The following is a 72,089-nucleotide window of genomic DNA, read 5'->3' on the forward strand; positions in this document are numbered from 1 at the left end:
CTTAACTTATTTCATGAATGGTGTCTTCTTCATTGCAGTTCATTGATGTTTTTTATTAGTATTTTATTCATCAATTTATGGTTTTACCTTCATTAGTTTTGAACAAGTCGAGCGCTCATAAAAGACAAAAATATTTCCTTTCCACAACATTTTATTCAATTGTTTTCACTTTAATTTCATGGGTAATGAACAGAGAAATTCTAATCATAATTATGCACATTAGTAATCCTTTATAGTTACATCTTAGCTTGCTATTTTGTTGAAGTAATTAGATTTAGATTTCCTCTTCTATTGAGTAGAATAGAGATTTTGATTTGCAAGATCATTTAGAATATTTCAATTTCCTGCAAGTAGAATTAGAATTTTGATTCTGTCATTAGAATAGATTTTTCAATTCAGTTTAAATAGAATAATTTTTAATTCTTGCTGCAGTAGATTAAATTTCAATTCAGTTCAAATAGAGTAACTTTTAATTCTTGTTGCAATATATTAAATTTTGATTTAATTTAATAGTTAGAATTTTCAATTGATTTTGCCTTGAGGCTTGATTTGCTTTTCAAAGAGTAATTTTGATGGAAATAACATGTGTGTAGGAATGTTTTGAGTTAATCTAGTTCCATTTACATTTATTTCAATTTCATATTTTAAAATAAAAAAATAGAACTCTTAGCATATATTGTGCACATGCACTTCACAAGTACATGAATCTTGGTTGACAACTAATGAAGTAATTTAACCATCAAATAAATTACCCAACAACAAGTTTCTTTTGTTTCCTTCTTATGCTCATTAAACCATAAAAGACATTGAGTAACCCTTTGTCTCCTTTTAGGGATCATTAAAATTGAATGAAGAAGGAACTATTAAGCTTACTTTTCTTCTCTTTCATGTTCATTAAACTATGAAGGAAATTAAAAAGAGAAAAAGGGGAGGCAATTTACTTGAGTTATCACTCAAAATGGCAACATCAATCACATCGCCCTTGAACATATTACTTGTTTGTGTCATTTCCTCACAACCGAGTTTTATCCTGCCTAGGAGTCATACCATACATATCATTTTGTCTACTCCTACGCTAGTCACTCTTCTAGTGTAACAACCCTAGTGAAAATTCCATGTAATTTAAGTTAATATAGGAAAAAGTAATAATCACAGTTGATGGGACACGTATTCCAAGCTAAATGTTGGGAAAAACATCGTAGTGGGTGTTCATTGGTTTACTATGACTAAGGAAATTGGCAAAGGCAATGGCTAAGGCTTTGGAAAGGAAAAATGGCATTTTCGGCACATTTATTTATGAAAATAATGGAATTTAGGAGAAAAGGAAGGTGAAAGGTCACAAGTTGCATGTGAGGAGGAAAATGAAGGAAAATAATGGAAAATGAAGAAAATAGAGGCCTAATTGATAAAAAGGATTCTGAGAAGCAGTTTGTAACCTTTTGTTAGTTCAGTTTTGGAGCTCCCTCATTATTCTCTCTCTCCCTTACTCTTGGACACTTAGAGTTTTTTTGGAGCACTTTGGCATTAGATCAAGAAAGGAAAAGAAGGCAAGAGGAAGGAAGGAGCAAGCAAGGAAGAGCAAGATCAAGTAGCTACAACAATATTCTTTGCACATACCGATTTGCATGTGTGTGTTACTTGCTAGATTGGACATGCATGGTATTGCATGTGGTTCTTTTGTTGTTATGGCATGGGTTTTTCCAAGCATGATAGTGTTTTCAGCCTAACCTTGCCATTTTCGGATAGCCATGGCGTGATGGGGTTCTCATGGTTTGGTTGAGATGGATTGTCGGATGGATTCGAAGCTATGTGAGGTGGATCTCCAAATGATAGAGAACATAACCTAGTGGTCCCTAAACCAGATTATGGATCATAATAAATCCACTAGCCTAGTAACCCGTAAGCCACACTGTGGGTTGCGGTAAATCCAAGATTATGTTGCCTTGGTGGGCCTAAGAATCCTTGCCGGTGAATTGTAGGATATACGGTAAAGAAAAGAGGTGGATTTCTCTCCATTGGGCCTAGTAATCCCAGGTTGAGATATGTGGTAAAGCCTGGAGAGTGGGTCTCGGTTTAGGGCCTAGTGATCCGGTGTGGATTGTGGTAAAGCCTGAGAGACAAGGAGACAAGAAAATCCCTCATGGTGTAGGTGGATAAATCCAGTGGCATCCATGCTTGTCTGGCCTAGTGATCTGGTGGAGATCATGGCAAAACCTTTTATTACATGTTCATTGTATTGGCCTATTGATCCAAAAATGGATTACGATAAACCCTAGTTTCTATTGATGAGGGTGTGGTGGTTTAGCCTTGGGATGCCCTCATTAGTTATTTTGGTTTGAGTCACACAATACTTGGAATATGGCATGGGGGCGAATGGCTAAAGAGACATTTGGCTCAACCATTATATGGTGAGGTGGAACATGGAGATCCCATCCCGGGTTTGGATTTTGCATCATCAATATGAGGTTATTTCTCGTTGTATTTCTATGAGTATTATACTGGTTTATATGTGGATCATATGGATGTGTTTTCATTGGTATTTTTATTGCAATTACGCTGGTTATGCATATGTTTATGACAATGGTTATGTATGGATCTCATCATGTTTTTATTTGTAAATGAATGAACAATGTATCTATGACCTAATAGATGATAATGCAACAAATGATATAAGGGAACAATGCTTCATAACGATTCTTAGATAATTATGAGATCCCTATGCTTAAATTTGTTGTTTACACCTATAGATTACATATTTGTGATATGTTTGACAAAATGCATGTCATGGATATTAGGGGTCTAATTAAGGGCTTGTTCAAGTATCTAAATTTGCATCATTGCTTCACTACTATCTTTCTTTTCTGAAGGTGTCATTAAATTTTGGGTAGTGACTTGGGCTATGGGCCTGAAAAAGTGGCTAAAATCCCAAGGTTGTCAGCAAAACACTGGAAAAAATAGTCCCTGGACATTTGCATGCCTTGGCATGAGAGTGTCGAGAGCCTCCTAGATGTTGTCAAGTCCATATCATGGGAGCGTTCGACGGTTAAGTGGTCTAAAACCTTGGTGGCACCTAGCGGTTGGTTACCAGAAGTGTTGGGATGGTTCTTAGGGGTCCTGTAGCTAATGTGGAAGGTCTATATGATGTGTTTCCTTTGATTCCATTTCCTTAAGGTCACATAGGAGGTTGAATCTAATCATAGTAGCCTCTCGTCACATGTTTACCCAGGTTGGTCGGTTACTTGGGTAGATGTGGTAGGAGGGTGTTACAGAGTGGAATCAGAGCCTATGGTTCACCCCTCAGACCGAATGGGTGGTGTGTTGGTCATGCATTCATGTCATTTACACATGCGTTAATCATCCTTTTGGTCTATGTGCTTGCTTCATATGCATGATGTCAGGCATCGTTGTAGTGATGTCAACATGTGAATGAGGATGTTGTTCTTATGAAGTATGTCGTCATGAGTGTATGATTGGTTACGTGTTGTTTATGATTGCGTATTGTCAATGTACTTTCGTATGGTTTTTGTTGTCATGCATGAGGTCATGCTATGTGTAGTTGACATGGTCATGCATTTATGACTGGACTCTAGCTAGACTGATGGTTACATGGTTATGTGCTTATGTATTATATGTATATATGTTGTCATGAATATGTTATACATGTAGTATGTTGTTTGGTTGTTTTTGCATATGATACGTCCTCCCCGAATTATGCTAAGGTACGTTGGTTTATTGTGATTTGGTTTAGCTGACATAGTATGCCTTACAGGAAAGAGATCAAATGACTAGAAAGATGGTAGACTATAAAGACTCCCCCTATGAATCATATGAGAAATGTGGTGTTGGGGACTCTTTTGATTTGGAAGACACATTGAGAATCTTGAAGGAAGAAATAAGGAGTTGTAAGGAAAAAAATGACGAAATCATATAGGCACAAGAGAAACAAACAGAGGTTAATGCAATACTTCTTCAGAGTTTGTCAGAATTGCAGTGACGGGGGCCACTTCGGATCAGCCATGGACAAGAGGGCATAAGTAATGGGGCACATGGTAGTAGGTCTCATGGTGGTCACAAGTCGGACATATATGACACGGTTAGAGATGGCAGATTGTTGGATACTCTGGATAAGAGAGGTGATGGATACAGGTGTTATTCTAGTTCTAGTTTTGATAGACATCATGATCGTCATCATTATCATCCTTACAGGAGGATTTATAAGGGATACTTTCCAGATGAGTTTAAACAAGCAAAGCCACCTAATTTTGATGGAGATGTAAAGAAGCCAAAAGATGGAGAGGCTTGGATACTTGAGATGAGGAAGCTCTTTGAGTTGCATAACTACACAAATAATATGAAGGCCGAAGTAGTTATCTTCAACCTGAGAGGTAAATCATACATCTGGTGGGAAGATTTTAAGTAGGTTAGGGACATCAGGACATATGACTTGACTTGGAATGAGTTCAAGAGGCTTTTCAGGAAGAAATACTTGTTAGAAAGGTACTACAATAGTAAGGCCAAAGAATTATATGAGCTAAAGATGGGATCAATGACAAATGAAGAGTGCATGACTAAATTCCTGGAACTATTGAGGTATGTACCGTATCTTAAATATGAGAATGCTAAAGTTCAACGATTTGTCAGTGGATTTCCATTAGCATATAGAGATCAGATTGAGTATGATGAGCCTTGCTCACTTGAGGAAGATATTTGGAAATTGAAGCATTTTTATGAACATTCAAAGCATAAGAATGAATCTCAGCTAGGATGGAAAGGGAAATACAAAGGTAAAGGTAAATGGCAACTGAAAAGAGAAAGGCCTCAAAATGTAGACTAGAAAGAAAATGTGGTACCACAAAAGAAGTTCAATGTAGCTAGACAGGGACATCGATCACAACAACAACATAGAAGTGAGGGTACTGCTCGGTTGAGGTACTTGTCTGACCAACCAAATCTGAATGGTTGACAGGCTAGATGGTTGGCCATGATCAATGAATTTGACTTCGAGATCAAGTACATCAAAGGAAAGGAGAACAGGGCAGCATATGCTCTTAGCAGGTGGGTACAGATAAATCATATAGAAGCTATGAGTTCCTATGGGATAAACTTACAAGATAGGATCTTGTAGAAAAGTTAGTAGAATGTTAGGTATACGGATATTGTGCACAGGTTGCATCAAAGTACAGGTACATGTACAGGTGGTAGTACAGGTATAGGTACAGGTATAGGTATAGGTATAGGTGCAGGTGCACATGATGAGGACTATTATCTTACAATAGATGGATTGGTTAGATTTAGAGACAGGATATATGTGTCAGATAGTAGTGAGCTCAAGAAGGTGATCTTGGGGGAGTTTCATGCGAAACCATATTCAAGTCACCCAAGCTACCACAAAGGATTGACCACAATGAAGAAATTTTATTATTGGTCGAATATGAAGAAGGATGTAGCAGATTTTTGGCTAAGTGTTTTGATTTCCAGCATGTGAAGGAAGAATGTAAGCATTCAAGTGGACTGCTACAGTCGATTGCAATTCCAGAGTGGAAATGGGAGGTCATTTCCATGGACTTTATCATAGGTTTGCTGAAGACAATGAGACAACATGATTCCATCATGGTTGTTGTGGACAGGTTGATGAAGGTTGCACACTTCATTCCAATGAAGTATACATTCTCAGCCAACGATGTAGCACAGGTATTCATCAGAGATGTGGTCAAATTGCATGGTGTTCCAAAGAAGATTGTGTCATACAGGGATGCGAAGTTCACTTCCAATTTTTGGAAGGAGTTGTTTGCAGGTTTGGGCACAGAGTTGGCCTTTAATACAACTTATCATCCGCAGATATATGGATAGACTGAGAGGGTCAACAGGATATTGGAGGACATGTTGAGGATGTATGTGATGCATCAAAAGTGAAAGTGGGAAGAGCATCTTCCACTGGTAGAGTTTGCTTACAACAATGGGTATCGGGAATAATTGAAGATGAGTCTGTTTGAGGCATTGCATGGGCAGAGTTGTAATACTCCCATCAGTTGGTGTGATCAAGTTAACAAGGCATTTATCAAATTGGACGTGTTGGCGAACATGGAACAAGAGATGCAGGTTATAAAAAAAAATTTAAAGGCAGCACATGGTATGGATAAGATCTATGCAGATCGGAACAGGTTGTTCAAGGAGTTCTAGGTTGGGGAACATGTGTACTTTCACATCAAACTGAAGAGAGCTCCTTACGGATTGGATCATGTGCCAAGATGGAACCACAGTTTTGTGGACCCTTCAGTATTATTGAGAGGATTGGGCCAATAGCCTATCGACTTGAACTGCCTCCAACAGTGAAATTCCATGATGTTTTCCATGTGTCATTGCTTAATAAGTGTGTTAAATATGTTGATTATGCGATATATTGGTCTATATTGCAGGTGGAACCAAATGTAGAATTCCAACAGGAGCCTCATTCATATTGCAGAAAAATGTGCTCATGCTCCGGAACCGAGAAATCGAGTAGGTTAAAGTGCAGTGGAAGCACTTTGGCTCGATGAAACTACATGGGAGATGGCAGATCAGATGCGGGCTATGTATCCTTCATTGTTTGCCAGTTGAGGCAAAGCAATTTTGGTATGGTATTTTTTTATATGTATTTGGTATATGTTTTAGTACATGTTTGATGATGCTTTGGTATATGTACATCTGTATATGGATGTAAATACTTCCATGAGATAAGTTACAAAGCTCCAATAAGTGATATGGGTGTCATCTCATTATGATGTTATGTTGTTATATTGTCATGTTGGTTTGCTTTTTAGCAGGGTTGTTACACAGTAATTTGTCACCATTGGTCACCGTCCCTGTTACCCCTGTTTCCGTACTTTGGAGGACGCATTCTGGGACTTGTGAGCAGTGACATAACCTAAAAACACTTGCATTATGTTCCCCTGAGTATGTACTTCATGTTCCCTGAAGACACCTTCTGCAAAATATCCCTGAAAAGTGCCCTTTTTCCGTTAGCACGGGTCCACAATGTCCTACCCGTGCCAATCAATGAGATCCTCAAAAGAGGGTGCGACCATTGGCGCTCTGTCTTAGAACAACACCCGCGCCAACCAAGTTTGGTAATGATTTTTGACAAACGCGCGCCCATATGTTTTTTCCCTTCAAATCACGAAGTCTTTTGAGGATAAATTTCATCTGATAGAGGTCGAGAGTCATCATCTATCCTTGACATCTATCCACAGCGGCTTTTTGGAGATAATGCCAATCCACTATGGGTGTCCTGATGCATTGTATCTTCCTCCCTTCTCCATCTATAAAATCCACTCCTCATGCATTTGATTTGCTAGTTTTTGAATAATGCTAGTTGTGATAACGCTTGTCTTGAATGATAGTAAGAGTCTTGAAGCATAGGGAGGTTATGCTGCAGGAAGTCTGAGAGAGAGAAGGTCTATTGCGAGACATATATAGCTGCTCACCCAGCCAGAGGAGAGGTTCAACGTCAGAACCTTGGTTGTATCTTTCTCTGTTCATTATTCATTAATAAACGACTACTATTATGGTTCCGATCTTGCTGTTCATTATGATAATGTTTGATCTATTTCCTTTCTGACTGAAGTATAGTTGTATTTAGTGGATTTTATGCTTGTTCTCGTTTCGTTCTTTGCATGTGCAGGTATCCATACGCGGGGATAGCAAGGATTGTGACCTGCCGGAGCAAGGGAATGGGAGTATCAACTCTTCTTCGACATTAGCGTTGGACTCCAGGTTGGTTTTCGTAATCCACTTTCAGTATGCAACTAGGAACTTGCATGGTAGCGTGAATTGATTGTTGCTAGACCCATTTTGGGCTAGTGGGATCGCCTCTGTCCGCAGAGGGGATTTACCTCTCCAACAAGGGTGATCATTGTAAATACTGCATCAATTTATGTTGTAAATATCCATGAGTAGTATGATTGTTTTTCAGAGGTTTTGCTGAGGTATAGGTGTGGTTGAACACCAAGGATGGTGTCCCCCAAGGGGGAGTATTCTGTAACAACCCTGGTGAAAATTCCATGTAATAAAAGTTAATAAATGAAAAAATATTAACCATGGTCGATGGGACAAGTATTCCAAGCTAAATGTTGGGCAAAACACCCTAGGTGTCATTGGTTTATTATGGCTAAGGAAATTGGCAAAGGCAATGGCTAAGGTTTTGGAAAGGTAAAGTGGCATTTTTGGCACATTTATTTATGAAAATAATGGAAATTAAAAGAAAAGGAAGGTGAAAGGTCGTAGATTGCATGTGAGGAGGAAAATGAAGGAAAATAATGGAAAATGAAGAAAATAGAGGCCTAATTGATAAAAAGGCTTCTAAGGATCAGTTTGTAACCTTTTGTCAATTTAGTTTTAGAGCTCTCTCATTATTATCTCTCTCTCTCTCACTCTTGGAAACTCAGAGTTTTCTTGGAGCACTTTGGCATTATATCAAGAAAGGAAAAGAAGGAAAGAGGAAGGAAGGAGCAAGAAAGGAAGAGAAAGACCAAGCAATTACAATAATATTCTTTGCAGGTATCGATTTTCATGTGTGTTTTCCTTGCTATATTTTGCATTCATGGTATTACATGTGGTTATTTTATTGTTATGGCATGGGTTTTTCCAAGTGTGATAGTGTTTTCAGCCTAGCCTTGTCATTTCCAGATAGCCATGGTGTGATGGGGTTATCATGTTTTGGTTGAGTTGGATTTCCAAACACTACAACAAAACAGGCAATTTACACCAGGTTTAGCACTAGATTTTAGTGTATTTTTCTCTCCATTGGGATGATCAGCCTGGCACTAAATCTGGCTCTATTGTACAATTTTTAAAGCGTCATTTTTAGTGCCAAATTTTGCATCTTTTTTTACACCAAATTTTGCATCATATTTTGCACCAAGATTTGCATTTGGTTTTACAACAAGTTTTGCTTCTAGTTTTGTGGCATTTTTTGCATCTATTTTTGCATCATTTTTTGCTTCCTGTTTTGTGCAATTCTTTGCTACTATTTTTGTGTTGTAATTTGCATCAAGTTTTACACCATCTTTTGCATCTGATTTAGTGCTTTTTTTTTCATCGAGTTTGTATCAATTTTTGCATCTAGTCTTATGCCATTTTTTTCTTCTAATTTTGTACTTATTTTTACATCTATTTTTGCAACAATTTTTCTGCCCTTTTTTACACCATTTTTTGCATCTAATTTTGCACTACATGTTGAATCTGATTTAGTGCTAGATTTTTCATCTATTTTTGCACTATTTTTTTCATCCACTTTTTCATTTCATTTGTCTCCCCTTTTTGCATCCTATTTTGCATCATTTGTTGCATCCAATTTAACATCATTTTTAACAACATTTCTTGCATCCAATTTTGCATCCTTTTGAGCATCTAAATTTTCACCCTATGTTGGACCATGTGTTGCATCCACCTTTGAATCCCATTTTGTGTCTAATGTTACATTCAATTTTGAGCCATTTTTTTCGTCTACGTTTGCATTTGTTTTTGCACCAAGTTTTGAATCATTTGTTGCACCTCATTTTGCATCCAATGTTGCATCCAAATTTGAGCCATTTTTATGCCCATTTTCACACCATTTTTTCTACTTTTATGTACAATTTTTCACCATTTTTTATGTCCAATTTTGCATCCTTTTTGGTGTCTAATTTTGCATCTTTTTTAGCATCCAAATTTGCATCCTTTTTTCTGCCGCATTTTGTGTCCACATTTTCATCTCATTTTGCACCTAGATTTTAGTCTGAATTTTCATCTAGTTATGCATCATTTTTGGCATCCTTAGTTTCACCATTTTTTAGTCCCATTTTGCTTCTTGTTTTGTGTCTTTTCTTACATCCTTTTTGCACCCAAATTTTCATCCTAATTTTACACCATTATTTGCATCCTCATTTTGGTGTCCATTTTTACATCCTTGTTTGCACCCAATTTGGTATCTTTTTGTATGCCCTATTTTGTTCCCTTCTTTGTGTCTAGTTTTACACCTTTTTTTAATTCTAATTTAAAACCCTTTTTGTCTCATTGTTTGCATCTTGTTTTGATGGCTAGTTTAACATCCAATTCTACTCCCAATTTTGCATCGATGGTTACATCCACTTTTGGCTTCTTGTTTAGAGTTTTACTTTTACTTCCATTTTACTAATTTTATTACATAGTGAAATATATTACAGTCTTTAAATATCATTTTGCTGTAGGATTTAATGCACAGTTAGATGAACATAAAACCCTCTCAGTTTATCCTAGAAACCTAAGATAGACTAATTAAGAGAAAGGTTGTTCTAGGGCTCAGGATTCTTAGTAGATCAAGATGTAGAGTATAGATTAAGAAAAGAAGAATGAATTCATGTGAGTCCTTGCATGCAGGTATTGTTGGAGTTTTTAGTGTAGCAGGGAAGCGCTCTTAGATAGCTCCAAATCTTGGTCCTACATACAAGAGAGAGAACAAAGAAAACTTCACAACATAATACTTGATAATTGAAACTATCATAAACATATAAATGTTACTGAATAAATAAATATAAACCAAAATCCCATACATTCATTTGTTAAATAGGATAAGTAAAGAATGAATAGTAGCATATGGAAGGAAGAACGACTAATCTATATTAATAAAGGAGTTGGAGGAAAGCTACAACCATCAGATACAGTTGCAAGAACACCTCCCCCAACTCCTAGCTCCAAAACTCTCCCTCTCAAGATAGATCTCAGCAACATGACAATACATGAATTCCCATCATTTCCTCAATGGCCAAGCCTCCAATATATAAGAAAGTGAAGGCTATGAAGATTTCCCAAATCCCTCATTATTTCAATTTTGGCAAAAGCTTTGGGTGAATAATGTTTCCTCATATAAAAATGGAATTTTCCACTTTTTAGATGCTTTTGTGCTTAGGAAAAAGCTTCCCCATGTTTTATGGCTCTTTCCCACTTCTGTATGCTATTATTTTTTAGGAAAAATCTAAATATGAGGATAAAGAGATCACATTCCACCATATGAGTTTCCGAAAGTGAACAAGAGTGTCAAACTCTAGTTAACTCAAGCTTTATTCCTTGCATTAAAGGAATTTTCATTGTAAAATGTTAACATTGAATTTCCATGTCATAATGTGTAAGCCAATCAAAATCCTTAAAAATTTAAAAGACATATAGGTGTGACTAGGCAGTGAATTTTTTTTTTTTAATAAAATAACTTACCTAATTTTACTGTGAATGCTGCCCAAGTGACCCAAAACTATATTAAATATTAAAAATAAATTTAATATCTTAATCTATAAAAGTTAGAATATCTAGAATATTTTTAATGGAGGGTAAATCATGGGGTGTTAAATAAATAAATTTAAATATAAAATCCTAAATCCTAAATTTAATTTAAATTTTAAATTTACTTTCTTAATTCAAATTTTATTAAATCTTGTATTGATAAATTAATTTAAATATAAATATAAATATATGGTTATTTTGATAAAAGTGCATTTATTTGAGTAACTTAAATTTATATTTTAAATTTAAATTTAAATTTTCTTAAATTTTGTGTTAATAAATTAATTTCAATATAAAATACATGTAGACGGTTATTTATGATAAAAGTGACGTTTATTTGGGTAATTTAAATTTCCTTAAATTTTGAATTTGCTTTTTTAATTTAAATTTTATTAAATCCTGTGCTAATATATTAATTTAAATATAAAATACATATACAATTATTTTGATAAATGTGACATTTATTTGGGTAATTTTGGTAAAAGAATAATAAAAATGATATATTAAAAAATTGTCTACATGGCATTATTTTATTAGTTTCTTAATTTTTTTCTTAGGTGGTTATTATTTTGGTAACAAAAGTTAGATGAAGGGGACAACTTGTTATAGACTATGATACCATGGTCCTCATGGTACATAACTTGTATTATAGGCTATATAATTTAGGAGAAATGGGCATTTCAACCAACAACATAGTATTCTCCTCCAAGATGATGAGGAGGTATTTTCATGTATAACACATTTAAGAATATATCACAATTCAAATTCATAACTTAGTATTTGTAAACAAATTTAAGGGTAATTGACAACATTCATAAAAAATATAGTAGTATCCTCATATATAACAATTCTCCATCAAAAAATCATTGACAATTTTCAATATACATATATTACTACTAAATAAAAATTTATCATAGATATCATTATTCCAAGGTAAATTCACAACATTACATCAAAAAATAGTAATGTCATCATACATAATCATTCTCCATAAAAAAGCATTGACATGTTTCAACACATATATAAAGTAACAAGATAATATTAATAATATCCTCATCATCCTTAATCAAATCAACTAAGATTCAAATGTGTGATTTTCATATCAAAATATTTCATGAACACCATTATTCTAAGGTGAATTCACAACATCCATCAAAAGATAGTAATATCATCATACATAATAATTCTCCATCAAAATAATGTTGATAATTTTCAATATATACATAAAAGAACAAGATAAAAATGATAATATCATCATCATATTTAATCAAATCAACTAAAATTCAATGTAAGATTACCAAATAGAAATGTTTCATAGATATCATTATGCTAAGGTAAATTCACAACATCCATAAAAAAATAGGAATCTCATCATACACAATAATTCTTCATAAAAAAATTGTAAACAATTTTCAACATATTCACAAGGTAACAAGATAGTACTGATAGTATCATCATCATTATTCAAATAAACTAAAATTCAAATGTATGATTACCATATTAAGACATCCAACTAAATATAAAAAATAATGCATGGCTAGCTAGCACCACGAAAATCATAGCCAAGCTCATCCTCATGATCATTTCCATGATCATCATCCTGACCATCCTGATAATATCATCCACATAATCATCACCAATGCCATCGCCATCATCATCATCATCATCTCTCATATATGATGTAATCTAAACATAGTCTATATCATCATCTTCGTGGTCATTACCTATAGCGTTCTGGAAAAAAAAACAATATTACATGTTAGTACTAATTCTATAGCAAAATGCATATTTTTATTACAATGCTAACAATAAAATGAGGTAGGACATAATAACATTTAATAGTACTAAAAATAAAATGAAAATATGGCTTAAGATATATTGGAGATCCAACTAAGATTACACTTGTAATTCACATTAAGTACTAGAATCATTTTTTAATCCATACAAAGTAGGTACTCATTTGTTCTTCATATTATATTGTGAATGTTTCTTATGATTTCCATGCAGAATTGGTAAATTAATATTTATTGGAAGCTTTATTTCAAATTATAATTGTAATTCAGATTAGGAATAGAAGAAATTTTAAGAAAAAAAGAATGTCACATGAAAAAGTAAATTGTTTTTAATGAAAAATAAGTCGCATACAATATGAATGTCACATGAAATATTGAGTTGTTTTTAATTCATGTGCTTTCTCTATAATAAGATGGATCCTAATGTTCTTTCAAGAACAAATGCTCACAAATAATTACTTCATGTTATCCATTATCACACTTAATCCATTATACCTAGTGATGACAATGATTCCATTCAAATTGCTTTGAACTCTCTAAATATAATGTAAAATAGAAAACTCCACGACCATGACCATGACCGCAACCCCCTCCCTTGCCTTGTCCACCATCAGAGACAATGAACTTGGAGTTATGTCCACGATAGCAACCCCTCCCTTGCCTTGTGTCGACCATTAGAGGCATTGAACTAGGAATTAAGAGTACTCATGTTTTCTTTGCTCTAACTAATCTCCAAGGAATCAAAACTTGATCAATATATCAAGGATTACATCAAGGAATAGATATATCATAAGAGAATCTCAATAGGCTTTGCCAAAAGAGTGTGAAATAACATTTATCTCTATTTTATGAAATAACTCGAGTGAGTGGAATGAATGGTGGGAAACACCTACCAAGGAAAGGAATCTTTTTGGTCCGTCCTTATTTCTATTATTATTTTTGCTTCTTAGAATGGAGGGAAGTGTTTAAAAAAATTCAAAAAAATAATTTAAATTATAATATATATATATATATATATATATATATATATATATATATATATTTGTTTTTTTTTTTTTAAATATATATTCAGTTTAGTATTTTTTTTATTTTCTAAAAAATATATATTTAGTTTCTGGTTTTTTTATAACAAAAATTATATTTTATTTTTATAAAAATGGATTTTAAACATCCATTCATGCTAAATTTTGTTTTTATGATATAAGTTTAAATTATATATAAAAAAAGTAACTTAATGCCATGCGTTGTGTCGCTGAGATGGGTATTATACATCTCTTCCTTGCTAGGTTATAGAATGTGCTTGGGTTTTCTTAATGCAATAAAATTAATTCTTCTCTTCATTATATCTTGAGATGTTCAACTTGCACCTAATAAAAAAATAAAGTTAAAATAGGTTTTCCTTTGTCCTTTGTAGATTTCTTTCCCCATTAATCCTTGTCTTAATAGATTAATTGTCTTATGGTGGCCTTGAGTGGCCACTCCCATTAGTTGCATGATTTTTAGTTTTATGTTAGTGACATTTCTTAGGATTGATAACATGTTATTTAATTTATGAAAATGTGTTATTTTCCATATTATTGTTAAATATTAATATTGAATATGTTGGTTTTGAACATGGTTTAGCAAAAAGTTCCCAAAAGGTTTATAGATTGTAATTTATAATGTAATGCTTCATTGCTTGATGAAATTGTTTTGGATATTTTTTTAAAGATTCATTGATTGATGAAACTTTTATGGATGTTTTTTTTAGTATATTAACTTGTATTTGATAAAGTCAAAAGTCGGCCGAGAGCTAGGGTTTATGCGATCCAGTGTTTGAGGCAGTACTGGAACACCACAGTTTCAGATTGGCAGCACTGTTTCGAAAGGGGCAGGTGCTGTCGGACTGGATGGGAGCAGAGGGGTCCAGTGGGACCCCAACTTTTAGGCAGATTGTTATGCAGAAACAGCAACAGACAATGAAAGAGGGAGTCAGAATAGAGGGAATGAACAACAAGATGCAGAGTGGCAGAAAAAACAAGGAAAAGACACCAATGATGCCTGACAAGACAGAAATTACCTCAGAAGTCAGGAATAAAGAAAAGCAGAACCGAGCAGACACAAAATACAAAACGGCCGCAAAGTCTCAACCCTCAGGAAACGAGGAGGAGCGACCAGAAGAAGACAAAGAGCCAAAAAACAACAACAAGGTTCAACCGGAGAAGGAGGGGGAAACCAGCGCGAACCCCAACAGGACATCTACGACTAGTCATGCCTGTAAGCCCAAGAAAAAAGACAACCTACGGGTAACAATCACTGACCCTGAAATCCAGGCCTACAGGGAGCACATGGCTGAACATGCCATTATTTGTAAATTCATGGGAGTCTGGCCATCTGAAAGGACTCTGTGCCAATGGATAAGACAGCAGTGGAAGCCGAAAGGGGATGTGCAGCTGCACCTGGGGGCTAAAGGATTTTTCACAGTTGTCTTTACAAATCTAGAAGATAAAGACAGAGTTTTCGAAGGTGGCCCTTATTTTCTAGCAGCAGCAGGGTTATATATGAGACCTTGGAAGCCAAACTTTGTCCCGGAAAAGGAATCCTTTACTCAAGTACCGGTTTGGATCAGACTATTCTCTCTCCCAATAGACTACTGGGGATTGAATGCCTTAAAGCAAATAGGCGATAAGCTGGGTACCTTTGTTAAAGCCTCGGAGGCTACTATGCAGAAACGATACACCTCCTATGCTAGAATCTGTGTGGAACTGGATGTGTCCGGCGCACTACATGAAGGCTTGTGGCTCGAGTACAGGGATGAGGAATACTTTCAAGCCTTAGACTATGAGAAAATACCCTTCAGGTGTCGGAAATGCCACGAGCATGGGCATCTGATAAGGGACTGTCCACTGAATAGAAAGGAGGTAGAAGACGAAAAAATACAAAACAACAAAGACAAGAACAATTTCACCAAACCAAAGAACAGGCAGCGCGCCAACAGAAGAAGATCTAATAAAGGTAACACAGAAAGAAATCACTTCAGTAACCCATTTGAGATCCTAGATCTTGAAACTGACTCGGAGGAAAAGCAAAATACACCCAATGTGGAGGCAGGGCAAGAAGGACAGGAAGAACCAGCAGGGAAAGGAACCACGGAAGGAGAATTTAATGATGAAATCCACATGCAGGACAGAACAGCAGAAACGGAAGAAGAAACAGAAATGCTAACAAGTGAAGCGGGGAGTGAGGATCTGGAACTGGAAGAAACCCTAGCTATGGAAGGAATGGACCTAACGGCGATTGTAGAAAGCTGGAGAGCCACAGGGATTGAAGCAGTACCGGAGGAAGAAATCAGGAAGGTCAATGACCTCTTCATAGCACGGCAGAATGCAGAAATAGAGAAACAGAAGAGAAAGTTAGGCATAATCAAAGGAAGCAGCCCACATTATAAAGCAATCCTGGGAAAAACCTCTGGTTCGAGGCATAAACGCCGTAGAGGCCGCAAATCAAGCGGAGAACATCTGCAGGAGCTTGGTGAGATGCTGTTTAACGCAGGTAAGATTAGGCAGCTAAGTGATTATCCGTCCTTCCAACTCAATGTTTAAATATGAAGATTGTATCATGGAACGCAAGGGGGATCAACAGCCAGGCTAAACAGAGGATTCTGAAGCGGCAGATGCAGAAATACAACCCTGATATGTTGTTTCTACAAGAGACCAAATGTAACAGAATCATCATAGATCGCCTACGAATGAAGTTGGGAAGAAATTTTGAAGTCCTAGAGATCGAAAGCCAAGGGCGAGAAGGAGGCTTAGCTACATTTTGGGACACAAGGAAATACCAGATTCTAACAGCTGAAGCAAGCAAAAACTACTTAGCACTGGAAGTTCAACCTACAGGTAATTCTAAATCTTTCCTATGCATCAATGTCTATAGTCCTCAGAAGTTAGAAGACAAGATAAGTTTCCTAGCTTCGTTATCCAAATTTATAGAAAGGCACCCTGATGCTAAATACATATTGGGGGGAGATTTCAACATGATCACCTCCCTCCTGGAGAAAAAAGGAGGCCTCAGAAAACTAAACAGGGATGCGGAGGTTTTCATAAGTTTCATTGATAATGCCAGAATGGTAGATGTATACCCTAAGAGTGGTAAATTTACCTGGAACAACAGAAGGGGGGGAGAAAGGTTAATAGCATCCAGATTGGATCGTTTCTTAGTCTCAGAAAGCATAATTTTAGAGGGAACAGTAGATGAATCGAACATCCTCCCAAGTGGGGGGTCGGACCACTGGCCGATCTCACTAACTGTCGAGCTTCAGGGCACCCCCAGGAATAAACCCTTCAGGTTCGAAAAGTTCTGGATAGAACACCCCAACTTCCTCACGATTGTGGAAAAGTGGTGGTCAGAACCTTTAGATGAAGCAGGATCCAAAATGTTCAAACTTCAAAAGAAACTAAAAAACATCAAAACAAGGTTAAAAGATTGGAATAAAACAGTATTTGGAAATATATTTCAGGAGAAAACTACCATCGAAAACAAGCTGGAACAAATTCAAAAGGATGGTGCGGCAGGTTGCAGAAGTGAAGAGACCATTGAGCAAGAAAAAGAGCTCACTCAACAATGGCACAACAGATGCAAGCAGGAAGAATCATTATGGAAGCAGAAATCAAGAATTCTGTGGCTGAAGGAAGGGGAGCAAAATACTAAGTTCTTCCATAGATCAGCCATGGACTACAGAAATGCCAACAAAATCCTAGAATTAAAAAACAGTGAGGGAGAACTCCTTAGAAATCACAACGAAATATCTGCTTCCCTATCGGATCACTTCAGCTTCATAGCGCAAGAACCAGGGATCAACAGAGAGGAAGCCATCAAAGAAATTACCAATGTCATACCTAAATCCATCACAGAGGATCAGAACTGGGCCCTTAGAAGAGCAATCACTATGGAAGAAGTAGAGGAGGCAGTTAGAAGCATGCCCAACAACAAAGCTCCAGGACCGGATGGATTTACCATCAACTTCTATAAAGCCTGCTGGAACATTGTAAAGCAAGACATTTGGGAAATCGTGGAAGACTCTAGACGCTCCAAAACTATCCTAAAATCTCTAAACTCAACCTTCATTGCTCTTATACCCAAAGTGGAGGAAGCTAACAAACCTGAGAAATTCAGGCCCATAGCCCTTTGCAATGTCATCTACAAGATCATATCTAAAGTCATAGCCAATAGGCTGAAGGCGGTCCTCCCTGGCATCATTTCACAGGAACAATCTGGCTACGTGGAAGGAAGGCAAATTCTCGACAATATTCTGCTCGCACAGGAGATGATCCATTCACTTCAATCGCAGAAAGAAGCCGGCATGCTTATGCAATTAGATCTTTCTAAAGCTTATGACAAGGTAAGCTGGTCCTACCTGGAAGCAATTTTAGAAGCTTTTGGCTTCAGTAGACAATGGATAAAATGGGTCTTAGCCCTCATAAAATCCCCTAGATACTCTATCCTTGTGAATGGCGCCCCATCTGCCCCCTTCAGCCCCTCCAGAGGCATCAGACAGGGTGATCCCCTGTCCCCTTTCTTGTTTGTCATTCTAATGGAAGGCCTAAGTAGATTAATAGCCAAGAAAAAAGCAGAGGGTCAAATTAGAGGGCTGCAACCTATCAGATCCAGTCCAGCCACAACTCATCAACAATTTGTGGATGATACCATGTTACATGGCATTCCAACAGTAAAAGAAGCATTAGCTTACAGGGATATTCTCAATTTGTTTAGCAGAGCATCCGGAATGGAGATCAATTTTTCCAAGTCTACAATTTTCTTCTTCAACACTCATCAGGCTATTCAATCTCATCTGTCTCGGCTTCTGGGGTTCAAAATTGGCACCTTACCTTCGAGATACCTTGGTGCCCCTCTAACTCTCAAACCTTGGCAAAAGGTTCATTGGGAGAAAGTTTTAGCCAGTATGGAAAGGAAGTGCAAACATTGGACAAACAGAGCTCTGAATTTCGCAGGTAGACTAATACTAACCAAAGCTGTCTTGCAGGCCATCCCTCAGTATTTGTTATCAATTCTTCCTGCTCCAAAAGGAATCTTAAATCAGATGAGAATCATCCAACGATCCTTTTTATGGAGTGGCAACAGTGAAAAGAAAAAATGGTCTTTGGTGGCTTGGCAAAAACTGTGTAAACCTAAGGATAGGGGGGGACTAAATTTGGTTGATCCCTCAGTGGTAAATAGAATCTGCGGAGCCAAAATATGGTGGAAATGGGTCTCTGACACAAATCTACCTTGGGCCACTCATTGGAAGGAAAAGTATATGCCGAATAGCACCACTCTAGACCTCATAAGAATGCAGGACGCTCCCAACGGTTCGCCAATATGGAACCATGCCAAAGACAACAGAAGCATTGTTCAGGAACATAGTTTCTGGGAGATACGAAATGGAACTCAAGCACTTTTCTGGGAGGATGCCTGGCAGCAGTCCCTGAAACTGGACACCCCTCAACTTTTTCCCCTGAAGCAAAACAATCAAAGTGAGGGCAAATTCAGAGTCAATCAATACTGGAACCCAACCAGTGAAGACCCGGATTGGAGGGAATGGACAGTTTTCAACTCTACCAACAACGAAAACATTCAGGAATCCATTCAAGCTTTAAATCAACAAATCCTCAAAAGAAAAATCCGAATTGCTGCAGAAAATGATAAACTTAGATGGGGTCCGAAAGGCAACGGAGATTTCTCCCTGAAAGAAGCCAGGAGTATAATAGAGAGGGAAGAGCAGCCTGAACTAGTGCCCTGGTCCGATAAAGTATGGGACAACCTTCAATGGCCGAAGATTAGAACTTTTTTATGGCTTCTTATGCAAAAGAAAACTCTGACATGGGAAAACCTACTAAAAAAAGGGTTCAGGGGACCTTCAAGGTGCCCCATGTGCATGGATGTTGCGGAAACAATGAATCACCTTTTTAATTCCTGTGAGTGGGCTACCCAACTTTGGAACTGGATGGAAGAAGTACTTGGCACTTCTGATCGGGACAGAGACTCCATTCAGGGAACCATCATCAATTGGAGGAAAAACTTCTCTAGAATTCGAAGAGTTGAAAGTATATGGAAATGCGTCCCAGGCTTTATCTTATGGACAATATGGAAAGAGCGTAATCGGAGGATATTTCAGGAGGAAGTCAGAAACATAGAGTTTGCTAAAGACTCAATCACAATTAACATCAAACAGCTCATACAAACAAAGTGCAAAGAAGAACCGAATGAAAAACCGTCGGATCAGGACTTACGCATCTTGAAGAGCTTTCACTTGGAAGCATCCAGCAACCAACCGACTGGGGGAAACAGGTCACAACTTTCATCGCAACTTCTCAGATGGCAATGCCCGCCAGAGGGCGGCCTGAAATTGAATTTTGACGGGGCATCGAGGGGCAACCCAGGTACAGCAGGCATCGGAGGCGTAATTCGCAATCAGGCTGGTGAAATTGTTCATATCTACTGCAGGGCGCTCGGCGAAAGCACAAACAATGAAGCAGAGTTTGCTGCGCTCGAACAAGGTTTGAAAATTCTAAGGACAATTCGACAAGGGAATGTAATAATTGAAGGGGATTCCTCCTTGGCTATCACGGCGGCCAAACGATTACAAGCAGGAACCAGAGCCAGTAAAGCCACCAAACATTGGAGGCTGGCTAAGGCTACTGAGAATATAGCGGAGCTGGTCGCAGAAATGAGAGGCTTGGTATTCCAAACAATCAGAAGGAAAGCGAACGGGTTGGCAGACTATTTGGCAAACCATGGTGTTGACAACCCGAACAAAATTGTGGACAGATGCTGGCAGGAGGTGGACTGCCCAATCCTCAAAGTGACATGTGCACAGCTGGCAGAGAAGGATTTAATCCAAGCCGATCAAACCTAGCCGGTGACGGTTTTGGGTTACGTAACCGGAAGTTTGAAGTTACCGGTAAAATTAGCAATTATAACCATGGCAAGGGGATGATAGGACGTCTATGGCGGTGGAATTCCTGGTGGCGGCAGGCCAGCCAGACGAACGATCATAACAGATCGAGCCGCAGAGCACATAGAATCAGCAGTATCACAAGTGAAATACCTGGACGGGTTCCGTATGGGGGATCATCAATAACATTTATGGTGATCTCAAGAGGAGCGGGTTGGCTCGAGGCTCTGCACAGGGAGGCCAAACGTGCAGGCTTTCGGGGTAATTCAAACACCACTATTCACCACAGCAATAAATCAAACGTACAGGACACTTGGCATAATTCCACTTGGATTATGAGCAGCCACTTTCAAGACAATTCGACCTGGAGCGGCTTGGCCTGTGCGCACCTCAACCAAATTTATTACAACAGTACTCCCACTACCAGCTGGATTAATACATACCTCAGGAGGATTTACAAGCGAACACACTATAAATCTGAGGGCAGACACCATGTTTTCTCCACAGGTTCTCCTTTTATTGTTGAGCAAGCTTCCCTTATCGACAAGTGCATTAGCTGGGAGGAGCATAGAGAGTTAGATATGGACGCGGGAAGTTGTCGTTGCGCTGCTGCAAATCGGGACCTTCAAGAGGCGAAGAGAGAGTATGAAACCCGAACGGCAACTAAGAACAAACGAAAAGTTGCCGAACTGGAAGCCAAGGCTAAACAGGAGGAAGAAGGGCGCACAGAGGAGGAGATTGCAGAGGAGGTGGACTGGATGAAGGATCCGGGCACCCCCTCGAAGAGAGCTACACAGTTTGTCAGAACAAAAGCAGAGAGCTGGCGTACCAAGACTCTCATCGCCAAAGCTCTGGAATCGGTCGAGAAGGAAAAGCAGCAAATCGTGATTGAGGTGAACCTAACGGAAGCACAAATGGCCAAGATAATCGACTACAACAGCTCGCTGGACAGCCGAATTACTACTGTGTATGAGGCCGTTCAAACAGTCAACAGGAAGCTCACTCTGATCATCAGGCTCCTGAGGGACTCTGTGAACTCAGCTCCCGTGACTCCGCAGCAGGCCACTACCGAGGTGCAGGAGAACGAACCTATCGAAGCCCTGCAAGCAAAGGTGGACAAACATGTTCGGGAGGTTGGTCTGGACACTATCAGTCAAATGAGAAAATTCATCTAGGGTCGTCCCTTTTACTGCTCCCTTCGTCTTTTTCCATATTTCGGCCTCTGTCTCTTTTCGTTAATGTCATGCACTGTAATGTTTCGATAGTTTCGGGTTTTAAGGCACTAGTTTTGTTCATGCCACCCTGCGCGGTGTGCACTGTGCAGTCTCTTTTTGAACTTTCTTGAGCAGTTGATGATTTATGTCTCTTTTCTCTCACTGCTTCTAGATCTGCTTCTGCGGATTTTTTGTACTATATTTTGTGATATAATATAAACATCTGACTTACACAAAAAAAAAAAAAAACAAAAAAAAAGATAAAGTCAAAAGTCACCCCTTTTTGAGATTTTCATTGGTTAATTTCCCTTAAGGCTATCAAGTTCACCATTTAGTCCCAGGTTAACAAAATATAGGAGTCATGAAGTGGCATTGTCCAATAACTTAAATCTTGGAACATGTTTTTTTTAGTCACATTATACTTCATTTCTGTGTAAATTCTCCATGAAAATAGTCTCATGGAACATGAGGGACCTCAATAGCAAAGGAAAACAAATACTCCTAAAACAAAAATGGTACGCAAAGCACCCATCAATAATGTTGATATAAGAAATAAAAATATTAAGTGAGGTTCTACCTCATATAATTAGAAAATGGGGGAGGAATTTCCAAGTAGTAGTGATTGATGATTAGATATACTTAGGTGGAATAGCTATTATTTGGAATGTTCAAGACATCAAGGTTACCAATATGTTTACCTCTTTTCGCATTATGACAATATAATTTTAGTTAATTGACATCGAGGACTACTACCATGTATCCAATGTCTATGACTCCAATATCGCAAATGGAAAACCTCTATTTCTCAATTCTATTTCCAACACAAGGAATTTATACTCCCCATCTCCGTGGATTATTGGGAGTGACTTCAATATTATCAAGTGTCTCGAGGAACAAAAAGGATGAATCACAATGTTTACCAAGAGATTTTGTAAGATATACCATCAAGGCCCTAAAGTAGTACCCATTAAAGTTATCAAGCAATGAGTCCCCAACCCACACATGTGGATCAATGACATGTAATACATGTGTGCGTGGTGACTAACTTAATACATTGTTCTAATAGCTCCACAAACTTAAGTATTTCACTTCGTCACATGATTGACTGTAGTGTGACATAAGTAAACCAAGAGTAGACATGAAACCCTTAGGCAAGAAAAATTCCCTAGATCCTCAATTAGGTGCTCAAATGATGAAGTGAAAATGAAAGGGGAAAAGAGGACTTCATGATTTAACCATCACAAACATGTGATCAAGTGTGACTAGGAGTGTATATATTCATATGTTTTCCAAAGAGGGTGTGAATACATGAGTTACCATTCATTGGGCCTTATTTTTCTTTATTTTGATTTTTCTTATATATAGGACTTAGGGAATAAGGTTTTCATAAGTTTTGAACAACTCATAGATATAATATTTACATAAATTCTCACTTTAACCTTAGAGCTTAGACTTAGATAAATCATTATAGTGTATATTTAATGATTTTGGCTTTCACTTTTTGATTTTCTTTCATCACAAATGACATAAAGGGGAAATATTTTGCCACAAATCTATGAATTCCTAATCATAAAGGCATCATGCAATGAAAAAAAATTAATGATGTTATTCCCTATGAAAATGATGGGTATTCTTGAGAAACGCTTATGCTTATGGATGTCTCCTCCCTGGTTGAGGGAGTGAGCATTGACACCATATTATCCATTTGTCATGTACTATGGCCGAGACTAACAGTCATAAGCCTACTAAAGACACCAATAGGGAGGATGGTGGATTAGATAAACATATGTGACCAATATTCTTTGAGAATTTGTGCTTTGACTAGGACTAACTGCCATAAGTCAAGTACATTAATCCAAGATAAGAATAGTCATGAGGATCGACTTTTCCTGGTGTCAAATATTATGACAGTGGATTAGGAAATTATCATGTGAGGACATGGTTGATGAACATCCTAGTGCAGTAAGCACCTAAAGAGGTAGTGGTGTCCAAATTTATGCCTCTCAACATTGTGCTATGATCTAATGGAGATATATAACTTGTTAGTCAAGGCCTTTTGCATTTTGATAATGTTGGCTATGATGATTTAAATCATTGTTGATGCTTATCAATCCAAATCCCTTCTTATATGAATATTTCAACTTGATAGTACTTTTTTGTCTCATTATGAGTATCTCCCTAGTTTAGAGGGAGTGTCATCATCTTCATTATCATCATCATCACCACCATTAATCTCATCATTGCATTATCGTCATAATCACCATTCATGTCGTCGTCGTCATCATCATCATGATTATGGACATTGTTGTCAATTGTTCATAATTATAGGTGTCGTAAGAAATATCATCAACCCAAAAAAATATTACGAGTGCTCAAAAAGGGTTGTTAGGACACATGATATATGCAAGAGAAATGACAAATTTATTTTTTAGAGATGATCGATGATCATCATCACCACTACCATTATCATCATCATTATAATTTTCATCAACCCCATCATCATAATTAATGTAATTTCTATCATCATTGTTGTCAACTTCATCATGAACATCATAATCATCATTCATGCCATTATTGTTGTTGATGATGACCAAGATGAAAATAATGATAATGACGATCAAATGATGATGACTTGGAAGATCACTCTAAAGATAATGATTATGATTATGACCATGAAAACATTTAAAAATTGGGAAGATTGTCCAAGGTCATTAGCATCGCCATCATCATTGTCATCATCATCATTTTCATTATAACCCCCATCATCTTTATCATCATGTTGATTATCATAATAATCATAATTCATGTCATTGTCATCATCTTCATTATCATCATCGTTATAATTATTGACTTTGTCAACAGTTGTTCATAATTGTTAATTTCATAAGAAATATCATCAATGCAAAAATTATATGAGTGTTGGAAAATGGATGCAAAAATAAAAAAAAAATGGGGGCAACAATAGATGTAAAATTGGATGAAGAGTGGACACAACATAAGTAGATTCAAAACAAGACAGAGAAATTGACACAAAAGTGAATGAAAAAGTAGATGCAATAGTTGATGCAAACTTGGACGCAAAATAGGGTGCAAACATGCATAAAAAAGTGGAAGAAAACATGGGTGTAATAGTAGGCATAAAACTTAGCATGAATTGTTGTGAAATAAATGTGGAGACAACAATGAACAAAAAAAAGGGACACAAACTTGGATGCAAAAAGGAGACAAAATTGGATTAAAAAATGAATGTAAACATGGACCAAACATGGGTGCAATAGTGGACACAAAATTATATTCAAAATTGGACACATCAGAAGTGGATGTAAAAGTAGATGCAAAATGGGATGCAAAAAATAGAAAAATTATTTGATGCAAATTTGGACACAAAAGAGGATGCAAATGTGGATGCAAAATTGGAAGAAAATATGGGTTTCAATGATAGGCACAAGATATGGCACAACAAAAGTGGATGAGAAAGTGGATGTAATGAAAAACACAAAAAAATATGCAAACTTGGATGCAAGACAAGATGCAATAAGGGATGAAAAAGTGGATGCAAACATGGGTGCAACAACAAAAACAAATTTGGATGAAAAATATGGATGCAATGGAAGTAGATGCAAAAGATGATACAAAATGAGATGCAAAACCCAACACAAAAGTGGATGCAAAAATATATGCAATATTTTGATGCAAAAGTGGATGCGAAGATGGATGCAAAATTGGAAGAAAATGTGGGTACAACAGTAAGTACAAAACATGGTACAAATAGTGTCACAACAAAAGTGGATGTAATGATAGATGCAAAAAAAGAAGCAAATGAAGATGAAAAATAAGATGCAAAAAGGAATGCAAAAGTGGACGTAAACATGGGTGCAACAATGGATGAAAAATATGATGCAAAAGTTGATGCAACAAAATTAGATGCAATAGTAGATGCAATATGAGACACAAAACTTGATGCAAATCTTGATGCAAAGGGGATGCAAAAAATGATGTAAAAATGGACACAAAAAATAATTTAAAAAATGATGCAAAAGAGGATGCAAGAGATGATGAAAAAGTTGATGCAAGTGTAGGCACAAAAAGTGGATGCAATAAATGATACAAAAGTTGGTGAAACAAAATTAGGTGCCAAACTTGATGCAAAACATGGTACAAAGGATGGCACAAAACTTGGCATAAAACTTGGCGTAAAACCTAGTGTAAAACCTGATGCAAAACCTATTGCAATACTTGGTGCTAAACTTGGTGTAAGACTTGGTGAAAAACTCGGTGCAAACTTTGCATCAATTTTTGCACCATATTTTATAAATGGACACAAATAGCACCAAAAATGGGATCTAGATGCAAAAAGGGAAGAAAAAAGGGACGCTAATCACAGGGTTTTGTTGTAGTGAAATGGATTCGAAGTTGAGTGAGGCGGATCTCTGAATTATAGAGCACATGGCCTAGTGGTACCTAAACCAGAATGTGGATCATGGTAAAGCCAATGGACTAGTAAACCCTGAGCCAAATTATGGGTTATGGTAAAGTCAGGATTATGTTTCCTTGGGGCTAGGAATCCTTGTTGGTGAATGGTAGGATATACGGTAAAGCCAAGAGGCGAATTTCTCTCTGTTGGGCCTAGTAATCCCGGGTTGGGATCTATGGTAAATCCTGGAGAGTGGATCTCAGTTTAAGGCCTAGTGATCCTGTGTGAATTGGAGTAAAGCTTGAGAGACTAGGAGACAATAAAATTCCTCATGGTGTAGGTGGAGAAATCCAGTGGCATCCATGCTTGTTTGGCCTAGTGATTTGGTGGAGATCATGGTAAAGCCTGTTATTACATGTTCATTGTATTGGCCTAGTGATCCAGGATGGATTACGGTAAAGCCTGGTTTTTATTGATGAGGGTGAGGTGGTTTAGCCTCAGGATTCCCTGGTTGGTTCTTTTGGTTTGAGTCCCACATTCATGCTTGGAATATGGCATGAGGGTGAATGGCTGAAGAGATATTTGGCTCAACCATTCTATGGTCGGGTGGAACGTGGTAGTCCCATCTCGGGTTTGGATTTTGCATCATCAATATGAGGTTATTTATCCTTGTATTTCTATGAGTATTATACTAGTTTATATGTGGATCATATTGTTGTGTTCTCCTTGGTATTTCTGTTGTTGTTATGCTCGTTATGCATATGTTTTATGACAGTGGCTATGTATGGATCTCATCATGTTTTTATTTGTAAATGGATGAACAATGTATTTATGACCTAATAGATGATAATGCAGCAAATGATATAAGGGAACAATGCTTCATATTGATTATCAGATAAGTATGGGACACCTATTCATATGTTGTTTACACTTGTAGATTACATATTTGTGATATGTTTGACAAAATGATTTTCATGGCTATTAGGGGTCCGATTAAGGGTTTGTTCAAGTATCTACATTTGCATCATTGTTTCCTTATTATATTTATGTTATGAAGGTATCATTCAATTATGGGCAGTGACCTGGGCTATGGGCCTGAAAAAGTGGCTCAAATCCCAAGGACGTTGGAATAGCACTAGGAAAAATAGTCTCTCTACATTGGCATGAGAGCATCCAGAGCCTCCTGGACACTATCAAGTCCATATCATGGGAGCGTCTAGGCATCAAGTGGTATAAAACCTGAGTAGACCTAGGGGTTGGTTACCAAAAGTGTTGGGATGGTTCATAGGGGTCCTATAGCTGCTGTGGAAGGTCACATAGGAGGTTGAATCCAATCATAGTAGCCTCTTGTCACATGTTTAACCTGGTTGGCTGGTTACTTGGGTAGATGTGGGAGGAGGGTGTTACATCCAGTCACTATGTAATGTGCTTTAATGCCTCCTGTTTTTTTGCATGATACCCATGGTGCTCATTAGTCAATGCTACCAAGTCACTTTTGTTTCGTGCCATTATATGTTCAAGGGAAGTCTGAACCTTTGTCATCCATTTATAGTACTTGTCGACCTTTTTGTGTCGGTCATCCCTATGTCAATTATACTTCATGACTTCATTCGATTCACATCATCTCTTGGTTTTTTCTATGTTGATTGATGGGGGAGAAATAAACAACCTCCTTCAATGGATCCTCTCTTGTTGACTTTAGCTCATTATCCATGAGCTTGAACTAGTGGTGCCTTATAGCTTGCAAACCAGGGAAAATTTTAAGAACCACCCTAAATTTATATGTACAATAAATGGGCTAATCCCCATGATCCATAGGAAAAATGGGAGATGATTTTATCAATAATATAATATGTATATATAATTTTTTTGGCGAATCTCTCACCAGATTATATTATCTTGTGCAGTGATGGAGAATCTTTCACTGAATTATAAAATCTTGTAAGATCTTGGCAAATCTTTTACTAAATAATAAAACATTGTGAAGTCTTGGCAAACGTTTTGTTAAAGTATGAAACCATATATGATAATAAGTAAACATATTCATTAAACTGTAATATACTAACATACATGTTTGGAAAAATAAACATAATTTTCTCTTCCTACAAACAATGTTCCAAGTTTCAGTGGCCATGCTTGTCAAGGTTCTCACAATACACTCTTTCATATCCTTCTATTAGTTTTGATAATATTCCACAACGAAGTTCTTGTAGGTGTTGATACTGACAATGAGTTCTATCAAGGTAGGAGAGATTAATCTTTTCTCTACAACTTTTGTCAAGCTACCACTTTTTTCAAGTTATCAAATTTCTTTCTTATTCCATAGACTCCAACAGCGAGATAAAAAAAACACATCAAGTTTGTTTACCCCAACACGCCAACAAGTAGCAAGCCCCAACTATATTATATAAGAAAGTATCAGGTATCCCAAGGGCTTGAAGGGGATATAATTGAAAGAAGTGACCATTGTGAGAATCCTTCCAATCAATATATGAATATGTAAATGTAGATTTATTATTATTTTAATTTGAAATCTTCAATTAAATAATAAAATTTAATTACGTCTCTCCCAATCTAAATTGCTTATTAGCATAATTCACTACCCTCATAGGTCTCACATTTTTTAACAGCGTTGTAACATGTAGATTAATTTCCTTTTTGGTGAACAATCTCCACCTTTTAGGAAAATATGGTACAGTGGTCCAACCCCTACAGATCATTAGGAAAAACTAAGAATAGCACAGAAGATGAAAGGTTGTACAAACCAACTTATTTTTCAAACAACTAATCCAACAACAATACCTCAACTTTTTCATGAAGAAATGCGAGGGTGATGCAGAAAGAGTGATAAGGTTTCATTGTTTTGAATTTTTTTTGTTAAATTAGAAAAAGTTAAAAACCAATATTAATGGAGATATTGGTATTTTTTACCAAATTTTATGAAGTTCTTTAACCATTCACCTTAAGATGTTTTTACAATATAATTTCCTAAGTCTATTTAATATCTTCATTATCATAAAAACCAACCTATATCCATCTTAACTCCACATCTACCACTCTTAGGGGGGATGAAATCTATTTATCCCTTTGAGCACTTGGTAGACCCAGAATTAAGATGGATCTAAGATGATAGAATTTCCCCTTTAGATAGTCTATGCTCACATGAATACCATGGTGTTACCATGGGTCAATACCATGGGTTATCATAAACCTGGAGCTTAAAAATTACTATTAGTAATTTATAGAAATTAATACTTGATCCAGCAAGGCCCGAGAGGGATCAAATATTTTTTCACTCTATGCTAGTTTGCATATCACGATATTTGATACCTCTCGGGGCTTAGTAGATCCAGAGTAAATATGGATCTATGCTGGTTTAATTCCCCCATTTAAGTAGGCTACATTCCATGTGAATACCATGGGTCAATACCATGTGCCATTTTTATTTTTATTAATACTAATATTAGGGTTAATAACATTTTTTTGCATGGTATTAATAATAATCTAGCCCATGGTATTTGGCCCATAGTATTTTACCCATAGGTTTCACCTAAATATAATGCATTTTTTGAGTGTTCGTAAATATAAGGTGACTTATGGAGTAAATATAAAAAAAATGTTTTATTTGTTTACCATACCTCTCGTTTATTTATATTTTTATTAATTTACCATACCTCTTTTACAAATATGGTATTTGGCCCATAGGATTCACTTAAATAAAACCTCTTTTTTGAGGCTTCATAAATAGAAAGAGGGTTATGGACTAAATATAAAAAGAGGTTTTATTTATTTACCATACGTCTAGTTTATTTATATTTTTATTTATTTACCATACCTTTTGAGTAAGTATAAAAAGAGGTTTTATTTATTTACCATACCTCCACTTTATTTATATTTTTATTTGTTTACACCCTTGCATGTATATAAGGTGACTTATGGAGTAAATATAAAAAATGTTTTATTTATTTACCATACCTCTCATTTATTTATATTTTTATTAATTTACCATACCTCTTTTATAAATATGGTATTTGGCCCATAGGATTCACCTAAATAAAACCTATTCTTGAAGATTAGGGTGAATACAAAGTTGTAACTCCTAATTTCAAGGGCTAAATTTACCTTTTTTACCCTCTCCCTTAAAATAAGGTGGGTTATTTGAGACGATTTGTAAAAATGTACTATGATACAAAATATTCGCCCACTAAAAATTTAAAACCCCTTAATTTCGCCAAAGGGCGAACATTCGCCCCTAAAATTTTCCATGTTGCAGACCTTAGTGGTAAGCTTCTTGGAGATTAACAATGGGTTTATCTCATTGACTTTTGATTGGTCAAGTCCGCCAGTTTTCAATCTCAACTCATTTTTCACACTTCCTAGACTATGTTAGGTACCTTGGGGTCCATTTTCATCATTGGTGGTTCCCCTTGCATCTATTAATGGTATACCTTAATGGCTGGTAATTAGATGATTTCTACCATGCTTGACATCGACGCATATATTTGCATGTTGTAGATTCATACCATCAAAGTATATGTATAAGACCTTGGGTTAGGGACATTTCATTCTTATATGACACCCTTCCTAAGGAGTGTTGAAGTTATGTATAATTTATGTACTTTGAGGACTACTCTGGGGCACCTCTCTTCTATGTGTCCATAGTCCTAATAATGTAAACTATGACATAGATCCAAATTGTATTTGTTGGTGGCTATGATCTTCTAATTTGTCACGTGGATCCAGTGTGTATTATTAGTGGCCATGTACTAGCATTTCATGTCATGGATCCACAGTGTATACTTGGTGGCCATGTTCAATTCCTCTTTATGACTAAAAATGGGTATTTTCCCACTCAAGGACGATATCAATATGGTTGAGACTTCATGATTTGAGTTACTCTGATCCAACTTTCTGGTCTTGACTCCTTCCTCCCATTTTGAGCTCTATGTTTTTGTAATGCATTTCAGTCATCAATTCCTCTTATGACCTCATGTGTTAGGGGGCATATGTTGTAGCCTATTTTACCCACTTTGATTCAATTGCAAGAACCATTATCTTGTTGATCTTGATGCATAAATTTCCTTGATTTTTCTTCTTTTAAACTAGTGTTGTTGGTTTTCCACTTGCATCCTATGACATAAACCTAGTTCATAGTGTATAACCAGAGTTGTTGAATGCAATTTTACCTTTTACAACAAGCGGCATTGTTGAGCCTTCTAGATTTTGTCATTCCCGAGGAGATCAATCTGTTGATTTTTTCATGAGTTGGCTAGGGATGAATTATTGTATAAGTTTCCTAACATCTTGATCCCTCAGGTGTCCAAATACATTCTCCCAGAGAGGGAAAAAAGCCTATATAAGTTGATCATCTCAAGAGGAAAAGAAGAATCAGAAATAACACGATAACTCTATTATTTTGTTGAGACTACCTTTACGAGAGGAGGAGAACAAGATTGCAGCCTGGAAAAGAGTGATATCATTGGATGGTATATCATTATACTTTTTTTATTGTAATGAAAGTCAAATTCCTTCCAATTATATTGATTTCCTTTTATTATTATATATTATTCATTGGTTTTTTATTGTTATCATGCTAATGGATGTTGCAGGAAATATGTTTGAAAGTATTGTTGGTTGATTGTGTACGGGACTTAAGCAATTGGGAACTACGAGAGAAGATATTTTTGGTGTATTCCCTCAAGATGGTTGCACCAACGAACAACCTCTTCAGTTAAGAGGTATAATCCATCTTCCTTCACAATTTTTTTTTGTTGTTTGCACATGTTAGGGATGGTCTAATTGCACTTTTATTCACATATCTATTTGGTGAGTCATGGGAAAGACTGATGAAGCAACAACTATTCATGTAGATTATTTATGTAAATAATAAGCACTATGGTAAAAAGGCAACAACCTTGTGATGACACTATTAAATCTCTTTGAAAGACCCTCTACACCTCTAGCTTTATCTTTCATTTAATCATATAATATATATATTTCTTACATCTAAACATTTGGAATCCCCGTGATGACACTATTAAATCTCTTTGAAAGACCCTCTACACCTCTAGCTTTATCTTTCATTTAATCATATAACATATATATTTCTTACATCTAAACATTTGGAACCCCCATATTCAGAAATCTCTCTCATAATTTCTTCCTAAAGATGGCATTGAAGGCTTTTTTGAAATTGACAAAATAACACCATAGTTCTTCATCTTTATTGACCCAAGTCTTTTCTATTACCTACCTACATGTGAGGTAATGATTGACTATGAAGTGCTTTGGTTAGAAACATGCTTTTCCTTTGGATGATTTGTCCTTTCCATCTACCCATTTCCTCACTTTTTTCTCCACAATCCCTCCTATGAGTTTGACAAGGATTGTCTTGATCATGATGGTTCTATGGTCCCAATGGTTGTTTTCTTTTCCCTCTTTGGATATGGGAAAAATGAGGCTTATTCCCCCACTACTTGGGATTTCCTTTTGACCATTTTATTGAGTAAGATTGGGATGAGTTGGTAGAGGGAATCCTTTCCCTTTTGGGGTTTTTTTTTATTCCACCCCTTTAATGTCTTTTTGCTATTCTCAATACCATCTCACACATCTTCTTTCATGAGGAATTCTTCTTCTATGGTAATTGACAATGTTTTCTTTCTCTCTACTAGATTCTGATACATATTTCTGACATGAGATTACCATTAAGCCATTATGATGTCATTAGCTACCACCTAATTTTAGGTTTATAATTCATACCAAAAATCTTATAATAAAAAGTTATTCTTCTTAATAATTTGTAATCCTCTAAAATGAAAATAAAATTTTATTTTTATCCAAGTAATTTTTCTATAATGATTAAAATTAATGATACAATATATTTTCATAGCCAAATATTTAGTATGACTAGTTTGCCTCTCTTTGAACTCTTTTTTGAGTTTTTAGAACCAATCACATAAATTTTCCAAATTTGAACTTGTTTCATATTAGAATATTAGCCCATTCTAATCTTGGGCATTGGGCAATGCTTACAGTGTCCTTTTAATATAGTATATTATGATGTGAAAGCATACTGTCCTTTTGTTCAGAGTTTTGGGGCTTGTTCTTCTTGGAGTAATCTCTTTTTTTTCCTATCCACCTTGATTTATTTTGTCTTTATTCGACCACAATGTAGAAAATAAAAGCCCGTATGGTTTATTATATAGGGACCATCGACATATTCACTAAAATAATTTTCTCGAGTATCTCTTTGCTCATAATACATTGTATGCGACTATTTCATAATGCTTTAGAAGCTTTCAAGACATAAGATAAGGAGGGACCATCATCATTACGATGGGATCATTTTCTCTTCTTTCATCATTTTCCCGTCTTTAATGCGTGTGTCTTTGCTTATAATACTCAAGGTATATTTTATTTATAATTTTATTTTTTTTTTTATTTTTTTCCAAAATATAGATTTTTTTTTCTTTTCTTATATATTAGGTTTTTATCATTTTTTTTATTAAGTTAAATATTTTAATTTTATATAACTTTGTAGTTTAGTAAGACTATATTTTCATCATGTCTACTTTCTTACTTCTTCTCACAAGTTATGTTAGATTTTTTAAAATTTATATAACCTTGTAGCTTGGTAGGACTATATCTTCATCATGTTCACATTCACTTTCTCACTTCTATGAGGTAACACAAGATTTGAACCTAAGACTTCTGGTATGGTGAGACTTCATTTCCATGACCATTACCAATTAGGTTGCCCCAAATAAAATATGTTATTTTATTTATTATTTTAATTCTATAAATTACAAATTACTTTTTTTATAATATTTAAATCGTTTTAAATATAATTATAGTTATAAAAGTTATCTAAATATATATGGATTTCATTATTTTAGAATATTAATTTTTTCCTTATACTCATATTCATATATTTATCTAAATTTTTATGCTCATATTCATATATTTATCATATATCTGAATTTTTAAATTCTAACCTAAGTAAGTTTTTGTTTTTGGTTGATTTTTCATTTTTCTACTGTCAATTTTGAAAACAAAATATTTGAAATTTAATAAAATTTTAATGTCTAGTCACAAATATATTTTTTTTGTTTTTGGGAATTCGAAACCTAGGTAATCAAAATGATCAGTTGAGTATTTATTTGACATGAATATATCCCGTTGTAACCTATAACCACCGCAGATTAAATAAGAGTTTAAATAAAAAATCTTATAATATTTTATATAACAAATTTACATTCTTTTCGAAATAAACTACTTTGAAAATTAAATATTTATAATTCCAAAATAAACTACTTTGAAAATTAAATATTTATAATTATGAAAAAAAACTAATATAAAAATAGTTTTTCTTTTCTTTATCAATCAACTTGCACAATATTTAAGTTTTAAAAAGATTCTAATAACTTTAATGGTTAAATAAAGCATCGTTTAAATATTATTTTTTCTCTGCGTCGTAATCAACTAGCGTATTGTTTTATGTTCAATGAAATTTTAATGGTTTTGTATCATCTTATATATATTGAAAACATGACTATATTTTTGGGTGACTAATCATATAAGATTTAATAAGGTGATTATAATGAGTTGTACTCTTGTTTATTATTTTAGAATTAAATATTTTAATTATAATTATAATAAGGTGATTATAATGAGTTGTATATTTTAGAATTTTTTAGTTGAATTTGTTTAAATTTAATAAGAATTTATTGAAATTAAAAATTTGAGTTGTAAAGTTTTCATAATTTAAGTGTTTTTTATTTTTTTAGGGTGCAAGACAACAAAAAAATCATGATTTAATAAAAAATTATTTTGCCTAATTTTCATTAAAAATCATAAAATTTATAATAATTAAATAATATTATAAAGAAAAACTAACCTATGAATAACTTTTCTTCTTCTCTTTATTAATCCAAATAAACTTACACAATATTTAAGGTTTAAAAATCTCTATTAACTTTGATTTTGAATGAAATATTGTTTAAAATTTTATTATTTTTTTCTCTTTAAGATAACCAATTAGCCAAATAATAATGGTAATAATGATTTGATATTCAATAAAATCTTAATTGTTTTGTATCATCTTGGAATTTTGTTTTTTTGTTATTTTTTAATGGTTAATTAGGTGTATTTTTATTTTTTTATTAAAAAAAATTATTCACATTAATTCAATTTTTAGCTTTTATTATTAAATTTATTTCTAATAAAAAATTAAATATATAAAAATTAATTTGCTATTTATATTATGGATTTAAACAATTTATTAAATTTTATATTTTCACTTTTAATTTATTATTATGATTTTTTTAAATTATTTTTTTCTTTAAAAAAGTTATTATTTATAATAAAAATAATAATGATAGCTATTAATATCTATTAAAACTAATTTTCTTTTCAAATTCTATTTTTTTTAAACATAAATGAGTAGTGATTATATTAAACATGTACCCATTCACAATAAATACATAGAGAATTCATTACATCATATCATTTTTCACGGGTCCTTCAGTAAGGATCCAAATTTTAGATTAAAAAAAAACATTATAAGAAAAGACTATTATGACAGGTGGACATACGATATATCCTACAAAATTGTGATAACAAAAGGACAAATTTGTAGAAAAGGCCCATTAGAACAGAAAGAATGCAACTTCCTTCAGAGGCTTATTTAGGTCAAATTTCAAATTACCCGAGTGGGAGCTTGAAGGAGAGTTGGCAATGTCCTGGTTCCCTGAAGCTTGGACAATATGCTTTAGGTCTTTTAGTTGTCTTTGTTGAGCATCCAATTCATCATCCTAGTGGGAGAGCTTGTCTTTAAGAGTCTATGTGTCTTCAATGATGAAAGTTAGTAGATTATCTTATTGATGAAATTGCCATTTTATGTCCAAATTCTCCATTTGTAAGGCCTCAATATGCTTTTTGCATGCATTGCAAGCTTTGGTACTTCTAGTGGTGGTTGAATTGTTGAGACTTGTAGACATGATTAATGATACAGTGGGGTATCTGAGAGGTTGGGAAGGTTGGTCTCAGGTTATATAGGCAAAGGATGTCACAGGGGTTTCATGAGATGCCATCGAGCGCAAGGATATCTGAGGTAGAAGTGACATATGGAGCAACGTCATGGGATGGGTGATTATTCAATACGAACACTTCATTCATGCACAGGGGGGCAAACACAAGGTGGAGAGATTAATGAAGGGGAAGTAGAAGGGATTGATGGTTACAAATCTAATAAATCCTTCTACTACTTAATCAGGAATAATGGAGCCAATTAAGCTAACCTAGGATGACGAAGATGGCCAAAGAAGGTTCCTGAGAGACCAAAGTTGACTGAGGGAAAAAAGAGCTGAGTAATTCACTTCTATAGGGAGAAGGAACTTGAGACAAAATTGAAAGAGACACTAATGCAATTGAATTCCAAGGTGCGAAGACTACCCCGAGCTTTTCCACTACTTATTTTCTACACAAGATGGGTTCTCGAAAGCAAATTTCACTAATTAACTATACTACAGGGATGGGGAAGCCAATTCTTCGACCCATTGATGCTAAAAGAGTTGATATGCACATGGGGCTCATTATAGAGCCTCTTGATGCCCAAACTTGCAGATGCCACGATGACTTCTAAAGGGATGAACATAGAATTCGAATAGAAACAAGTGGGAGAGAACCCTGATGGGGGATTTTCCCAATGAAATTTGGAAATGGCCTGAACCAAGCTTGGGATTTAACACTACGATGACGACCCTTTCACATAATGATAGTCGAATGACCATTAAAACACATCAAGCTCAATTTCTTTGGATTCATCACTCTACAAGGAGGTAAAGTTGTACGAGGTAGGAACTTCTATATGAGGCAAGGAGGAGAATGTGAAATTAATAGAGTTTCCCATGCATGGGTCAAGCACTCGATCACAACCACAATACCAGCTAGCTTTGCCCAAAATAACTTAATACTAAAGTTTAAATTGCCCCTTAATGTGAATCCAAGGGTGCGGCATAGGGTTGATTGCTTAGGGTGGAGATAACACATTGAGGAAATTATGGTATAGTATACCAATATTTGATTCCATTAACTTCCTTTGACCCACTTCTAAGAGGCAGGCTAGATTGGCTTGGCGATCTGCCTTTGAGTTTTGGTTTCTGAGGACATGGAAGAGAGACTTTGAGAGCAAGAGATCCAAAGCACAATTTATTCTTTTGAGGAGGAGCTTGAGGAGATTCTCCTTTGGATAGGAGCCATTATTTAGATGTTGTATTGTAATCATAGAATCTCGCAAGATTATTAGTTTAAAAATTCCCATGTCATGAACCAAAGTTAGACCCAATAAAAGACCATATATTTCTGATAACTTAATTGTTGGTTTTCCTGCTCAACCCCAAGAGTAATCGACAATAATTTTGTTTTTGATATTAGATATAATCCCCTCTCTTACCACTAGAAATTTCCATGTCATAAACCAAAGTTAGACGCAATAAAAGACCATATATTTCTGATAACTTAATTATTGGTTTTCCTGCTCAACCCCAAGAGTAATCGACAATAATTTTGTTTTTGATATTACATATAATCCCCTCTCTTACCACTGCTCTTCTGTTACCACCCCTCTTCACATTCCAATTGATATCATGTTTTTCTTTTTTCAAATGTTTTTACTTTAATGAAAATAATAATTAAATTCACTCTTTAAATCATACAAATAAGAAGTGATTAGTTAGATTGTAAATGACTTTAAGTTATAAAAATCCATATAACGATAAGGTTTGACTTATTAGGCATCTTTGGAGGACCACATGTAGGTTTCACATTCTTTTTACCTAAGATTCTTATGCTTAAATCTTTAGTGAGATATAGTTTGTTATAGCAATATTAAAAGGATACCTTTAGGCATGAGACACATGAGATTTGTGTGTTTCCACAAGTTTAAGGTTTTGTTAAATTATGTTTTTTTATTAAAATATTAAGAATATGTTTTAAAATTCCAACACTGAGCAAAAAAAATACAAAATGATTATTTATGAACAACTTTGACTATGCCCTATTTTTGGAAAAGGAAATATACAATGATAACTTTGACTATGCTCAATTTTTGGAAAAGCAATTAGCGTCGGAGTATATCTGGACGTGGGTTGGACTCACAAAATACGAAATGGTTAGTTATTAAGAATCTTGACTATGCTCAATTTTTGTAAAAGGAATTAGCGTTGGAGCATGGTTGGACTCACCACTACATTATAGTTTACGTTTAAATGTTTTCTGTCGTATTTTTATTTTAATATTTTCATAAGTGTATTTTTAACAAGTTTTATTTGAAGTCTGGTAAAAAGTCATCATATTAATTAGATTTAAGTCGTATATTATTTAATAAATTTCAGTTAAAAATGGTTAAAACGATAAAACTGAGTTGTTAAATTTATATTATATAAATAATTTAAATTATTAAATCTATATAAATTAAATACACTTACATTTTAGACCATGAAAAATAACGATATGACAAAAACAGTTAGATTTTCTCCCATTTTTAAGTATTATGATTTGTTTTAAGTATTGACCGTTTATTTAATGTGGTAGTTTCGAGCACACAGGTCACGAGGGTCTTATCAGTTAGGACGAGTACCGAGCTAGCGAGAGCGAACTCGGGCCTTTGTCCAATAAAAGTATTAAGTTCCGCAGACCATCCTCGTGATTTTGGTATTGTCTTTTTGCTGGCCACGCTCAGCAGCAGCGATTGGCGCGGTACAGTACTACTCCCTGATAACTGCTATATTCACGGCCGGTGAAAACTGTCTTCGTGCTTTGAACGTTGACAAAACATGGCGGGATTTTCGTTTTAGAGGCGGGATCCTCCTCCGACACCATTAAATTATCGGATCTGCAGGCATACGCTAGCAGAGCTCGGAAGGGATGGACCCAGTTGCCCGTCCGCTTTCCAGTGTCAACCGAGTCCGTGGCAATGGAACATGTGAGCCGACCACCCCCGCTGTGGCTTTCCCCACTACGACTGGTTGTTTCTTGATTGAGTTAAATATGAGCCGTTTGATGTGAGTTATTTTGTGGAGTTTTTGCAGGGACAGGCAGAGGCATTAGACGTTTGGAAAGGGGCGAGGCCGAGGATCGATCCCTGGACATGGGCGCTGTTGGCAATCACTGGATGGGCGCCTGCTTATGTGCCGGTGGTGTGACTCTGGGCGATGAACAGAAGTCTGGTCAGGACAGCCACTTCACCTATGCGAGCGGCATGTTGCCTTCGCTCGGCGCAAGAAGCAATCGCCACATCAACCTTGGGAAATTTATTATTTCTCCTTACAATCCTCGTTACAGGTATGTAACATATTACTTGCCTAGAGAAAATAAAAGCCGAGTTCCAAAGAATTTATTATGGGTCATGCATGGCAATTGCTACTGCTTCCAGCTGTAATGCATGCAAAAGATGTACAAACTAAGACTTATTTGCTTTGTGTCGTTGAACTGCCTTGCATTTAATTTTATTTCCTGTATCAATAACGAAACTTTGTAGGAGGATTAGAGATTGTCAGTCGGAAGAATCCTTCCGTTCATGGAAGAATCATGAATGCAAAATTCTGGCCACACCAAAGATGGCTTTGGATTCTAAAAGTAAAAATGTATGGCTCGAGAGTCGAGAGTGGTAAATCAGGGTTCGGTTTCAAGCTTACTGTTACCCATACATGTTTCGGATTGGTATCGAATCCACATACGCCAGTGCGACTCAAACATCTAAGATTGTGCCACAACATTATCTTTATATTCGAACGTAATAGAATCCATTAAGCCACAGCATTATCTTTGTATTCGAACGTAACGGAATCCATTAAGGTTAAAAAATCCTGGAACAAGTTGCTCATTTCGAGAGATTTTCAAGAACTGACAGATTTAGAAGATTTGATTCAGTTGTTTCGATCCGGCCCGGTTAAAAGATTAGGTGCTTTTAACAGAAGAAAAACGAGTAGCATAAACATATAAGATTTGGATTTTTTCTGGTTTTCTTTTCTTATCATTTTCTTTAAAATCTGTTGAAATTTTAGGAAAATTATTCAAGTTGCAGAGATCTCAACTAATTTTCAAGGTTACACAATTCAATTCAAGTGAAGTGTAATAGGAATATCTAAAGCTGCTGAATCTATTTTTATTAAAAATGTTTAATTCAACAAATTCAAAATTACACTTCCACTGTAATCAGATTCAGATTCAGATTCAGAAATATGCAGTCAAAAATCCAAATCATAAAACGATTAAATGTCTCTGAGAACAAATAATTTGCATAATATTATAGCCAAGAATATGTACGCCCTCTGGCGTATTGCTATTATTAGCCGGCAATTTTCGGATTGGTCGGTGCAACCTATCACCGAGAATATGTACGCCTCAATCGCATTGCTATTGTTTGCCAGCATTTTCAGTATAGGTCAGTGCAACCTAAAGATCAAAGATCGGAGCTGCACCAGATCTTACTGAACAATTTGCAAAGAGTATTATTTTAATAAAACGTTATTTTGAGAGTTTTTTCAGAAGATTACGACGAAAGCTACACCATATGTCAATGAACAGCTTGCAAATATTATTATTGTAATAAAACGTAATTTTAGGAGATTTTTCCAGAAAGATTCCGACGAGCTTTTGATGTTATCCATGACAGTTCAGTGTAGCGCACGGCTGTAAGCGAAACAATATCCACATATGTGTTTTCTGTAGATTCCTATCGATATATCTCGTAAACTCGCAAAGTCTTTTATGGCACGTTAGCATCAAATGCCAGCCAATCCTAAATCTCGCTTTAGGTTCAAGGATGTGACAGGGAAGATGCCAGTAAACTTCTAAGGATGTGATAGGAAAAATGCGAGATGCGGTAACGTCCTCCCTGTAATATTTCGGTGTCATGTCTGGAGGCATTTACTGTAGCCGGCATTATTGGATTAAAAACCTTGCTATTCCAGAAATTCATTCTTACCTGCGACCTGCAAGGGCGCTGTGGTGATTAGCATTTTTCAGAAATCTTGTTTACAACATTATAGTGGCACGTTTTTCGTCACTTCAACTGCTTAACTTTTTTCTAATTTGATGCCTCGTTTCTTTAATACTTTTAGCAGAAATCAATTGGTACTCGAGAAGCTGCAATTCTAACACACATTAACCACATTCTCAGCAATTGAAAACTATAATATTAAAGGGTTTCGTTTTGAGGTCTCCGAATCAATTTTGCTCAAAGAATTTGGCTATTTCAGCAATTGATCATTTACTATTTTGCTCTGAAACTGGGCAGATTTAATCTTAACAACCCATATCTGTAAACCCTTTAATAATAGTTTTTATGTTAACAAACAAATCTATTAATTTCAGAAGTCTTACAGTTTTCAACCTTAACAATCCAAATCTGCAAACCCGTTAACCGTAAACTGCTGTGTTAATTTCGAGATTTTAGTTGACAAGATTCCAAAGAGAATCACTGAAAATGCTGGAGGGAATTGAGTGCGCCTGATCAAGGGGTCATTAATACGTAAGAGTACAACTGAGCCTCCAATCATGTGGATAAGGCTCGGGCTTTGGGTATCCAGAGCAAAATAGCTAAAGAGTTTTTCCCTTTAACTTCGCAGACCGTGCAAATGATATAGGCATTATTCCTATCATCTGGAATGCGAAAGATTAAATAAGGGATTCACTAATCTTAGGCTCTCTTTCTGGAAAGGGCGATTTCCTGTTTTCCTTCAGCCTGGGCTGAAAACACTAGGAGCACCTAGGCTGTGAAAGCCATTATTGTGGAGCCTGAACCCATGGAAAATGAGAAGGGAGACTAAAACATTGGTTATAAATCCTAATCCTTTAAGCATTCACAGATATTTCAAGAAAGGCCAAAGACGATAATTAGTATAATTTCTGAAAAGCCATTCAATCCATCTGATTGGTTTATTAATTTTTTAATAGCTTTTTTCTTTATTTCAATATAAACCATCAAGGATTGTATCAATTAAAGTGCCCAAGGATATTTGACGACTGAGAGTACCTATAAATTGTGCAAGGACATATATTCGGATCCGGCTCCGAGATTACCTTTTTGCTGATCGCAGAAGAAGTCCAACAACGCTTACCTTTGAAAAAAATGAAAGAGTTTAAAAGGGATTTATATTCAAAACATTTAAATCGTTAGAAATCGATTAAAACCTTTCTTTTTAAAAGTTAAACTGTCTTGACACTGATTTGGGTGCAATTTGTGAGATTGGATGCCCCTGAGAGTGTCAATTTAAATGCTCCTTATCCTAAAAACGTCAATGATCCCAATTTATCAAAAGAGATTAATAAGATTTATTAAATTAAAAAAATAAAACAAAAAACTACTACACATGATCAGTACACGGCAGATTTGAAGAATTAAAAAAAAGAAGATAAAAACAAAAACAAAAACAAGCTAATAGCAGCTGGACAAGGCCTAGACCATTATTATTTACCATCCACTCCGGTTTATCAAAAAAAGCGACAAATCATCCTGTTTTGTGGTTTAGTAATAGTCTCTGATTTTATAGATCACATTTTATTGGGTTTACTTAAAATATTTGTAAGATTCATCAAGTTACAACAAATTTAAATTAAAGTGGCATTTAGGATTCTATCAAAGCATAGCGCTGCGATTTCTTAGAGAATGGACTGTTGAGCACACTGATTTATATTGAACTGTCTTTACTTGCAGGGTATGGCAAAATTTCTTAATCCTGCTAGTGATTTACTCGGCGTGGGTTTCGCCTTTTGAATTTGGGTTTATCGAGGAGCCGAAAGGAGGTTTACTTGTTGCAGACCTCATTGTAGACAGCTTTTTTGCAGTTGACATTATTATGACATTCTTCGTAGCTTACCTCAACAAAAGAACATACCTGCTGGAGGACAGATGCCAGAACATTGCTAAACGGCTAGTTGATTTTTCAATTTTCAAAACCATGGAGTAGATGATTAGTGTCATTCTTTCATGGAATATACTTGAAACCTACAATAAATAGAAATTTCACTCTCCATAAAGCACTATCTCATCATCTTCCTTGGTGACACAGGTATATTTGCACATGGTTCATATTTGATGTCTGTTCAACAGTACCCTTTCAGGCAGCTAGTCTAATATTCAGAGGGAAACTTGGGTTAGGGTTCAGTGCTCTTAATATGCTGCGCCTCTGGCGTTTAAGGCGGGTCAGTGCTCTGTTCTCAAGACTAGAGAAGAATATCCGACTCAACTATTTCTGGACACGCTGTTTTAAGCTTGTTTGTGTAAGTTAACACCAACAATTTCATTTTGCTTGAATTTAGTGGAAGGCAATCTTTAATTGCAAATAGTATTCACCGGCATAATGAATTTGAAACCATATTTGCTCAACTGTGCAGGTAACACTTTTTGCAGTTCACTGTGCTGGATGCCTTTCATATCTGCTTGCTGCTAGATATCATGATCCGAGTAGGACATGGATTGGTGCTGCATTTCCACATTTTATGAAACAAAGCCTTTGGATTCGCTATATTACTGCAATCTATTTTTCCATTACCACTCTGACCACTGTTGGATATGGAGACCTGCATGCTGAAAATACGAGAGAAATGATATTTGATATCGTCTACATGTTATTTAATCTGGGTTTGACTGCATACTTGATAGGAAACATGACAAATTTAATTGTACATGGCACAAGCCGGACCATGAAATTTGTAAGGAATATATTTTTAATAGATTTGTGTATAGAAAAGTTATACCTACATATTCTCTCTTTTCAATGCAAAAATGCTACGTCATATGAGGATTTGACTTTCATTTTGATTGCAGAGGGACACAATTCAGGCAGCTTCAAGATTTTCTTTTAGGAATCAGCTGCCACTGCAATTGCAAGATCAAATGTTGGCACATATATGCTTGAAATTCAGGACAGAGGGATTGCAGCAAGAAGAAACATTAAATGATCTGCCAAAGGCCATCCGCACAAGCATTGCAAACGTCTTGTTTTTTCCTATTGTTGATAAAGCGTATCTTTTCCAAGGAGTGTCACATGATTTTCTTTTCCAGCTGGTAAGTATTGCCTAATTATGGTAAGGATACCCTATTTTTTGTCTTTGCTAGTGGGCTTCAGTACAACAACTTTTGAGGAAAAAATAACCTAATAGTCACCCTGTGCTTGGAAGGTTTCAGAGATGAAGGCAGAGTACTTTCCCCCAAAGGAAGATGTCATTTTAATGAATGAAGCACCCACATATTTTTATGTGTTAGTGTCTGGTGCTGTGGTAGGTATATTTCTGAATGTTACAGAGTCCAAGATTTCAGAACTTTTAAGTGGTTCACTTTATTTCTTTTGCTGAATGTGTCTTCAAACAGAGAACTGCACAAAGCATTGTAAATGTTCATGTGGAGCTACAAAAACATTGAAATTTTGTTTCATTCTGCAGGACATACTAGCAGTCAAAGACGAGGGTAAAATAGAGCAGGCAAGTTAAATCTTTTTAAAGAAAGTGATTATGCATGCTCTTAGTATCTTCTTGTTAGGAGAATTATTACATTACTTCAGTCGCTTTAGAACTTTTTTACATAATAAGCATGAAAATTAGAATGTTTGCATCTCATCCACAAATAAATTTGGAGCAACCATTTGTCTCACTTTATGTTTTAGTCATATTGGAAAATTTGAAGTACAGAAATGACATATCTCATTCCAAATGACTTGTTTGTTTTACCCTAGGCATTAGTAGCACATACATTATTTTGAAATCACAAAACTAAGTCAGCTGGTTTCTTTATTGTAAACTCATCTCCTGCTGCATTCCAGATTCTTTGGCAGTCCCAGCCCGGAGATGTTTTTGGAGAAATTGGAGTGCTCTGTTACAGACCACAACCATACACAGTCCGTACAAAGAGGCTTTCTCAACTTTTGCGACTGAACCGCAATTCATTCATGAATATTGTACAATCTAATAATGCAGATGGAACGACCATCATGAACAACCTTCTTAAGGTTTGCAAGCAAGAATTACGATAAATATGCCGAGTGAACTTACCATAATAGGTTTATTTAGGAATAGGATCAATTAAATGTATTATTGTAATGTCTACGATAAATATGCCCAGTGAACTTACCATGATAGGTTTATTTAGGAATAGGATCAATTAAATGTATTATTGTAATGTCTTTGTTAGTATTGCAGGAAAACTTAACTTTGTGTTGATATGACTCTAGCAATTGAAGGAACTGAAGGACCCAACTTTTGGACAACTTTCAAAAGAGATAGATCAGTTGCTAGCAAAAGGAAGAATGGATGTACCTGTTAGTCTCTGTTCTGTTGCTTCAATAGGGGATGCCCTTCTAATGGAGCAATTATTGAAAAGAGGGATGGATCCTAATGAATCAGACAGCAATGGCCGCACACCCTTGGTAAATTTCATTTTGATCAGTAGAGATTCATGGTCTTCTTTTGAATCAACACTTTCTTTAAGTTTTTGTGGTTCCTGACTTAAGTACATCTATTCATTTCAAAGCATACACTGCTATGAGTACATCTATTCATTTGAAAGCATACACTGCTATGAGTGGGATAACCGATTAAAACTTACCATTTTGTTTTGTTTTGTTATAAGCACATTGCCACAGCAAATGGCTTTAAAGATTGTGTCAATCTTCTTTTAGAATATGGAGCAGATGTCAATAGCAAGGGTATATTCTCCCCTCCCTAGTGCACTCGTTAGTTGTTTTCCCAATCAAAGAGTGTATTTCTGAATATAAACATTTTTTCTGAAATTTTCTCTAAAGCTCAGTGAATTCAACATCTTTTTAAATTTCAAACTATTGCCACCGTTAACAAAATGAAGAATTTGACCAGATTATATTTAACATTTCATAAACTTAACAGATGAAGACGGAAGTGTTCCTCTGTGGGAAGCAATACTGGGCCAACATAAACCGGTTGCCACATTACTTTGTGACAATGGTGCAAATCTTCAGTCCGGTACTGTTGGCAGTTTCCTCTGCACTGCTGCACAAAATAAGGATTTGGATATGTTGAACGATTTACTAAGTTATGGAGCAGATATAAATGCAACAAATGGAGATGGGAACACAACCCTCCATGTTGCCATCAGTGATGGATTGACAGAGGTAGTGAAGTATCTTCTGGACCATGGAGCAGACATGAATAAAACAGATTGTAGTGGTTGGACACCAAAAGCTTTGGTAGAGCATCAAGGGCATGAAGAAATACGGGAATTATTTCAAGAAAAATCTCAGTCAATATATTCACACTTATGTTTATCTATCAAAGATTCATCTGTCCCATTGAACCCAGATGAGCAAAATCATGCGGAGATCACGAACCCTTCAGGATCTGCAGAGGAAAATGGCATTCATCATTTTATAAATACAATTTCCACTCCACCTAATGGATTGCAGAGGAAAAAAGTTACTAATTTTGACAATTCTCTTTTCGGTATAGTCACAATGCCTTCCAACACTAACCCTAGTGTTGGTGGCATGAGTCATGCAATTAAGTGTTCCTGCTGGACAAGCCCTTCTCTTCCTAAAAGAGTGACGATCCACAGGCATCACCCAATTTACATCAAAGCAAACAGGCAACCAGGGAAACTAATACTCTTGCCAAATGCAATTCAGGAGCTACTAAAAATTGGTGGTAAGTATTTATTTTATATATGAACTCATGATTTCATGAGTTCAGATTTCCTATAATATTCGAAATTAGAGCGCTGCTGAAGATCTTAAAATTAGCCATTCACAGAATTGTTGTTCTCGCAGGTGAAAAATTTGGTTATTTGCCTGTGAAAGTTTTGAGTGAAGATTCTGCAGAAATAGATGACATCGATGTCATTAGAGAAGGGGATCATCTATTCCTTGTTGACAATGAAGAGATTGAAGAGATATATAAGAAGGATGACCAATGATAATTGTAGAAATTCTGTCAGCATGCCTTCCTCTGTGATCCAGAAACCATTTTAACTGTTGTTCAATTATGAATTCTACATTTTCTTTTGTTCAAACAGAATTCAAAGGAGTAAAATTGGTGACAAATGTATACTTCAACGTCACAAAGTTGGTTGGAATCACAGTCCATGTACTCATTTCACCTGACACGACGTCATAAAATGATGTATGAAGGAGCATATGCATTATGTTTATGGGGTTCTTTCAGATTTTAATTGTAAGAAAATGTTTAGTTATGATTGAGGTACTCTCGATCAACCTGAATAAAAAAATTGCGAGGTCTATACATGTCATCTCTGTGACAACAGTACATCACATACGACAAGATCGAAATTCTGCTCAAAGCATTGGTTACATGAGCAGCTATATTGAATATTGAAAATTTGAAAGCTCTTTTGCGTTAATTTTCAAAGTTCTACAGAGAAGTTAATAAGTATGTGCTAAATTCTTGACTCAAAGGTTGACAGCAAAAAACTAGGAAGGCTGTAAGTTAATGAGAGAAAGAGTAAGATAAAAATAAACAATGAAATTGTATAAAATTATAGCTAGGAAGGCTGTAAGTTAATGAGAGAAAGAGTAAGATAAAAATAAACAATGAAATTGTATAAAATTATAGTTAGTAAAAGATAAAATATTAAAGTATTTTTATTGAAATATGGTAAATTGAAATAAATAATTTAAATTTATTCTTTAATATTGAAATCTTGAATTTATTAGAATGGGTTAAGAGGAGTAAATTTTTTTGGAGTTGCAAATTTTTTTGAAGAATTAAGATTATAATTTTAAATCTAGATATCTTTATAGACTTTAATCTTAAAATTAAATTATTATTATTATCATTATTTTATGTATGTAAGGTAAATATTGGGGATGACTTTTTTTTTTGTTAATGAGTGAGAGAATCCATTATAATTCACTTGTCAAATGAGTAGTGGGGATAGTCATCATTCCCTACTATTAGCTAATGCATAATGACCTTTCACTTCTCTTCATTTTTCTTCAAAGAAAACCACACCACTTAGAATTACCCGCTAGTGGTATGTAAGGAGTAGGCTTTCACTCATGCCGTAATATAACATATGTCTCTCGGTCTTGGGTCATGAACTTGTTTTCTTATGTCCAAGAAATACTAGTACCATTCATATTAAAATATTTTTTTTAATAATTTTGTTTTACTTTCAATCACTTTATACATAAAATATAGTTGATGTCCAAATATTTTCTTTATAATCAACATTGAATGCTTTTTATTTATTAATATTTTAAAAATTGTCTCATATTTAACATTTAGTAAATTACACATTTTATTTATAATAGATATTAAATTATTCTTAAAGAAAAATATTTTATTGTTATTAATAAAGAATTACATGGTAATAAAGACTTTAGAGGAGGCCACTTATTCCAAAATTCGAGTCCATAGTTAAATGTGCTTGAGTTAGAGGAGTCTTGGGAGGTCAATCTAATTATTAGGTGTAAGCCTTTGAAAGTGATGATAGATGTGATGTGATTCATCTAGCTAGTATCAATCTTCTTCACCCTTGTGAGCATCATCCAATGCAATGAATGTTAGGTGGACTATGATGCATTGTGAAAGCCTATTAGGTGTAAGCCTTTGAAAGTGATGATTGATGTGATGTGATTCATCTCGCTAGTATCAATCTTCTTCACCCTTGTGAGCATCATCTAATGCAATGAATGTTAGGTGGACTATGATGCATTGTGAAAGCCTAATGCTTAATTGTTAGTTTTCAGAGGTCAGCCTAATTATTAGGTGTAAGCCTTTGAAAGTGACGATTGATGTGATGTAATTCATCTAGATAGTATCAATCTTCTTCACCCTTGTGAGCATCATCCAATGCAATGAATGTTATGTGGACTATGATGCATTGTCAAAGCCTATTTGGTGTAAGCCTTTGAAAGTGATGATTGATGTGATGTGATTCATCTCGCTAGTATCAATCTTCTTCACCCTTGTGAGCATCATCTAATGCAATGAATGTTAGGTGGACTATGATGCATTGTGAAAGCCTAATGCTTAATTGTTAGTTTTCTTAAATATCAGAGGTCAACTCCAAGTTGAATAAGCATGAAATTGTACATCTTCTTCACACTATAATGTAGATAGTGTATATACTCAATAAGGTTTTTTTTACTTTCAATTGCTTTTTATAATATGTTCTTGAAATTTTGATTATGATTGACATTGAAATATATTTTTATTTATTAATATTTTTTAAATGTCGTTACTCAATTCCATGCCAACCATAGATGCAATTTCACATCGTCTTTTTACTTACGTAGAAAACATAGCACCTATTTACAAAATAAGAAATTTTTTCACACGCACACACACACACACACACACACACACACATATATATATTTCAATCTAGGTAGGAAAATATTATATTATATGAAAATTGATTGTATACTTGAAGGTCTGTGTGTGATTGAATTTCCATTAGAGAAACCAAACTAGCCACACAACAAAATTGTCTCTGTCCCTTTAAACTATTTATAGCTAAAATTGAAATTGTAATAGTGTTGATTGCTACATTAATAATGATTAACCTTGCCAACTTCCTACTTTCTACTGATAGATATAAACAAAAGCTAGACACATTGTTATAATTAAGTAACATGACTAATTATTTAGAGGGGGAGTCCACCTGAATGGTAACAAGTGGAATGATGTCATTATGTGATTCTGTAAACTTCAGATTCACCAAAATATGAGCCATATTTGTGACTTTGGTATCCATCTTCATCTATCATTGGGTTTCATCTAGGAAGAGAAGATTTTATTGTTGCTCCTCATATATTTCCATTAAAACTCAACCCATGATAGTTTTGACCTGCCAATATATGTCAACAAGCTGCATATATTTGGTGTTTTATGTCCTCATTGTACTTGTATCCGAAATCCATTTCTTGACCTATATAAACAATTTCTTATTTGAAATAAATGGGCTCCCAACATGAGCTTCATCCTTTTCTTTCTTAGTCTCTTGTTGGACATCCAATGGAGAAGAAATCTGATAAATCTATGTAGATGTCTAAGTTTCCCTCTAAGCTCGAGATGAAGAGGGCCCTAACCCATATTGTTGGCGTTGACAATAATGACCACCCCTACCACATATCTTATGAATAAGTTGAAAGCTAGGGTAATGCGCATGAAGAAAGGGTGATAGAGGAACCTTATCTTATGAATAAGTTGAAAGCTAGGGTAATGCGCATGAAGAAAGGGTGATAGAGGAACCTTAAACAATGGTCTGAAGGATGATTGATTGTAGGTCTATCGAGAGTGTAGGTTAAGAAGGAACCTTCTAAATTTTTTTGCAAGAATTCCATTAGAATATGTATAGTGTAAGGGCCTGCAAATCTTAGGGAACCTTAAGAATAATAGGGATGAAACAGCAAGAGATTTCACCCTAATCATCAACCTATGAGTGGACCTTGGATAATCCAAGCCACAAAGGAGAGACTAAGCATTCTACAACACACTACAAACTAAGAGAAGATGGAAGGACCTTGAGCTTCACGCTGACATTAGATATTGGGTATGGGGAAACTAACATATGGGAAAGGAAAACAAAAAATTGGACTATTGTAACCATTACCCACTCAGAGAGGTTGTCTTAGGCATAGTCTAAGAAAACTAGAATTTTTCCATAAGCCTACCTCTACATGCAAGAAATGGATCTAAATAAAAATGCATAGGAGTAGCGAAAAACTCAACTAGATTCCTTTCTAACCTTGGAATGAGTTAAAAAGAATGGAAACAACAATGCCAATTGTGATATCACATGGTTTAAAGTTGCATTGCCAGAGAAAGAATCACCATCATGGAGGATTCCTTGCTCCTCATTTTTCTACATGGGATTTGGACTCCTTTTCCTATCTTCATGGAGTTTTTCGACCAACACTCCAACCCCAACTACCACCACAATACACCAATATCAATCCATTACTACATTATTCCTTATCTCACATTGAAATGACATTGTTGATTTTCCCCCGTTACCCTCTTGAATATTTAGGGTGGCATAGTAATTTATGACATTGCTACATTGAATTACCTCCAGGGTTATCATGTGCTAGGTGGAGGGTATCTTCCCCTCCTACCTTCTCCTTATCTAACAAAGCATTCTTGTCATGAGCATCATGGTGAGACACTTGGGTTGGAACCTTTACATCAGTAGATTACAATTTACCTTAAACGGAGGTCAAATGAGGTTGGGGCCTCTTCTAAACTACCACCTATTATGGCTATCTTCCGACATAATATCCTTACATACGAAGGGTATTTGGAAGTGAAAATTTTCCAAAAACCCTATAAGATTTTGAAAAATTTACAAAACATAAAGACAAAATAGATTACATAAATCCTTTAGACCATGTTTTAGTATTTCCCTTATCCAAAAGGGGCATGTTCAAGTCAAATTTTTTCTTACTTTCAGAATTGTATGTGCTATGAACAATGGGGGAGTGGAGGTTCATCGTGATGAAAGCTTGCAATTCCTCCACTTGTTGGCACAAACTATCCAACTCATCATTTGTTCTCTGTGTTTGTGACATGTTTTCCATCATTATCTCCAATGAAATTGTGAATGTATCGACTAATTGGTTGAATTTCAAAAGTAGGAACATTTTTTTTTTCTTTTCTATCTAGTCGAGCCTCTATGGGTTCCATTTTGAAATTTTCAGGTAGTGAGGAAAATTAAAGTATGACTATTTGAATGCCCCTCATAGGGGAAAATGCTTCCTCAATTTCACCAGTAGAATTTCCACCTAGAGCACATACACCCCTAGGGGACAAACAACTAAACCAACTTTTTTCACTATAAACACTTCATTAATCTTCCACTCCTTAATATATTGTAGATAGAATATTACACACTCGATATAACTATTCAAAACTGAAGGAATATAAACTTGGATATATGCACCCATAATTATCATAGTTTCCCCATAATTAAATACTAATTTTAACACTATAATTTTGAGACAACCCTCAGCCACTTTGGCCTTGCAAAATTGAATTTTATAATGCAAAGAATTTTGAGAAGGATTCTGACTATTACCAACCTATAATAGATCAATGAAAGTCCACTCTATGTCACCTCTACAAACTATAATTGCTCCCTTTCACCACCAACAATTGTCTGGGATTGAGTACCTAAAATGAAAATTTATCTTGAGGAGTTTATCCTAGGTGTTGCTCCAAATGTTTCCAGGCACAACAACATAACAATGAATCACTCTAAAATTGGAATAAACCTATTTGAGACCTCACCAATCATCCATCAATTTAGAAATGAATAGAAGATGCCTCATTTGAGGTGAATTACTATTTTTTCTCAAGTTGCGTTTGGTCACATCTTGGCCTACTATTGTATATGGCTCCCAAGCTTCCTAATTACACTTCTTACAAATCAACATCATCACTTTCCCTCACATTAATAAGCCCCACTCTTCTTCATACTTCCACTTAACTCTTCCCATCACTTTTCATTCATGATGGACTAAGGTCCTCTTTATATGATTGAGGAGTGAATGCACACTTTGGGGATGGGAGGCCACGTATAATGTGGATATCCCCTACCACGTTTTAATATTTTTTGTTATATATCTATTCATGGATCCTATGGGATGGGGTTTATGTTGGAAATATTGAGAGGGGGGTGAATCGATATTTCTTTCCAATTAGTTAATTTAATCTTCAAAGCATTAAGTTCACATTAACCAGTATCAAATAATAGAAACAATAAACAATAAATAACACCATTCAACAATGCAAAAATATAGAGATAGTAGACACAATTTTTTAGTTGCAAAACCCCCTCTGGGTCAAAAACCACCAAACGCTTCTGAATATTTGTTTTCAAAATAATTACACCAAGATTTCAGCTCCAACTGAAGGAGGTTACAACCCCTAGATTTACAAGATCCTACCTGTAGTATGATCCTATGCCTGGTTTACCAGCTACAACAGAAAGGACGCTCCAACACCTTGATATCAAGCTCCAATGTGACAAGTGCTCCAACACCTTGATATCAAGCTCCAATGTGATGAGTGCTCCAACACCCTATTTACTAGTTACTACTAGAGGGACACTCCAACACCCTGTGCAGGCTTTGACCTACCTTATCACCACCCTGCCACCCGTAAGTGTTCTCAGAATACAACCTAAAGGTGACTCCAATCACCTGCCTTGCACCACCCTATCACCCCGATGAGACGACGAACAACATTTCACAATTTTTAGACTAGATCCCCCTGTGCTCTGAATCAATATAAAGAAATTGTAATGAAAGTTTTGTTTCTATACAAGGTATGTATATCAATGTCAAGTCTTGGTAGCCTCACTGCTCGATTATGCTTAATATAATCACTATATGATTGTACCTTAAATCCCATCCCGCCTTTGCTCAATCAAAAGCCAAATTTGACCACTTTTCAATCTACAATTGCTCACTGTTAAAACTGAAGAGCATTACGATCATCACTATCAATAGGTTGTTGTCACATATCCAATGCAGTATCAAGAGAATATCTGGCACATCAAATGTTAGGGTTTCGATCGTTGTCACAATCATAGTAGACCAGTCAGTGTCCAAGGTTGGGAATACTTGTTGTATCATCAATATCATTATGTTATGTCAATCAAGTATTGTCATACCATCAACCCAACATCCATACTATTTCATCAAGAAATCGTCATCTACAAGTAACACCGTAGAGTACCATAATATACTATCAAAGGCCAAGTGCATTCTCAAGTAAATCATTGCCATAATGCTCTTGACATACCATCACAAAGCCATTATAATTATGTATTGTCAAAGGTCACATTAATTTTTCATTGTCACATCTAGTTCTTGTTATCATTTTGCAAGCTTATTGAAGAAAATTTGTTATGTGATAAGCCCATAATCATATTATCACTGTTATAATAGATCAATCACTATCCAAACAATTACTTGTTAAGTCAACCACTATTGTCTTCAAGTTGTTGTTACTACAATAAATGTCAAATTATCATTAGTTCTGTCAAGTCAAGTCATCACATCACAATAATTGTCATTGTCATATCACTGTCTCTCTGTCTCTTGGCATCAATGTGTCAAACCATAGCTACAATAATATATTCAAAGCATTTTCATAATGATCACTGTCACATTAAATATAAGGTAGGTCATTGTCTTACTGCAATTTCAACTACAAACGTATGTTTAAATAAATATGGTTAAGTTCTGGTCCTTCATTCTTTGAGTGTTGTACCTATTTTCAAGGATGAGATGTTGCTTGAATTATTGACTGTGCCACCTACAAGAATGCTACTTGTAACCAAATACTATGCCTAGGTTGGACTGGTAAAAGTTAGCTTGGTCAACTTCACTTTTAAGTATTGTAACAAGCATATAAGCCTTATCTAAGGTTCAATTCTGAAGCTGAAACAACTCACACTTAGTACACTAACAATTGATGCTAAGAAGTATGTTATTTGTACTCAATGAGCATGCCAAGAGAGAATATGATTGAATGCAACAATCAAGCGAATTATTGGAAAAAAATTTATTGATGAATCACAGAGATCAATGGTGAGAACCCTTGTGCTCAAGAAGACTTACCTTAAAGTAAGACTAATACTGAGATTTGGTGATTCTTGGCCATTGCTACAAACCTACTAGTTACAGAGCTATCTTGACTTGAAATTCCACATATGTAATGCTTCTCTTAAGATAGATTACAAATTTGCACCATTGGTTTTAAGCTTGATTCTCTAGACCACAAGTTGTAGGATTGATGCAGAGAAAACTTGATGCCCTAGACCGCAATTTTGTAGGCTTGATGCTGAGAAAACTAGATTCCTTATATTACTTTAGAGGGATGCCCTAATGGAGGGATGATAGCTTTTTCTGTCACAAGAATGAGTTTTGTGCTTTATTGTGATCCTATAGTAAACTAGTCCAAAACGAAGCCAGACAGAGACAAGGTCTAATCACTTAATATTTGTTGCAAGATGGATGTCCGAACATGCTCGAATCCCTAAACTAAAGTGAAAAACAAGATATTCACAAACCTAATCTTTAGATCCTTCATTGTTCTATACAAGGGCCGAATAAGTTCAAAATTTTATTTGTCAAAAATTCATATTCATTTTTGCACACTCTTTGAAGGTATATTGGATGCTCCTTTTATTGAAAAATAAGGGTTTTCATGAATCATCAAATTCCTAAATCATAGGTTAGGAAGACATAAATTTAATTCAAAATTATTTTGATAACATTTAAACATAATATTAATCATTTCATACTTTAATTAAAATTAAAATATTTTATACTTAATAATAATGTTAACCCATTATTTTTAATAATAATTTTTTTAATTAATTTATGGTTTCATAATTAATATAATTAATTGTAATTATATTTATAGTTATAATTAAATTTCTTCATTTTATTTTCCTTTTACCTTAGACCATGGTATTGGGTTTTTTTCCCAAAGTATGGGTTAGTCAACTTCAAGTGAGAATATCTCTCAAACTAGGAGGCCTCTCTCGACATGCCACATACCACCAGAATTGACTGGACAAGGAGAATCCATTGGAAAGGATCTCTAGGTTAAGTTTAATGATTTTCTTATTCAAAAACCATCAACAAGTTCAGGGTATGTCCTTAGTCCAGGAAACCCAAACCTAGAGCTAGGGTTTCCAGCAATCCTTCAAGAAGCTTCCAACTTGATGTAATTCAGATAAATATTAAGAGCATTCATTAATAGTTTGACATGAATGACAGGTAATTTTTAAAATTCAAACTCCAGGGTTGACATCAATGACACCACCATTTAATAATCTCCCCCATTGTCATTGATGACAACACATGTACTCCCCCTGTGATCATTGTTCCTCCTGACTTCATGCCTCAATCTTCTTCTCTTGATTTCTCTCCCCCTTTGACATCAATGGAAAAGGGTGAATCCCCTTGACAATATTCCTTATTCCTGTAGCCTTCCCGTGCTTCCACTGATGAAATGAATTCCTATGTCTTCATGCAAAGTACCTCCTCAATACTTGCTACTGTAAACTTCCTTCCTATCATGCTATGCATCATAAAGATTGCGACTATTGATTTTTTCCCTTTCACAACTTGCAATGACCTTATACAATTATACACTGCTAACCTATTGTTCATAAGGCTCTCAAAGTTTATGACTCCTTGACTTCTTCTAAAGATCTCTCAATTTTTAAGGAGATGACGATCACTGTGGACCTGCATTCCTTTAACTGTTCTTCTACCCATGAATCTACTATAATTTCATGAACTTGACACATATGAATTTATAATACTCCATATCTATAATCTATCGACCTGTTAATAGATATATTTTTAAAAACATCAAAATACTACTACATAGACTCCCCCTCTTCAAAATTCAAGGAGTCAACAAGCCATATTTTTCAAAACAATGTATCACCCAACTCTTCGGCTGGATCTTCCCGAACCTTGTCATCGTCCAATGTATCTATTGATTTATCATGATTTTTTTCCTTTATGAAAACTAAAATCATGATTGTTGAGAATTTCTTATCTGCTTGATCTTCTTGCATCTATTTTCTTCTCGAGACCTTCTTGTACCTAATGTTAAGGTTGTCATTGATGGAAGGTTCCATCTTATACTTGTAATATCGTGCTATGTGCCCATAGTTATGGTCTTTGTAACAGTCAATGTTGGGCTTGAATAATGGAACAGACAACGCATACTTCCTATTTTTAAATTCATTATGGAACCTGCCTCGTGATCCTACAAACTTGCTTCTAGGGTTTTGATAATACCTTGATAATTGTACCTATCATAAGCTTTACAATCCTTATAAAACTATCCAAAGTTAATACATGAAAAACAATAATCATTAAACAAATTAGCGTACTTGGTTGAGTTATCTTATCTGGATGATCTTTTGTGTTCATTCTTCTTTGGAGGTGGTACAATCACTTTGTTAATCCTTGTCCTTGCTACTTCAACATTATTTCTTGGAGTTACAACATTCTTGATCATCTTTGGTCCTTCACTTTGATCAATATTCTCCTCAATATTTGCAAAGTCTTGGAGCTTGTTCCTTCGTCACATGGATTTTTACCTTCTCTTTCTACCTTCATCTTCAACTGAGCCAATTCTTGACCTTTCCTATCAATAACCTACAGGTGTTACTTTTTCAATTCCATAAATTTATTGATTTCAGAGTGGTGTAGTAGAAGTATGGTGGGCCCATAACCCATTGTTGAATGGTGGTTTCATTGATGTAAACCTTAGAGTTTGACTTTGATCAAATAGGTGTTATTGATGTCAAATTATTAATGAACGCTCTTAATATTTTTTAAGTTACATCAAGTTGGAAGCTCCCTGAAGGATGGCTAGAAGCCCCAGATCTAGGGTTTGGGTTTCCTGGACTAAGGACATAGGTTGCACTTTGTGATGTTTTTTGAAGAATAAAATAATTTAACTTACCTTAGATATCCTTTCCAATGGATTCCCTTTGTCGAGTTGATTCCGGTGGTATGTGGGACGTCCTGAAAGGCCTCCCGGTTTGAGAGATATTCTCACTTGAAGTTGACTAACCCCATTCTTGGGAAAAAACCCCAACACCATGGTCTAAGGTCAAAGGAAAATCAAATGAAGAAATTTAATTAAAATTATAATTAATTATATTAATTATTAAAGTATAAATTAATTAAAAAGAAATATTATTAAAAGTAATGGGTTAATATTATTGTTAAGTATAAAAGATTTTAATTTTAATTAAAGTATGAAATGATTAACATTATGTTTAAAATGTTATCAAAATAATTTTGAAAATAAAGTTATGTCTTCCTAACCTATGGTCTAGGAATTCAATGATTCATGAAAACCCTCCATTTTCTATAAAAGGATAATCCAATATACCTTCAAATAGTGCCCAAAAATGAATATGAATTTTTGACAAATATAATTTTGAACTTATTCATCCCCTATACAGAATAACAAATGATATGAATATTGGGTTTGGGAATATCTTGTTTGTCGCTTTTGTTCAGATATTTGAGCTTGTTTTGGACATCCATCTTACAACAAATATTAAGGATCAGACCTTGTCTTTGTTTGGCTTTGTTTTAGACTAGTTTACTGTAGGATCACAAACAAGCACAAAACTCATTCTCATGACAATAAAGATATTGATTCTCAATTAGGGGCCTCTGAAGTAATCTAGGGCATCAATTTTTCTTTGCATCAAGCCTACAAAATTACAGTCTAGGGCATCAAGTTTTCTCTACATCAAGCCTACAACATGCGGTCTAGGGAATCAATCTTAAAACCAATGGTGAAAACTAGTAATCTATCTTAAGATAAGAATTACATCTTCGACATTTTAGTCAAGATACCTTTGTAACTGATAGGTTTGTATCAGCAAAAAAGAATCACCAAATCTCAGTATTGGTTCTTACTTTGAGGTGGGTCATCTTAGGTGCAAGGGTTCTCACCATTTATCACTGCATCTCATCAATAAAATTTGTTCCAAGAATTCAATTTATTGTTGCATTTAGTTATGTGCTCTCTTAGCGCGCTCATTGAGTACAAATAACATACTTAGCATCAATTTTTAGGGTACTAAGTGTGAGTTGTTTTAGCTTCTTGACTGAACCTTAGTTAAGTCGTATATACTTCTTCCAATACCTAGAAGTGAAGTCGACCAAGCTGAATTTTAGCAGTCCAACCTAGGCACAATATTTGGTTACAAGTAGCATTCCCATAGGTGGCACAATCAAGAATTCAAGCAATGTCTCATCCTTTAAAATATCTACAACACTCAAATATTGAAGGACCAAAACTTGACCATATTTATTTAAACATAAGCTTGTAGTTTCAATTGTAGTAAGACAATGACATGATAGTCACCTACCTTGCATTTAATGTGATAGTGATCATTATGAAAATGATTTGAATATATGACTGTAGCGAGGGTTTGATACAATGATTCCAAGAGACAGAGAGACAATGATGTGACAATGATACTGATTGTGATGTGATAAATTGACTTTATAGAACTAATGATAGTGAAATTTGTTCGAGTAACAATAACGTGAAGATAATAGCGGTTGACTTAACAAGTAATTTATTCGATAGTGACCGATCTATTATAGAAGTTTTAATATTATTGTGGGATTATCACATAAATGATATGCTTCAGTAAGCTTGCAAAATGATGACAAGAACTTGATGTCACAATGACAGATTATTGTGACCTTTGACAATACATAATTATAGTGTCTTTATGATGGTATGCAAGTAGTGTTATGAAAGTGAATTACTTGAGAGTGCACTTGGCCTTTGATAGTATATTATGGTACTTGAGGGTGTTACTTGTACATGACAATTTATTGATGAAAATAGTATGGATGTTAGGTTGATGGTACGAAAATAGTTGATTGACATAACATAGTGATATTGACGATACAACAAGTATTTATAGCCTTGATAGTGACTGATCTACTATGATTGTGACAGTGATCAAAACCATAATATTCGATGTGCTAGAGATTCTCTTGAAAATGCATTTGGTATGTGACAATGACCTATTGATAGTGATGATTGTAATACTCTTAAGTTGTAACAATGAGAAATTATAGATTGCAGAGTGGTCAGATTTGGCTTGTGACTAAGAAGAGGTAGGGTTGGGTTTGAGGTACGATTGTAAAGTGATCCAGGTGGATATTGGTGGCCACCCACCTATTCCACCTAGACCCTCGAGTCATTTTCATCTGTTTCCTTGTTCATTTCAACATTTATTATTTTTAGCACTTTTTTCGAGTCCTAAACTTCCGGAGTAGTTTTGACCCCCTAAATGGTGTTTTTTTTGGGGGGGTATGTGGCAGGCTCGTAATTGTAGGTAGGGGATTGCCGAGAAACTTGTAGTACTCGGTGAGACCTTTCCAACAAGGTATCGTACATGCCAAACAGAGATAATATGACCAAGTTATGCCCCTGGGAAGTTGGCTGCCTAACTAACCCCAACGGGGCCCACAAATTCTTGGTGTTACATCTCTTGGGGTTAGGGTTTTGGTTGTTTAAAGTTTTCTCATGTTTTCCAATAATAAATATTCCCTTGAGCCTCATTGTAACACAATTCAAAGTCATGTAGCCACCACATCTCTGATCAGAGATAAGCTACCATTGATTGGGCTATCTTATTTCCATTGTATTTGTAAGCATAGTTCAATATTTTTCCATTAATGAAATGAAGTGTTTTTCTATTGCATCTCTGTGTTTATGATTATATCTATAAGTTTTTGCGTTCCTGTTTAAGTTTGAATTAGTGGCGTCAGAGCAGTCTACTCTTTCTCTGTTTTTCTTTGCATGTCCCCAATGAGGTTAGGGTATAAGGAGTTAGGGCCTGATCTGGTTGAACCATTGCAAGATCAACCTCGCAAAACCTAATGACCTCCCATGGCGAAAGAAAATGAAGACGAGGGGGTAGGAGATCCTTTAAAAAAATTTCTCGAGGAATCCCTGAAGTGACAGAGGGACATGATGATGGATAACTTTGCTTAGATCCTTAGACAGCTACCCACAAGTGATGCATCTTCATCCAACAACTACTCTGGAGGCGCCACACCTTTTAAGGTAAAAGTTAACATCGATATTCCCATATTTGAAGGCTTGATAGATGAAGACACTGCAGATAAATGTTTAAATATTATGGAAGGATATTTTTCAGTTCATGACTTTTCCAATTGAGAAAATATTACTTTTGCACTTCTCAAAGCCGCCCCACACGTTAAGGACTAATGGGAAACCTACTGTGAACAAAAGGACGAGAGTGAACCCTCACTGTTTTCAGCCGCACCCACTTGGAATTATTTCTGAGACGCCATCAAGGAACAATATTACCCTGTCGGGAGCTATGAAGAAAAATACATAAAGTGGACCACACTACAGCAGGGAAGGGACCAAGATGTGCCAGAGTTCACAAATATTTTCCATACCCTTTACATGAAGCTGGGTATCAAGGATGCTGAGCGGAATTTGGTGCTCAAGTACCACAACTGTCTACACAAGTACATCTAGGATGAGATGGAGTTCCTGGACATTTCCTCGCTCAACACGACATATCAGTACACTGTCAAGATTGAGTAGAAGTTTAAATAGAAGAAGTAGGACTTTGGATCTGCAAATCCAAAGTAAGGAAAAGGCACCCCCAAACCAAAGAACAAAGGACCAAGACAAGGTGGGGCTACCTAGGACAACCCACCGAAGCTGCAAGCAAAGAAAAACACCACGAATACGAAGAAGGACACAAGAAAATGGTGTGAGTTCCATAGGAACTCCACTCACAATACAGAGTGAGTGTCGGACCAAGTAGTCATTGGTGGCCAAGCTGAAGGCTTCCGAATCAGATGCAGGTTATGACTCTGAATTAGAACTTGATAAGGGAATTAACAAAGGGAAGAAAATCATTGATGTGGAGCCCAATGTCACCGTGGCCACCACCAAGATCCAGAAGAATTATCCTGAAGATCCAGAGGAGGGGAAACACATCTTCCACTCATAGATGTGGGTGAAGGGTTCTTCGCGGTAGTTCCTTGTCGATAGCGGGAGCCAAAAGAACCTCATTTCAATAGAGGTCGTGAAGTGGTTGGGACTAAAGACTACAACACATCCACATCCATACACCTTCAGGTGGCTTTACTAAGGATGAGATCTTCGCGTCAGCTAACAGTGTCACCTTCCCTACATCATCAAGCCCTTCACAGATGAGATACTGTGTGATGTTGCTCCTCTCAAAGTTTGTGATGTATTGTTAAGAAAAACATACTTGTGGAAGCGACATTATGTATATGAGTCTAGACGTCACTCTGTGATTATTACTTTGGCTAATAAGTTGTACATGATACCAAAGGTAGCCCCGCCTACCACCATCTCTTTGATCACTACAAAGAAATGCAGTAAGATCATTTCCTAGACCAGGAAATTTGTTTTCCTTATGATTCGCCCCCAGGGAAAGAAGAAGGTTGCAACCATGAATTCGAGGTAGGGCTCCTTTCCATAGAAACAACAGATGGACAAGGTCATGGAGAAGTACAGGGATATTTTCACCTCACCCAGAGGGGTACCTTTGCACTGTTAGGTTAAGCACTCCATTGATCTGACCCCGGGCGCATCACTGCCCAATGGACTAATCTATCAACACTCTGTTCTAGAGAATGATGAGATCAAGACGTAGATTCATGAACTATTGCAGAAATGGCACATTAGGCCAAGATCTTCACCTTGTGGGAGCCTCATTGCATTGGTACAGAAGAAGGATGGGACCTGGAGGATTTGTATTAACTATCGGGCGTTGAACAAGATCACTCTCTGGAATAAGTACCCAATCCCACGTATTGATAACCTTTTGGACCATCTCAAAGGGGCCAAATATTTCAGTAAGATTGAATTGAAGTCAGGTTATCACCAAGTGCCTATCGAACCCTCGGGTGTGTGGAATACTGCCTTCAAATCCAGGGAGGGCCTTTTCGAATGGTTGGTCATGCCATTTGGATTGATGAATGCCCCTGCAACCTTCATGAGACTGATGGACAACATATTACGACCCTTCACCAATGTATTCATGGTGGTGTTTTTAGATGTCATCATGATCTTCATCCAGAGTTGGGAAGAGCACCTCCACCATATTCGATAGGTACTTCAAACCCTGCGACAACACAAGATGTGTGCTAACTTGGAGAAATGCACCTTTGGCCTGACCCAGGTTCAATATCTGGGATACATCATTGATGAGTAGGGTGTACATGTAGACCCATCCAAGATATAAGTCATTTGGGATTGGTCAGCCCTAACCACTCTAATAGAGCTCCACAACGTTTTGGGTCTCGCCAATTTCTACTTTAGGTTCATGTTGGGGTTCTCTCATAGCACTTGGCCTTTAAGTCAAGTCACCAAGGGTGGAGAGAAAGAAAAGCTTTTTTGGTAGGAAAACCAACAAAAAGTGTTCTCCGAGTTGAAGAATCACCTCTGTTATGCACCAGTGCTCACATTACCAGACCTGCAACAACCATTTGAGATTGAGACAGATGCCTCTAACTATGCTTTTGGTGCGGTTCTTACTTACCATGGGCATCGAGTGGCTTACCACAGTGAAACAGTTTCAGACATAGTCCGAAAGTACCCCACTTATGACAAAGAAATGTATTCCATTGTGTAGGCATGCCGTCAATGGAAGCATTACATTCTAGGGAAGGAAATGGTCATCCACATAGACCACTGACCTCTATAGTTCATACAGACACAAGGGAAGTTGCAGAACGATCACCATCAGAAATGGTCCACCTATCTGCAACAATTCCATTTGAACATTAAGTATAAGAATGGAAACACCAATAATGTCATTGATTGCTTTAGCTGACCACCAGTCATGGCGCTGATCACTGTGTTCGACTCCTCTAGGCATGAGACATTGAGGTGGTCGCATCTTTTCAAGAGCGATCAAAATTCAGAATCATATACCAGACACTCCTGGAAGGGAAGCAAGTTCCAAATTTTCACCTTCAGGATGCACTGTTATGCCACCTGGGACACATATGTGTTCCTTCGAGTGAGCGTGCCAAGATGATTTGGGAGGCACACTACAGTCGGGTCGTTGGACATTTCAGAGTAGAGAAAGTAGTGGCGATATTGCAGAAGTACTTTTATTGGCCGAAACTTCATCAAGATGTTGGGAAGTACATTAGATCCTGCACCTCCTGCCCCATTGCCAAACCAACCATCAAGAAGCAAGGCCTGTATACTCCTCTACCTACTCCTAGTTGGCTTGGGGAATCTGTCTCCCTGGATTACATTTTGGACCTTCCTTCTACTAATCATGACAACCATTAAATTTTCGTGGTCGTCGATAAATTCTCTAAGATGGCCATCATTGGTGCTTGTAAGAAGAGTATCACACTAGAGGCCACTGCTAAACTCTTCTTTGAGCAAGTGTGGGTACACTTTGGGATCCCACAGTCCATTGTCTCAGATCAGGACAATAGATTCCTGAGTGAATTTTGGTCAAGTCTCTAGTCGATACTAGATACAAAACTTACTAAGTCCACAAATTTTCATCCCCAAACTGATGACTAAACAGAGGTTGTCAATAGGATGATCTTACACATTCTACGTGTGTACAACTCGAAGAATCCACACACACGGGATGAAAGTATCCCCTATGTCCAACATAACTACAACAGAGCTCTCCATAGCTCAACAGGCCACAACCACTTTTAGGTAGGGCTAGGATTTCAACAATTATGCCCCATTGATGTGGCCATACCATTTGCAGCGATTCAGGTAGATTCATCTCACATTCAGTTCAAAGGTGAAAGGGATAATAGCATCATTGAGCGGATTCAACACATATACCAATAGTTCCATGATATATTGGACAAAGCCAATGCTAAGTCTAAGCAGCGCCATGATCAACATCGAGCTCTGCACAAGTTCCAGGTGGGCCACAAAGTTTGGCTACATTTGTAGAAGGAGTGCCTTATTGAACCCCACCGCAAGCTTTGCCCACTCTGATATGGGCCATACACCATCACCAATACCGTCAGTGACAATGCCTTTGAGCTCATCATCCCACCGTTCCTTGGTTTTCACCCAGTGTTCAATGTAGATCGCCTTCGGCCATACTTTCCACAATTGTTGGACACATTTGACATTGCAGAACAACTCACACCAGTAGAGCTCAACCCAGATTGCATGGAATAAGCCATAACTGATCAGATCATGGACACACAGATCAATAACACTCACCAACAAAGGATACAGTTATATCGAGTTGTCAAAGCAGGCCAACTCCTTCACCAGGGCAAGTGGTTCACCAGGGACTAGGTTCAACAGAAATTTCCTCACCTCATGGAGGCTTTGCACGCAATGGGGACCATTGCTTCCTAAGGGGGAGGAATGATCCAAGTGGATATTGGTGGTAACCTTCCTATTCCACCTAAACCCTCAATTTATTTTCATTTGTTTCCTTGTTCATTTCAGCATTTACTATTTTTAGCAGTTTTTTGGGTCATGAACTTCCAGAGCAATTTTGACCCCCTAAACCACCAACGGGGCCCACAAACTCTTGGTGTTACATCTCCCGAGGTTAGGGTTTTCATTGTTTATGGTTTTTTCATGTTTTCCGATAATAAATAAGCCCTTGAGCCTCATTGTAACATAGTTTAAAGGCATGTATCCACCACATCTCTTCTTAGAGATAAGCTACCATCACCTGAGCTATCTTATTTCCATTGTATTTGTAAGCATAGTTCAATATTTTTCTATTAATGAAATGAAGCATTTTTCTACTGCATCTCTGTGTTTATGATTATATCTATAAGTTGTTGTGTTTCTATTTAAGTTTGGATCATGCAGTGATTAGAACGAGTAGAACTGAGCAGTGAGGCTATCAGGACTTGACAATGATATACATACTGAGCATAGAAGCATAACTTTCATTACAATTTTTTTATGTTGATTCAAAGCAAAGGGGGATCCAGTCAGAAAATTATGAAACGTGGTCCGTCGACTCATTTGGGTGGCAGTGTGGTGCAAGGAAGGTGATTGGGGTCATCTTCAGGTTGTAGCTTAAGAACACTTCAAGGTGGCAGGGTGGTTCTAAGGCAAGTCGGAGCCTACACAGGGCATTGGAACATCCTTCTAGCAGTAGTTGGTAAACTGGGTGTTGGAGAACTCTTCATGTTGGAGCTTAATATTAGGGTGTTGGAGCGTCCTTCTAGTTGTAGCAGTAAATAGGGCATAGGAGCATCCTACAGGTTGGAGCTAAAAACTTGATGTAATCATTTTGAAGACAAATATTAAGAAGCATTTTGTGTTTTTTGACCTGGAGGGTGTTTTCCACCCAAACATATCTATGTTTATTGTCTCTATCTTTGTGCATTATTGAATGGAGTTATTTACTATTTATTGTTTCTGTTAAGTGATACTGATTACTATGAACTTAATGATTCGAAGATTAAATTAACTAATTGGAAAGAAATACTAATTCACATCCCTCTTAGTATTTCCAATAGTTTAAATTCGAATTTCCATTCTAAACTAGGACACCTGCTTGCAACTTTGAGCCCTGATTGGCTAACCTATCCACTTCATTATTATTTCTTCTCAGGATACAATAGAAATGAACTGAGGAGAAGGATTGCATTATGGCATTTGTCCTTTCAATTATGACCCTTAATTTGTTGTCTTTTGGAAACATGTATTTCACCATGTTTTGAATGATCATTTGTGAATCTCCAATTACCACCAAATCATGTATAATGCCCCTACCCAACCCCTAGAATGTAAATAGCATGTATATGCAAAACTTAGGTTGGTGAGCTAAGGATTTCGTTTGAGGGATTTTGTGCTTGTGTGGTTTTGTTTTGGCATTGGTATTCTCGGGCACACATGTTTCTAATCATATATGTGTTTTGAGGCTGAAAAGGTCTAGAAATGTAATTATGATAACACATTCATGCTAATAAAATATATTATGGCCTTTGTCCTTTCAATTATGACCCTTAGCTTGTTTTATTTTAGAAACATGTATTTCACCATGTTTTGAATGATCATTTGTGAATCTCGAACTACCACTAGATCATGTAGAATGCCCATACCCAATCCCTAGAATGTAAATAGCATGTATATGCAAAACTTAGGTTGGTGAGCTAAAACATGTCAATTAGGTGGGTGAGCTGAGGATTTTGTTTGAGAGATTTTGTGCTTGTGTGCATGTGTGTTTGTGTTTGGCACTGGTATGCTCAGGCACACATGTTTTGAGACCAAAAAGGTCTAGAAATGTAATTATGATAACACATTCATGTTAATAAAATATATAATGGCTACAAACTGATAAGTCAAAGAGTTTGGTGGGATAAGGCTCCATGGGTGTGTAGGAAGGGGCTCATATCATTTAATAATCATGAAAATGTTCATGTGCATATAACCTAGGTCCATAGTGGCTTGGGTGAATGTCGAGTAATAGGAAAAGGACATGTCTATAAAAAGAAGTATCTTGGCACTTTTAAGGGGGATATTCATTCAACATTCACTCAATTAGTGAGGGATGCATGGAGACAATTATGGAGGGGATTCATGAAGGGTACTTGGAAGATCTGTGACAAGAGCAGAATTTATGGAAGCCACAATAATTTAGAACATCCCTTTCTGTATGAGTAAGGTTCCTTGGAAGGTGGTGGAAAAACCAAAGGGACTACAAATGCAGAGAAGGGTGTGCTTTAATTGGGTGCATGTTGATGGGAAATGTGATATTATTGGTTGGAGGTTGTTGGGTTTGGTACATTTTCTTTGTGAGTTCTTGGAAGGCTACCTGGAAGAATCATGAGGGAAGTGGAACTCTTGGAGTCGCAAGAATTTAGAACTAGTCAACCGAGATAGGGGTTGATGGGGGATGTAAACCTACTCGTTGGAGGCTTCCAAGTTTGTTAACTTGATTAGTTGATGGTACTGAGCATGTACTAGGATTTGGGCAAGTTAATGCCCATGGAGTCGAAGCCCCAACTCAGGGGTGACCCACTATTGAGACAAAATTAATAACATGGTCTATAGTTGGGTGGAATGTCAAAGGTTTGCAGCCATTTGGGAAAAAAATTAAAGATAAGTATTTTTCTTGTGTATTTATTTCTGCTACAATGTTTATATATGTTAATGAAATGTAATCAAATTTTGAATTTAAGAATCATCCTAGAATATGCATGTGTATTATATTTACAATGCATTTAGAATATGCATTTCACCATGGGGGGATTTCCTAGAAAAGGAGAATTTTTTAGAATACAAGTTGAAATGGGTAGCTTGCATGGAATTGGGCATCAGCAGGAGGCTGAATTAAGATGGTAGTCAAGCAAGGGACATTATAGGAAGTACCAGAGCCATGGTTGAAACACCAAGCTTGTATGGGTCAAGCACATATATGGGTGTCTATAGGTTGCAAGAAAAGTGTTTGATAAAATGTTGGTATGAAAACACCTACTAAGTGTTTGTCAAAATTCCCCATGCGGGATTGGGGAAATTTCTAGAAATTTGAGGGTATTGATGCCAAAGGGTTAATTTTTTTCCAATTTTAACCTTTTCCTAAATGACTTTAGGCTTGGAATTGGCTAAATTTATGAATTATAAAACATCCCTGGCTTATCGTAGTTATAGGATATGTTCACAAAGAATGGGCATGCATAGATAATAATTTTGGCCTATACAAAGGATGTGCATGCAATGAAGGCATTGCAAATTAAATACTAGGCCTGCATGGACCAAATACATGACTCAAAGATGATATGATTACTATGCCTATATCTTGTTTCATGAATTACATAACATAGCTCCAATTTCTTAATTTGTTATGGTCAAAAGTTGGGAGAACTGTCATGATCCACAACAACGCCAAATTTGATGGTCGAGATCAACTACGGGACCCCTCCTTGTGGTAAAACTATAGTGAGCGGGGGTGGTGGAAATTTGCACCCCCCTAACTATTACAAATCAATGGTTGACCATCTCTGATTGATGATGGATATTAATTGTGAGGATCCCCTCATAGTTGATATTTAGTGGAAGAGGGGGGGGGGGGTGGGGGGGACAATTTGGATTTATGCTCAACTTCCCATCTCCAATCAACAATGGAGATTAATTATGAGCCCCCCCTTCTCTAATTCAAAACCACCACCCAAGGGGTACACATTACTGTTGATTTTTATTGAGGTAGTATGACATGATGTGTTATCACCAAAAAATGATCACTTAGCCATTTCTAACTAGGTGGATCGAAATACACCATGTGGATTTAATTTTACCATAGTAAAATCACTTTCACTGTGGAAAATACTTTAGTAAACCACTTTTATTAAATTATTTTCTAATTTAAATAAAAAAACCCCATGAGAATAATTAGATAAATCATTATTTATTTAATTTTCTCTAGGAATTATTATTAAATCATTATTTAATAATTATTCCTTGTCCCATTTGACTAAATCCCTTAGGAATATTTAAATAAATCATTATTTATTTGAATTTACTTATTTTTGTTATTAGAAGATCTGTGCACTCATCTGTGTATTGATCCTCTAGATCATGCCATCCATGCTCTGTCACCCCAGTCAATAGTATGTCGTATCTGCATAAGAGGTCCTCCAATAGAGCTCTATCATCCAACCTCTATCGTGATGAAGTTCCACACTGATCTGCAACCCCAGGTGTTGCAACTTGTCCTGCATATCTTGCCACCCTCATTGGTGCTGTATTTTCATTCCGCAAAGTTTAGAAATTAGTACCATATACACATATTTCCTAAGCTATCAATGCACCAAATATATAGCAAATTCCACTTACCATTTGGGCCCCATGCTCGTCCTAGTGGAAGTGGTAAGTCAGAAACCTCCTAATAGTTCATGCCATTGTATGGATAGTCATCTATGTATAACTGCATCTAGTCCTAATGAGAAAAAAACTTAGGTTAGAACACTCGTCTGACTCCCCTCCACCTCCTCGTCTCAGTAGCTACCCCCAGTGGTGCATCCTAGGCTCCTGTGGGCCCCCATCATGGATCTGAACATGAGGTCGTATTTGGGGATCTTCTCAAAGAAGAGTCAGCATAAGGCTGTTCCAAATGAACAACTATCATTGATCCCCGTACAAACACTCCACATCATCAGTTGAAACCTTATACTGCTTTGACCCTAGTCCAATTGGTTGTTCTTACCCCTGCCTTTGCTTCAATTACACAAAAACCTCAGAAGGAGCCTACTCCTACTGTGAAAGCATCTAGCCTGGAGGGGAAAAGCCATGAAGAAGGGATCTCAAGACAAGGATCCCCCAACAAATCTAGCTGCCCCTAAACCCCCAAAGCCTCTTTCTCCTTGCACTTTGTGTGATGTTGTCAGTCATGCCACCAATAATTATCTTGAAATCCCTCACATTAAAGAGGTTGTCACTGATACCTTTCCCAATCCTAGCATCCCCGAGGTCCAAGTAACCTTGCTTGAATTGGCTAAGAGAATCCATTCATGATGCACAAACCACCCTTGCGTGTTGTGCGAGAACTATGGCCATTATTCCCATCACTATTCCTCTCTCGAAGATTTTCGCGATACACTTCAAGTACTTTGCGAAATAGAGGCCGCTCGTACTGAGTCCCCTTCTCCTTTACCTTCGGAGTTTGGTCCCACACCTATTCCCGAACAGGAGGTCTCCCAACCACCCATCATGATCCCTCCCCCTGATGTCGAAATGACAGACAATTCTACTCCTATCCTCTACCTATCATCATTCATGAGATCGCTCCCTGAGAAATTCCTAGATCTCTCCTCTCATGATTCTATCGAACCTCCTTTAGTAGACACATCGATCTCAACATCGGTAGATGTTCCCTCTACTAGTCATATGTCTCCTAGTCGTGATAATGCACATGTGAACCTCGTTTCTCATGAAGATGCTTTAGGTAGCTCTTCCTCGTCATGTGGTATTTCTTCCTCCATTCCACCCATCTTCCACTTTGATGAAGACATCATGGAATCCATGACCACTCCTAATTACCCCTGGGATGATATGCACCATCGTGTGTACTTTCTTCCATAGCAGTCTTATGACCAATATGCTGTGGAATCCAAAGATTACATCCATAGTTAAGTAGATTGGTTCAACCACCCCTTACTTCGAACCCATGAATGAGAACCAAATCCACCTTGTGGCTATTACATTACCAGTCAATGTTTGGGTAAGGGGACATCCACTTTTGAGAGTCCATGAGAATCAATTCTCCCCAACCCTACTAGTGCATCTGGTAGTGTCAACTCTAGTACCATCATTCTTACCTATTTAGAAGAAACTCTAGAGTCTCATATCACTTTAGATCAGTCTTGGGATGATCCACTTAATCATTCCTCCATCTTACCTCAACAACCCAGTCCCTTAGACATTGTTGTTGTTCAACCCCCATGTTTTTTAGGTAAGGATTAGTTCATTATATCTGAAGCCACTCTTTGGTATAGCGAGACCATGTATGTGAACCCATAAATTCAGTCCATTTGATTCATATATGTAGTACCAAACAAGATCGGTAATCCACCATTTCGTTTCTCTAACTGTATCTATCCACTCTTCTCATAAGAAGACATCCATAAAAAAATGGCGAACCACATTATCAAAATTTGTTTGGAGTCCACTACTCTAACTACATCTGGTATGCCCATAGCATACTCCATATATCCATACAAAATGGGGGGCACACATGCCCCTCCATATCCTCATAATCCTTTGGAGGATTCGGTTCTAGTTGGGCCAAGATACTTGAATCCCTTATTCAAACACTTGGAACACAATGGCACCCCACAAACTCCTCCTAATAGGGGGCATCATTCCCACCTTCGCATACCAGATTAGTCCCCTCCATCACATATACT

General features: G+C 36.2%; 2 protein-coding genes across 2 annotated transcripts; both read left to right on the forward strand.

Moving 5' to 3' along the window:
- The first annotated feature begins 39,234 nt into the window (after nt 1-39,234).
- LOC149208201 (potassium channel AKT1-like) lies at nt 39,235-43,731 on the forward strand. The gene is made up of 3 exons (XM_089395954.1): nt 39,235-39,604; nt 39,711-39,963; nt 43,340-43,731. Exons 1-3 carry the CDS (start codon nt 39,547-39,549, stop codon nt 43,590-43,592), a joined length of 564 nt encoding a protein of 187 aa, XP_089252080.1. The 5' UTR covers nt 39,235-39,546; the 3' UTR covers nt 43,593-43,731.
- Nucleotides 43,732-43,777: 46 nt separating this feature from the next.
- Nucleotides 43,778-48,007, forward strand: LOC149208202 (potassium channel AKT1-like). Its single transcript, XM_089395955.1, has 10 exons — nt 43,778-43,905; nt 44,020-44,337; nt 44,453-44,692; nt 44,806-44,904; nt 45,067-45,105; nt 45,444-45,629; nt 45,852-46,046; nt 46,250-46,325; nt 46,522-47,295; nt 47,418-48,007. The coding sequence occupies exons 1-10, from the start codon at nt 43,801-43,803 to the stop codon at nt 47,561-47,563; spliced, it is 2,178 nt and encodes a 725-aa protein (XP_089252081.1). The 5' UTR covers nt 43,778-43,800; the 3' UTR covers nt 47,564-48,007.
- The last annotated feature ends 24,082 nt before the right edge of the window (nt 48,008-72,089 follow it).

Source organism: Pinus tabuliformis, chromosome 1_2, assembly GCF_031772625.1.
Source record: "Pinus tabuliformis cultivar Carrire ecotype Pingquan chromosome 1_2, CPIR1, whole genome shotgun sequence".
NCBI classification, from domain to species: domain Eukaryota; kingdom Viridiplantae; phylum Streptophyta; class Pinopsida; order Pinales; family Pinaceae; genus Pinus; species Pinus tabuliformis.

Coding starts and splice junctions, on each gene's coding strand:
- LOC149208202 (XM_089395955.1), top strand. CDS start 43,801: ATGCTGCGCCTCTGGCGTTTAAGGCGGGTCAGTGCTCTGTTCTCAAGA. Junction 43,906..44,019: donor GCTGTTTTAAGCTTGTTTGT/GTAAGTTAACAC, acceptor TCAACTGTGCAG/GTAACACTTTTTGCAGTTCA. Junction 45,630..45,851: donor TCATGAACAACCTTCTTAAG/GTTTGCAAGCAA, acceptor ATATGACTCTAG/CAATTGAAGGAACTGAAGGA.
- LOC149208201 (XM_089395954.1), top strand. CDS start 39,547: ATGGACCCAGTTGCCCGTCCGCTTTCCAGTGTCAACCGAGTCCGTGGC. Junction 39,605..39,710: donor AGTCCGTGGCAATGGAACAT/GTGAGCCGACCA, acceptor GAGTTTTTGCAG/GGACAGGCAGAGGCATTAGA. Junction 39,964..43,339: donor CCTTACAATCCTCGTTACAG/GTATGTAACATA, acceptor CTTTACTTGCAG/GGTATGGCAAAATTTCTTAA.